This window comes from Chelmon rostratus, chromosome 19 (genome assembly GCF_017976325.1).
Source record: "Chelmon rostratus isolate fCheRos1 chromosome 19, fCheRos1.pri, whole genome shotgun sequence".
In the NCBI taxonomy this organism is placed as follows: Eukaryota; Metazoa; Chordata; class Actinopteri; order Chaetodontiformes; family Chaetodontidae; genus Chelmon; species Chelmon rostratus.
The window spans coordinates 15,978,649-16,050,737 of NC_055676.1; the positions used below are offsets into that span (position 1 = coordinate 15,978,649).

General features: G+C 41.9%; 1 protein-coding gene across 4 annotated transcripts; it reads left to right on the plus strand.

Moving 5' to 3' along the window:
• Positions 1-329: 329 nt before the first annotated feature.
• On the plus strand, positions 330-51,849 carry ctif (CBP80/20-dependent translation initiation factor). 4 transcript variants are annotated; one of them, XM_041960780.1, is made up of 15 exons: positions 330-472; positions 9,817-10,052; positions 10,351-10,422; positions 12,319-12,447; positions 13,669-13,742; positions 15,312-15,416; positions 15,594-15,672; positions 29,471-29,547; positions 33,421-33,501; positions 37,492-37,913; positions 37,998-38,092; positions 39,333-39,632; positions 43,265-43,420; positions 49,269-49,322; positions 49,984-51,849. In XM_041960780.1, the coding sequence occupies exons 2-15, from the start codon at positions 9,876-9,878 to the stop codon at positions 50,203-50,205; spliced, it is 2,043 nt and encodes a 680-aa protein (XP_041816714.1). In that variant the 5' UTR covers positions 330-472; positions 9,817-9,875; the 3' UTR covers positions 50,206-51,849. The 4 variants fall into 4 exon arrangements, with proteins under 4 accessions (XP_041816714.1, XP_041816711.1, XP_041816712.1 ...); XM_041960777.1 differs by having other exon boundaries at positions 37,492-38,092; XM_041960778.1 differs by having other exon boundaries at positions 12,319-12,441; positions 37,492-38,092.
• Positions 51,850-72,089: the final 20,240 nt, after the last annotated feature.

Sequence of the window (72,089 nt, forward strand, 5' to 3'; positions counted from 1 at the left end):
TTAAATCACTGTGATTATTGTTGCTACCATATTGGATTGCATTCAAAAAGATTCACCTGAGGATTAAGTAGCTGATAAGTGTGTTTTTCAAAATCAAAAAGGTGGATAAAAGGTGTGTTTTGACCATGTTTTATTTTATTTTATTTCACTTCAGTTTATCCACGTAAGGAGGCAACGACAAAGGATAACGTGACACGTTAAACCAGTTATTAATCAACTAGCTTACTTTAATACTGAACCACGTTTCCCACAATGCTTCACTCTGGGTGCACGTGTCAACGCTGCCAGCAAACCGGACTGAACGTCACATTCCTGCATTCCCTTTTTCCTCAGTCTGGGACGTCGGAGTTAGCTACCACTAGATATCTAATCCCCTTCCCCGCGTCTCTGTTTGGGAAACGGACCCATGACACGGCAGATTTGATCTCAGGAGGTGATCCCGGGTTCCCCAGGAGTCAGAATCTCACTTCGGGTAGGGATTTATCTAATTTTAAGCCGGCGAAGGTGTCTGTCGGTGCTATAACCGTGGTAACCAGATAACAGTTTTACTTGATGTGCTGGATTTGCTGCTAGTTGTCGTTGAGTGACCTGGTTATGCTTTGCAGACCTGTTGATATAGCTCAGCTGACGGAGGGTGCGTTGAATTCTTAACGTTTGGCCTATTGTTTACTGTTGTACTTAAGAGCTAGCTAGCGTTAGCCCGGCTGGTTAGCCGCAAATCTTGCGTCACCATTGTTACCGGTGCTACGCGGGCACCAGGGTGTGGAGGCGTCTCCAGATGTGGCTTTGTTACTTTGGCAGGGACATAATGGTGCAGTCATTTGGACAACGTTGCCATAAACGTCTTGTAAAGATACACCACTTGGCTAACGGATACACGCAGTGCTAGCGTATCAGACAGCATGGGCGTGGTTATAGGAGTGTAAAATAAGGGGGGGAAACTGTATGGTAATGATTGAATCATGCCGATCACCTTTGCAATCAGTGTGGTTTCGGTAACGTTGTACTTTTAGGGCAGGAACAACCGGAATGGCCGTTTGAGATGTTAGATGTCAGTCTACCCTGGAAAGGAGCTGAGCTTGCTGCAGTTCAGCAACCTGCCTCAGCTGTTGACCCTAACAACAAAGACTGGATAACAGCTGCTGGTCGTCTGTGGCAGACCAGAGGGGAGTGATATACCTTCACTTCATATGTAACGTAGGATCTGCCTTCTCTTATAAAACCTGAAGCAGATACAAACAGTTGTTTAGGTAGTTGGTTTGCCTAATTTTTTATGAACTAGAACCAGCTGGGGCAAACATAAACCAGGTCGAATGTGTGCTGAAACAAACTTCTCCTGCCACTAAAAATCAATACAGTTTTATAACATTGCTCATAAGTTGTAAGTTTAAAACCTTTCTATCCTGAGTGTTGCACTGTTTTTTTTGGGTTATGCTTAAGTCCAGCTTGCTCGTAACATTCCTGAGATTCCTGCTCTTCAGAGACTGATTGGATCTCTGTCTTTAGTGAGGTAAAGAAATGTGTGCATGCTACCGCAAGTCCCACAACTGAGGCCTTCCTGATTTGAGTGAGACAGGATTTGTCGCCCTTTGATGCATAAAAGCAAGATAAAATTTGCAGCATTTATCTTAGACAGAGAGCCCTTTCAACAGAGAATGGATTGATGAATTGGTAATCAAATGAATTCAATCCTGTTTAGAGGGAAATCTGTTCCTTTGATTAAAGGATACTTCACAGTGTATGATCCTTTCCCAAGTTGCCTGTCTGCCACAAGCGGAGGCACATGCTAATTCATCAGTCTGTTTAGTTGCAAGTCAGGTTTGGCCAGTGTCTCGTCCTGAACCCTGTAGTCATTGTGTTATCATTTAACTTGGGTAAGTGCCTGGCATCTAAAGTCTATCCAGAATGATGAAATCATTGGTTAGCTTTTTACCTTTTGTGAACATGGTACAGTCAAAAAACGTGTGGATTGATTAGCAATCTATTATGGATTAAATGTCAGTGGATGAAACTTAATCATAGTACTATTTTACATGTTCCTAGACGTACGTGGCCAACGTGTAAGTAAGTGCTCAAAAAGTGGGCCCATGCTTGCAGGATATGTTGCATAAAAGTGTATGTAATGTGTCCTTCTGGTGACACAGCTAAAAAGCCATCAGCTAACTAATTTTGGACCATGGATTCAGATTCACAGTTCTTAGATCGTCAGTTGAAATGTTGCATTTTATCCTGACTTTGTAATGACATGTACGGATTGTTGCACAATATATAGGACTTATCCATGTACAAATGAATCATAGGTTTCATCCAAACCTTGTAATTCAGTGTAGGTGTGTGTTGATGACTGAATTGCTTAAATCCTCATGACTGAGGTGGCACATGAAATTAAAGTAGCTTTTTGCTTTGGATCTTCTCGTATTGAGTTAATCTAATCAGTGAAATGCTTGACGATTGATCAATAGGTGCACCCTTATAATGTAACCTTTAATTTCTTAGGATCTTCCCTGACTATATTGCAGCAGCGGTCTAATTTTTTCTTTAAAGTTAACTATTCAGCATTGAAATAGAAATGCTATGATGGCCTTGTCACTGTAATAGAAAATTGAGTATTGCTGATGTTTAAACTTGGCCTGAAACACAGCTTTATTTAGACCAGTCAGTGCAGTGTCATCAGCCCAGTGATCTGCAGTCCCAGCACATGTGAGCGCTGCACTGATGTGATGAATTGATGAATGAATGAGGCTGTGAACTCTGCCCTCACAGGTCAAACGGTGACAGGAAATGAAAGATTTAAGGAACGGCATGTACTCATACCTCTATGTCTCAGAAATGGGGTTAGTGTTCTGGGATGGGGCACACACCCAGTTATACACCTGCAGTGTTTGAGAGAAAGGAGGAGGAGCGAGCACAGCTGCATGTTATGGAGAGAGTGGGAGTAGCCTGCAGAAAACTGGAACACCCTGAGTCAGCCTGCGTAGAAGAAATCTAGCCTCATTTCGCTGGGAACTGCTGCTCGTTTCGGTGCCTGAGGTGTATGGATGAGTGACTGTGAAAGGAGAGAAAATTAGGAGAAAGAGATCACATGGGTTATGGTTGATAAAAGTATCTTATAAGAGGAGTGATATCAGTTGATGGCTGAGGACACAAGGCCTTTAACCTAGTGCAGGAATGCAGAATAGTTAGCAACCAAATTGTTTGTATGCCTGTATGTTTTGGACACAGCCAATTGCAGGACAATTGCCACAGTTGTGGACTTTCTATAGCTGACCCTTTGCTCTCACAGTCACCTGTTTTGTCATAATCCCATGTGTTCAGCCCTAACCAATGATGGTCACAGTTCTGTTGCAGAATAACCTTTGTTGCCTCTCTTTTCACTGTTGTTGCTGTTCAGCTTTGAGGCCTCAGAACTTCTACCCACACTCCATACATGTTGTGAAGACCCTGAGCTGAACTACACACCCTCACTTGTTTGCCAGGATTCTGTATATGTGTGGATCTGGACAAAGTAGCATTGTTGAACCATTGTCCCATCAGCTCCACAGTACTGCACATTCCCAATCCTCTCCCATTGGGTCACTACAGGGGCATAGGGGGACAATGGGGCTATTGTTTTAAGTGTACACACACCACACACACACACATGCATGCACATACACTCGGATCCCCCCCTCTGTTGCATGTGCAGGCTATCTTCTACTGGTCAGTTCCTCTAGATTCAGGCCAACTCACACTGTATGAGTAAACACATTTACTCACAGCAGCTTGTTTCAGTGAATGGGAGGCGGGAAGTACAACAGACTTCTTTGAAGTTGGTTTGTAATTTTAGCACTGCAAACACACATTGTACCTGTTACAACTTTGTGTAAATGCAATTTTCTAGTTTACGGCTACTATTGCTCTCCCAGCAGAAGAGGTTGTGTGCGTTTTACATGCATTTTTCAGTGGCTTCTCACATTTGTACCACCTGAGTTTCTACATGCTCCTAAATAGGATCAAAGGAGCATTTTGATTTCCTGTCCACAACAATCCGGCCTCATCGTTTCCACTGTACAATAACACTGGATGTGAGCGAAGCAAGAGCCACTTTGAGTTGAGAACTTTGCCACTTTTCAACACAATTTACAGGCATGCCACCTTTCTAAAGTGTTGCTGAAAATTGCAAGTATTTTGTTCATGCTACAGAAGAAGAGCAACTACCCAAATCTTCTCTAAATCTAATTTAGTTCTTCACATGCTCATACAACACGTGCAGTGAAATACAGGGTAGTGTGCTTCAATTAACTTTGGATAGATTCTTTTTTCTGCACTGCCACTCAGTTTTTCAAATGCCTGGCTTTCATGCATGCACATGCACATGTAGTGTATATTATATAAATAAGGTCACAACAGTTTTTTTTCACAATGCAGCAAAATCTGTTTGCTGCTCCTTCTAATGTATTTGCTAACATGCATACTCACATCTCCGAGCATATATGTCAAATCAATGATTAGACTTAAAAACGCCTCTCAAGAATAGATTACTCCAAATTATATTAAACCCAAGTGTGAGTTTGTTAAGCCAGCCAGTCAGTAGTAGACCAGATTAGACGTATTAGCAGCTCTCGCTGCATGGGTTGAGAACATTTACTTGGACTCCAAGTGGGGAGACGGGGTCTCATGCTGTGCTCTGTTTGGGTTGTGTGGATTATGGTTCTTACTGTTTGGTTGTTATATAACTATATCAAATGCTGTAAATCACTGATGGCTCAGAGCTTGTTTTACTTGGTGTGTGATATATATTGTGTTGTGTCTTGCTGAAATTTGTATTATTTGACAAATAAGTGACACTTTTAGATTTGAGCTTTTTCAGTGACTCAGAATCCATGAAGTAACACTGGAGAATGGAGAGGGAAGCATAATCCTTAACATCCATAACAAGGGAAAAAAGTCAATAATGAGTAAATCTTAGAAAAGAACTGGGCATGTTTTATGATACACCTGGTGATAAGTATGCAAAAGCCCTCATTCGGTGGGCCTTCGAATGTGTGACTTCACCACATTACCATGCATTCTGAACTTTGTGTCATGCATATTGTTTTCAAAATAAAAGTGAAGATGACTACGTTATCTGAATTTTTTTCCCCCCTTTGCATGCATGCATCAAACTGTGTATTAGTAATCAATCTCCTCTCTGCTGTTGGGTGATGTATCTTATCATGATGTACGGATGGTGTAGATTGCCATTTGTCTTGTGCTCTCAAACAAAGAAACCGTGTGCTGTCTAGTGCCATGCTGTGTCTGTCTGGCCCCTTTTAGTATCTGCCTGGATGGTGCCAGGCTTTGGGCACAGTCTTCAGCTTGGTTATACTGTAGCACATGCTGCTTTGCATTTTGCAGTCTGGATCTATCTCTGCTGGCCTGTAGTGTCACTGGCTGTCACAGAGTTTTAGTGCGCCATTCAGTCAACTCAATATCCTACTCTGTATATTCTTAGCCTGGTTTCCAGACCTCTGAATCACTGCCCACATCTCTAGAATTGTTCAGCGGCTCAAATGCTTAGTTGTCAGTTTCTTAGGTACATGTACGGTATCTAAAACTAATATAGTCTTATGCAACAGTCCTCTATCTAAAGTCTGCCTTTATGAAGTTTATAATGTTCAGTCTTTTTTGAAAGTGTTTTGGAGAGGTGTTGATTCAATTTTATGGTCATTTCGGCTCCTAATGGTGTTGAATTATACTGCTTTCAAGTGATTCTAATTATATGTTCGTCACATTTAGAACACCACTTCATGATGTTGCCTGAACAAGCTGTTTAAGAGGTTGTAGAAGTAAACTTTGATGTCCAGAAGTGCTGGATACTGAGTTCTTCAGCTACTGCTCAAAAATGAAGCTAAAAGTATGGCCAGCACAGCGGCAGGCAGTTCTTTATTGGAACAGCTGGCAGGAGGGAGTGGACAGCGAAAGGGTGGAGAGGAGGGAGGAGCAGGGGAGGAGTTTGGGTAGGTGGGAAGGAGGACTGAAAGATGTACTTTTAGAATGAGAAGTGGGACAAACAGACAAAGGTCAATGCTACAATCCACATTAAAATGTTCACAGTGCGATGTCCACTGCGACAAGTTGCTTCATCAGCATGACTGTTGTCTGTCTGATCGACTTTGTTTCTCATTCGTGGTGATCTGCACTTCGCAGTTGGTTTTAGGCTTCGCTTCTCACTCACTCTAGACGTGCAATTAGCCAATCAAATGAATGTGGATGGACAGAGAATTAACTTGTTTCAGCTTCTCAGTTGTGAATATTGACTGGTTTTCTTTGTCTTTTATGATATTAAACTAAACATCTTTGGGTTTTGGACTGATGGTCGGACAAAACAAGCATGAGTCAGTTCTTTGTCACATTGGGCTTTGGGAAATTGTGAAATTGCATTTTCTTTCCCTCTTTCCTAACATTTAATAGGCTAACGTCACAGATTGAGCATGACACTTCTATAGCACAGTTAGACTCACTGTCAGGTCAGAGATTTGAGTGTGCCATGCTAGTCACAGCTAATGCAGCCATGAGCCACTACACTTTTTTTTTTAAACTTGTTGTCTTCAGCCTCTATCAGCAGGGACTCGAGGTATATCACAAAAAGGGTTTTAAAGCACCCTGTAAGACCTCTAAACAGGCTTAGATTGTGTGTAATACTGTGAAATTGGCACACTTCTCCTTTAATCGAGAAAATAATAAAGCAATTAATCAATAGTGAAATTAATTGTTACTTGCTGCCCCAACTCATTCTGCCTTTCTGTTTCAGTGTGTTGGGGAAAGGCTGAGAGACCATTAGTACTAAGTTAAAATGCAAACTGTGAGTTGCCTTGCAATGCTATTTGTGCTCCTTCATGTTGCAGAGTCAGTTCTCTGTTTAGTCAGAGGGGCCATCAGCCTGCTGTGCTAACTTGTGTTTGTTTTTCTCATGTATGCTTAATACAGTAGCCTTTTCTTTGTCTGGGTCCCAACCCCAACCTCCGTGTCTCTTGCAGCTTGCAGGGATGACGGTAGTTTGGGTTGGTGACTCTCACATGTCCGGAACATCAAACTGATGTAATGTTAGGAAGGCACACTTGTTTCTGCTCCACCAGAAGAACATTGATGTTATTGTTAATGAGAAGAAAGATAAAACCCCTGTGAACGCGAATTATTTGAAAGAGCACTGCAGGTCTGGAGCAAAACATTATGAAACACAGCAGGATTGAATGGACTTTGAATCAGGTCTATGAGTAAGACACAGAACCAGTGTTTACTTTGGATAGTGATGATGATGTTATTTGGGGTGACTATAATGCATGCCCAGGTCTGGTGATTTTTTTTTTTAAGACCCTGCACATGACCTACTATGAAAGTATCTCACAGAAGGTTAAAAATCACTGATGCTAAGGCTGAGAGACAGAGGGCTAGATGAGAGTTGCATTAATGGACAGATCAATAGCTATTGGCAGCAGTTTCCTTTCAGGCAGTAATTCTATACTACATGTCAAGGACAAGAGTAGGACATCTGACTCAGCTGCAACCACCACCAATATGCGTCAATGTGTTGCAAACATCCAGACTACTATTATTGACTGCTTCTCCATTCATTTAAATTGTGTCGTAATTAATGAAGCTCTGCTGCTTCACATTGTAGCAGTTAAAATTATGAATTGAGTTGAAAATTCCATGCAGCGTGTTATCAGTGCTCCTACAATGAACACCTCAATGATGCTATGGCAAAAAAGCTGAATACTATAATCTTTGTTAAGCAAAGATATAGTGCAGGGCTATTGCGTGGAAGTATGGTATTTCATGAACTGTGGCTTAGTAGATATAAATATGCATGTCTTCATTAAGTTTCCAAATGTTTATAGCTCAATTTAAAGGTTTGTTTTACGCTCTCAAGTTACCACGAACACTCAAATGCAAATAAAATTTGTCTTAATAACAATAGGAATAAGCAATGAATCAATTAAAGGAAGGAGACATATCAAAACTGTCATAAAGAGATGAAATTAGGGCAAATGAAATGTGTGCACACGTGTATGTGCATGTGTGCCTGCACTTGTACTGTATGATTATGCTTTTACATGTTCAAATACATACACTGTTGCTTGAGAGGGTTATGCATCACGTGGTGTTTGCCGAGGATAAAGTATGTCTGCAAGGCAGCTGATGCTTCTGTGGCCTGCTAGCTGCAAATCACCAGGCTAATCAAAGCCTGGGCATCAATGTATGGATGGATTATACTGTTGACACATATGGATTAGACTACTGACACTACAGTAGGTCAGATTAGGACATGTTGACCCTGCTAGATAGTATTCAGAGATAAAAGCATTAGTCACAATTGTACACAAAGAAAAGCAGCAGGGTAGTGATAAGCAGGGAGATTTTGATGTGCTAAATTGTCCTTGAGCAACAGAACTGGTTCAGGTTCCAGGTCTCTGCACAACAGGGGTGCTGTCCTGTAGCTGACCCTGAGGTCTGATCTTCCAGTGGAGCCCTTCCCTTTTGGTCTCAGTTGTTGTACATACGGTTTTTAGTGTTATTGGTACACAAAAATGAGTATGATTGTTGTAGATTGATGAACAGCTGGTGTGATCGCAATCTTTTCTTTACTTTGTTGTTGTTTGATAATATAGATAGAGTAATACACAGCGCAGCAGTTCAGTTCAAATCAGACTTCATGTAAAAAAAAAAGAAAAAAAAAAGTGTTGGTTGGATGCGGCACTCCTCATTACCACATCACTAGAGAGCCCCATGGCCAAAAACAAAACAAAGGCTTTTAACTTTGTGTGGCTGACTTGTTGGCTGCAAATGCACCGGGCTCCCCAGCGAGTCCCCAGGGCTCAGCAGATACCATTCTGCGTGCTCCAGGGCCATAAATCCTCTTTGCATGGCTGGTGATCAAGCCATGATGTAAAGGAGCTTAGTAGCAATAGACAGACAGGCAGGAAGCTGCTTCCCTGTTGGCCAGGGGTCAGGTGATCACACACACAACACTGACATGAGAGAGAGACAGCAGGGAAGAGGTGGAAAAACAAAGAGGGAAAAGGACGTGGAGAAGTGTATTAACGGTGTCACCATAGGGAGTTTGGATAGAGGAGTTGGCTGAGATGAGTCTGAGGTTTTTTTTCCAGCAGATGGATTTGATGTAATCTGAGTGAAAACACAACCTGGGCCTGCCGTCTTGCTGTTGGACACTTTGGAAGCAAGCAGTGCTGTTTGTTGACAGCAGTGAGGTCATGTGCCTTCATTGAGTGTTGGGAAGTTGAGGGGGACCAAGGTGAGAGAAATGCTGTTGTAAGTGCTGGTATTTAGGGCTGCAACTAACAATCATTGTCATTATTAATTAATCTGCACTATTTTCTTGATTTGAAATTCCTGTTACACTTTCCCTGGATTCAGATTCTTTGTTTATTCAGCCATGGCAGTCCGAAACCCAAAGATATTCCCTTTTCTACCATGTACGAGTAAGAAAAGCATAAAATCTTCATATTTGAGAAGCTGGAACAGGAGAATATTTGGCATTTTTTCATGTTAAATAATTAAAATGATTAACCAATTATCAAAACAATCACTGATACATTTCTTTTGTCAGGCAACTGTACTCAACAGGCAGATGCTGCCGTGACTATTTTGGCAAAATGAAGTGTAAACAACCTAATCTATCCACTCCTCCTGGAGCGTGGCTTACCTTGTGTCTGTTTGATAATCATATCAAGGTCTTCTCTTAAACACAGGCGATGGATGTCGCAACATGGAAGCTCCAAGTCATGTTGCATTTTTAGCTCACCCATCGCTCTGTTTCTCTTCCTTCTTGCACAGGTCACTTTCCTCCTTCCCTTCCCCTCCTCCCCCTTCCACCCATCAAAGCGCTGGTTGCCATGGAGAACTCATCTGTGGCGTCCGCTTCATCTGAGGCTGGGAGCACGCGCTCACAGGAGATCGAAGAGCTGGAGCGCTTCATCGACAGCTATGTGCTGGAGTACCAGGTGCAGGGGCTTCTGGGAGACAAGGCAGATGGAGACTTGGACTTGGACAATGGTGGCAAGGTACCACAGGTCAGAGCCTTGTTCGTCTTATTCGTCCCATATCTGTTAGCAGCAGTGGTAATGTTTGGTACAGCTTCTGGTTTGTAGCTTCCAAAACACACTGGCAGGGTACAGTCTGTTGGTACCCTGTTGTTGTGATGTATATATAAACCCAGACAAATATGGACGTACATCCACCAGCACTGCGACTGCATATACAACAGTTTTAACAGAAAAAATGGCAGAACAGTTTGCTGTGTTTGTTACTTTTACTTTTATATTTGTGGTTGAAATGAGAGCACCTTCTCCCCCCATTCCTCTCCTCCAGTGGACAGATGACTGTAACAACAAGAAAGATGGCAGCTGGACATCTTCACGGGGGAGAGGCTCATTCAAGCCAGTAAGTGTGTGTGTGTTTGTGTGTGTGTTTGTGTGTGTGTGTGTGTGTGTGTGTGTGTGTGTGTGAGCATTCTGCTTATTTCACAGCTTTGGGGTTTACCATAACTATTGCACTGAATAATCATTCACGGTCTACTTGTGTATGTGTAGCACAATTATGATTCTACTCGAGGGCTTAGTGGGGAAAAAAGGGTTGGGTAAAGCGTACCCTGCAGTCCATCATGAGGGCTGAGGTCTCTGTTTCAAAAGTGGTCTTGAATCACATACAGTGTTTATTATAGATCAATGTTTGGACAATAAGAAAAGTGACAGATGGGGAACTCATTTGTTTAAACATGAAGCTGTTTCACATTCTTAGGAGAACACGTGTTTGGCATTTATATATATAAAAAAAAAACTGTTTCTGAACTGATCATTACTGAAAGTATGCTGGTTTTACTGCTTTGTTCACAATCAGTGATGTAAGCATCCTTAACCAGCATCAATACAATGATGTATCTCTCTTTTGTAGTTTTACTGCCAAATTAGTTGGATATACTTTATGGCTTAAAAACTTACAAGGTTTTCTGGACCTGTTAAAACAACACAAATGACATTTAAGTGCCATCTTAGCTAGTTTATTGTTTGCTACAGCACATTTCAGATGATAGATGTCCATCTTGTGAAGTCTGATTCCTTCGTCTGACCCTGCTTCAGTCTGCCCACTAGCTTCAGCACAGGTGGTTTGTTGTTTGACACTCTTAGAGTAGGCCTAGTTTTAGCCCTCAAACAGGTGCTAGGAATACATAAACACTGTTTCGAAGAATTTGAGATGTGAGCAAACACAGTTCGCATGTTTTTAATCCTCCGCCACCACCTTGATTCTACAGCCTCCTCCATGTCTGTGCTCATCTGGCCACTGGAGCGTCACGTTCATTAAAGCGTAGTTTTGCTCTGCTCTGCTCTCAGCTCTGTACGTTTACATTAGCCTTTCCCTTTCTGTCAGCTGCTCAAGCGTATGATTAGAAGAGACCGTAACACCAGCCGTAAGCGACGCACCGCTCATCTATTTGCTTGTGGTTGCTGCAGACAAAGTATGTTCTTAATGACTGACATGGGATACTGTGAGGCTGTAGCCAGTAACTGAATAATCCTAAATGAATTACCATTCAGCTAGCCTGCTAAATATCTGTTTGTGTGTGTGTGTACACGCACATGTGTATGTGTGTGTTGCTCTGCTCTGACTGCACAGTCCACAGTAATTTAGAGTATTATTGCTCCTCAGAGATTCACTGGCATGATTCACCAGGAAGTGAGTGGTGAGGGAGAAATGGCATGGGTGAGAGGCTGAGAGAGAGCAGAGTGATCCAAAACACGAGGGAGGTAAAGAGAGAGACTAGAATTATTTATATCAACGCCTAAAATCCATTTTTAATGTAGCAAAATTAAGTAGTTTGTTTGTTCTAACATTCAGCTTCTGAAAGTATATACCCGAGACCTGGCACTGAATCAAGACTTCTGACGTCCCCTGTGGTTCGTCTTCCCTCGCAGAATTAAGTGAATCTCAGAACAACCAGCAACAATCAGAATCAATTTAGCAATAACAGAAACAAACATGGGAGCTATTATCTGAGCTCAACAACCACCGAGTCAACAGATTCTGAACAATGCAGACAAAAAGAGACAAAACGGAAGAGCAACCAGCTCTAATTAACATTTCTTTAAATATGTCAGTGTTAGCCGGCTGCATGATTTTCAACTTCAGTCCTTTGGCAAGATGTTCTGAAACAGTGATGGTTAAACGATATTACACACAGAAGACAACATGACGCCAAACGCTCCAACTGAATATTGATACTGAATATAGAATACAATACGGAACACTCAACTCTTTTCTGTCATGCTCTCAACCCCCCAGGACGAGTGGGAACACAGCAGTAACGGCAGTACAGGTTCCAGGCCCAGTTCAGGTTCTCGACCGGGATCTGGCTCACGCTCCGGCAGCAGAGGCAGAAACAACCAGTTCAAAGGCCCTGCCAAGGTACAGGTGTGTGCGTGTGTGTGTCTTGCCATGCTCAGCCTTTCCTTGAGTCTTTATTCTTCTTTGACCACACTGCAAAATGAAATGTAAAAAAAAAAAAAAAGGTTTTTGTCCTTAATTATCCAAAAAAGCTATTATAACTTTTTGCTGAGGTTTCATTACTGGTTCTGAGTAAATGCTTGAAAGTAGAATTTCCGGAATTATAAAGCTATTTGATTATCACTCACAAGTACAAGTACAAGTACAAATGAAGTACACTGCTTCATTTGTCAAAATTCTGTTGTATACTAATAGACAAATGTGCATGTTTTTAGTCTGACCGCACTACTGTGCGTTCTTTGCGACACAGATATTTTCACTTTTAAGAATCTTGGTAATTTAAATATTCCTGTTCTGTTAGCAGATCAGTTTGCTTATCTCTCAGGATATTTACCCTTTCTCTTGCTTACCTCTCTTGTTCTGGAGAGTCAAGTTTTTGCAAAAACATGACACCACAAATCAAATCTTCATCATTAAATGCTAAAGGGGCACTCCGTTGGTTTTGCACATGAAGAGCAGTTTGCATGTCACGAGGAGCACCGTGCAGCCTGTGAAAACAGTTCAGTATAATGTCTTCTGTGGTTTTGAAAGGGCTCCACAGTCTGAAAAGTGTGAAGAAAATAACCCATGTCCGAGTGATGTCGTCAGGGCCTTCTCAGGATTGGGTCTCTTAAGCCTCAAATTTCTGACAAAACCAATGTTAGAGACTGGGCGTGCAGACTGTGGCAGACCTGGGTATTTACCAGGCAAGTAGGGTCTAATTACAGATGCTATTGAGTTGCATTATGGGAAGTGTAGGATATGGTGTTTTTGGGGCTTCACCCATACTGGAGACTAAAAGCCAGCACAGCTGCTTATATTTTGACCATGTTAAATTTGTCTCAGGTTTCCGGTAGTGCAGTGCTTAGTTAGTGGAACACCTCTTTACTCTTTAATCTACAACGCAAATAAACTGAAGGACTCACATATTTTCAGAAAATTAAAAAATACTACATGCAGAGTAGTTCCAATAGTGTACCTGTTTATAAATGTTACATAAGATAAGATAGGATGAACTTTATTAAGAAGGTGCTACAGGCAGCATCAATAGATATAGCATACATACAAGATAAGTACGCTAGGTGCTTGTGTCTTATAGTCACACTGAAACTTACTAATGTCCTTTCCTTTTCCATGTGTGCTGTCTAGAACGGGAACAGAGATGGCTCCTTTGACATCCTGGGGACAGACATATGGGCTGCCAACACAATGGACTCACACGGGTACGTGCCTTCCTGTTTCAAAACCCAGTATGTTGTACAGTCTACTGGGTCTGAATTCCAGCCATAGTTGCCGGAGGATCATATGACTTATACAGCGCACAGTCAGTCCCTTTACCTCTTGGTCTCATACTTTGTAACAGTCCAGTTTCAAGACCCTGGTAATTATTGTGAGTATCGAAAAGGATTAGGTATTAACATGAAATACATTCCACACGCAATATCCCACACTAACTTGAAGTTAATCAAGCAGCTACACTGTTGAGCTGTGAAATGTTTCGTTTCAGTCTTTTCTGCCAACATCCACATTTATATTACATCTAACATCTCTTGACTGCTTCCATTTGAAACAGTTAGTGTTAATGCTTGAAATGTTGTTAGTCTTATATAAGCGAGGGCAGCTGGTAAATCCTCAGAAAAATCTTTTTCAACTCCTGTGTGATCAACCGATTTTCTTAAGAAGAGCTCGACCTGAAATTTAGCAGAAACAAAAAAAAGGAAAGAAAGGAAATGAGTGAGACATAAATCAGTTATACTGGAGGTAGGACGGTTGCCATGGCAACAGCTGCATGGCAGCTTCCGGCCACGTTGGCACATCTGAGCGCACAGCAAAGGAGCCAGCGCAGTAGGATGATGTAAGCAACTCGCCCTGCATGCACACAGAGGTGGAGTGTATTAAGGATTGAACATTGATTTAAGACAGATATGATGATGACTTTAATTAGGAGTCGTTTCTACTTTTGGAGACAACGCTGTGTGAAAGCAGTGGCACTTATCATTAAACGTTTGTTGTGAGTCTCAAAACAGTTCTTTACAGATTCGGCTTTAACTCAGTTCAGAGAGTTGTGGGTCTTCCATTGACTCCCAGCTCTTAAAGTCCATTTGCCAGTGTCCCAAACTGATCCCTGTTTGTATGTACAGCATGGTTTAAATAACTAACTATTAATACTATTACTATTAATGCTACTTATTACTACTAATAACTGCACTCTGAGGTAACAGAAGATGCCTGAAATGGTTAGCAGCTAACATACATTTTCTATTTTAGGCCGGAAATAATCAAGTGAAAGACCAGTGGGTGTTTTTTCCCAGTCTGCCTCTTCTGTACGCAGATAAAGCCAGGTTCATGCAAATGGAGAAAGTCAGTGTTTACACTCTGTCTGGTTTTAAAGGCCCTGAAAATCTATTCTGTCAATCAGCTGTCAATGGGCTGCATAGTACGAGTGTTGGGGTCCAACATGAATGACACACTGAGAGATTTCTGTATTTGTGTTTCTGTGTATGCTCTTCTTACTGGTTTGGAGTGAGTCCTGCCCAGTAACAACCAGTCACGTACATCCATGGATCAATCAAGATTTACTAATCCTTAAAACAATTTACTGCTACAGGAAAATAATTTGGATTAGATTTTTCAGGAGCTTTCAGACTTTTCACCTGAGGTTAACATATTTTTTCCTGTGTATAAAACGTGGATGCTGTCTTGTAGTCTTGTACAACTTGTCTCACTCTCCTGGTTCTTGGATGCTGGCTGCCTCTAACCTCTCATCTGTCTTTTTGGTCTCTTGGTTGTAGGGGTGCAGGGTGGGACGTGCAGCCAGAGAAACTGGACTTCAGCCATTTCCACAGGAAACACTTAAGAGGAACGCCAAAGCACCTGCCACACATTGACAGAGAGGGGTAAGATCTGGCCTTATGGGTCTCAGGCGTTTATCTACAGTATGTGGCTCTAACGCTGCGTTGCTCTGTCTTGATATTGTTGTCAGTATACCAAATTGTCTCAGCTATTGTCGCCTATCACTTGTCGACCCTCGATGGTTACAATTCATGAATTGTGGCTCTCGCTTCCTCTTTCAGGATGAACAAGAACAAATTTGAGGAAGATGACGGCATAGACATGAATGAAATAGAAAGGTTCCTACCCCATCTGCGCTCTGTAAGTGACAGATTTTTCTTTTCTCATGCAACAAAATGCTTCGATGTAGTTTTCTTGATATGTAACATGTCTTAATATCCATGTGCTTACTACACTATTAGCTTTAAGTATTTTGGTGTATCATTTAATATAGAAAAAACATTGATTGACCCAGTGAACTGTTAACGTCAGACTGAAAGCCTCTCACCAAAGCAGCACCCTAGTAATTCATTAGTTGTTGGAGAGTGACCCCTGTTGGCATAATAGATCAATAACAGGTGCAGTGAACTGGGTATAGGTGCTACAGTCAGGTCCATAGAAAATTCACCAGAATATAGAACATCACAGCAAAAAGAGACTAAAGACTAAAAACTCCAAAAAAATGTCCTGCCTTAGAATAATTTTTTTGTGTGTTTAACAATGAATTCATATAAAATTAGTCTGCAAAGATTACATTGATGTTGTAAGTGAGACTGGTTGATTATAAATTTGCATTTGGTGACACCTGCTGGTCAGATACTGAGAGTGCATTAAACAAGTTATACTGACCCCTGGTGGTTAAATGTATGTACAACAGTTACAGATCGAGTCTCTGAGGCCTATGGCAAAGTGATGCAGGTTCTTCAGTTCTGAGGTAGAAGCATTTTGTCAGTCAGTTTAAGCTTTGGGCCTAAAGTTCAAGGACAGATGCACATTTTATTTCAAAACTATAATCACATGGCCATGAGTGTCTGATCTCAATGTACACTGAAAGAGTTACTAGTTGATGTAACCAAGAGCAAATTTTGTACTTAAAAGACTTTAACTCAGGAAAATATCTACTTCATTTGGTCTAGTCAGACTTTAAGAGGCCGGCACTTGCAGAATGCTTCTCTAGTGTGGATTTATGACCTCTCTGTACATATATTTTACAGTGTAGAGGTAAAGGTATTTCGAAATATGATGTGGCGTCAACAAAGGAAAAGAAATCTGTAAATACATTTTGCAGCTGTGTATACCATTTGAAGCCACAATGTATTAAGCATTGTGTTTTCCAAGGTGATTTGTGATTCAGTGGGGTGGCAGAGTTCACTCTAGGCCACCAGTGTTACCCTCCTCTCTTCCTACCCTGCTTTCTGTGCCAAAATGTCTTCTATCTTTCATAGCATTTGAGCCACAGTGTCTTCCTCTTTCCTTCCCCTCTTGGCTTCTAAGCCGAGCTGCTTTTCGCCTCTCAGTGTGTTTCAGCCAAGATGGGCCCAGTTGCGCTACCAAGATGGCTTTCTCATTGTATATTTCCTGAGCCAAGATTTGCCGTTTCCGTTCATTCAGTCAGGGCCAACAGAAAGATGGGGTCACCCACGTTTGCCTGGTGTGCTTGGGATCGGATATGTGTTGGCACTGGGACACAGTGAGGTCAGAGACACAGAGCTGGGGAGTGACTGGCACATTTTCTGTCTTTGTCTGCGTCACATTCCTTCAGCCGTCCTCACTGAGGCTCTCTCGCACATTCTGTCTTTGCTGTATCAAGCCCTGGCATCATGCAGCGGCGATGCCGGACCGCTGATGCTCAGTCATTTCTCGTTTTAATGAGGCCATCCACTAACAATACCCTCCTTGCTTCGTGATAGCCCCCAAGACAACTGGGAGGGCACTTAAGTTTCCATTTTCCACTTCCAGGGCCAGTAGTTAGAGAGACCACACTGTAACATAAAACACTCAAACCACAATCACTGTAAACTTCAGTTGAACTTCAGTGGAGTGGTTTGCAATCAAGAGCATGGACCATCTCCACAAGTTATTTTTGTATCATGTCGAATGTCCAATTTTCCAAGCTAATCCTGAACCAGCAACTATAGTGAAGGGATAAAAAATGAATAGCATTTTAAATCACTAACTAATTTTTGAGTTTGTTGTCATTTTTAGGCATACACTTGCTGCTTTTTTATCATATGTGTGCAGTGTTACACGTTAGTATTCGATTGTGACTGTATGGGGAAATACTCCCCATGGTAAATGACTCAGATCAAGGCATAAAGTCACATGCAAATCACACTTCACACCAATACAGAATATGCCATGAAATTTGTGGTGTGTGTGTGTGTGTGAGAGAGAGAGTTTGTACTCTGGTGTGCTGCTTTGAGTCGATGCTGTGTATGTGTGGCTGTGAGGATCTCTCCTTTCTGCTGCCACTTTCAGTTTTGTTAGACAAACATGTCCATTTTTATGACTCTAACCAGAACAGTGTTATGTGGCAGGGGATTTTTATTTGTTGCTATTAAAACACATGACTGGCTGTCACGTCTCACTTGTTAGCTTGTGGTAGTGGTGGAATGTAAAAAAAAGTACCTTTACTCAAGTACTGTACTTCAGTACAGTTTTGAGGTACTTTACTTAATTTATTCATCTTTATTTCCATTTCACGCTTCATACTTCTATTCCACTACATTTCAGAGGGATATAATGCACGCCTTTACTCCACTACATTTATCTGACCGCATTAGTGACTTTCTAGATTAAGATTTTCACATTGTAAAACGTATAATAAGCTGATAGAATACAGCACATTGTGAAAGATTGAAACCATTTTGACTTGTGACTCCTTACAAGAAAGCAGTGTGTAGATGGGGCTCCTCATTATGTTTCAGACGTGTTGTTAGCAGTTTCACCAAAGAGACAGTTCCCCTCTCAATTTATGCGATGGTTTCATTTCAATGTAAACTGTTAAAATAAACTTGTCTAAAGTAAGCTTACAGAGTCCTGGAGCGGTCAAATTAGCCAATATTTCACAAAATACATTTACGTTAATAAGATATACAGATTCTAAACATGTATCAGGACTTTGTTTTTCTTCCATTCTACCTCATTAGTCATGTCAAGACCCCTCAGGTTTACCTTGTGACCCTTTGGCAGAGCTGGCAACTAGTTTGGGAAACAATGCACTAAACGACCCACCTTTACAGTAGTTAAAGTAGCACCTCCTCGACCAGCTACAACAATAAAATGTTGTAAAAACAATGTATGCACTGATGTGTAATAATGTCCTATATAATAATATTTGCTATTATATTCTGTACTTTTTGTGTGACTATGAATGCGGAAAGGATTTCACGCAGTACTTCTTCCACCATTGGCTCATGGTCAATGTTTACTGTTTGATGTTTATCTTAAAAAACTATCATCCCACATTTATACATTCATAATCCGTGTAACCAAGCAATAACAACAAAACGTCTCTATTCCCCAGTCATCACCTCCGTCTACTGTACAGCAGGGCTGCATTATCCAAAGTCCCTGTCTACGTTCCACACGTCCAGCCAACATTCACTTCCCCTTTCCAGGAGCCAGAATAGACTTACAAATAGCCATGGGATGTGGAAAACATCTCATTTGTGTGTGTGTGTGTGTGTGTGGGTGTGTGAGCCACTCGGTAAGAAAGGGCTTCTTCCTCCTGCCCTCAGACTCTGCTGCACCTCTGCTGGCCTCTCTGGAATGTAAACCTGCACACACAATAACGCTGCCTTCACATCCAGAGTCGGGTCGTACTCACAGAAGCATTCAGGGGTCAGAGATCAAGTTTTTGATCTGTGTGTTCATGCCAGGTGCCCACTTTGCGCCAATGTTACAAAGTATGTTTCAAAACATATATACAACATATATACAATCAAAAATAAAATGAGGCAGAAAAACAGTTAAGAGTTTACAGATAATGTTATTTAGCTGATTTAATGTGGCCATTTGTTGAATGAACGGGAAAAGTGTCAAAGGCTTCATCCTCCCAATTTGCAGGTAAAGGCTTCACTGTGCCAAGCTTTAGTAATGGCCACTTGTAGTCTGACAAACCCACACGCCATCAAGAACTGGAGTAGTTTTAATTATGAGAAAGAGCTCTTACTGTTACGCATATTAAACAATGACAACAGAAATTAATTACACTGTGTATAAAAATGTGAAGCCACATGATAAAATTCTTCTAAAGTGAGACTCAGTTGGTAATATAAGCTGTTGATAGGGTTGCAACTAATTATTAACTAATTTTCATTGATGATTAATGTGACATCATCTGCCTCTGTTTTGTCTTGCCAGCAGTCCTAAAATATTTTAATGAATATATAGATGCATAAAGAAATAGTTGCCTATTACTGTAGATTTCTGTTAATCAACTAATCATTTACAATTGTCAGTTGATCCATTGCTCTGTCCGTTAGCACCGTCGGAAGACGACAGATCTTGAGCAAAACTTTGACACTTTGAGAAGTGTCCATCCATTAAACAGATTTTAGTGGCTTTAGTTTTCCACTGGGGAGGCGATCTGCATCCCCCTCACCATTCCTGCTGTCATGAGACATACTGTGCTGTAAGCATGGACACTCGATCTCACTCACATGCTGTTCGGCTCATAAACATGATCGTGTCAGCATGATCCTCAGTGTTGTGACAGCCACGGCGTGCGTGTGCGTGTGTGCGCGTTCTCTGCGTTTACTGTATCTGAAGAAATGCCAGCAAACACTTGCTGCACCGCACATCAACAGCTTTTTGTATGTGTTAAAGACGTGACATAAATTTTGATTAACATATATCTAAGTCATGTTTGTGACATATGTTGTCAGTTAGTGATGCACACACATCTTTCTAGACCCATTTTGATGAAATTTTTGTATTTGGTGGTATTACTGTCACCTGTGGGAGCTTTTCATTTGATATAGAGTGGATGCTTCTGTTTCTGTATGACTGTTGTGCCCTGATGGTCTTTCCCTTGAGGTAATATATTTCCTGCCAAGGTCAGCGGTGGAGGCACTATTCACATCCATTACATGAGTAAAAGTGCTACTAACACATTGTAAAATATCTCCATTACAAGTAAAATGGCCTGTTTGCTTTCGGAATATGCAGTAAATTTCAACGAATACAACACAATACCTACTTTAGCTTCTCTCTGCGAGGCAATTTGACTTGTAGCAGGATACAAGTATATACTGTCCATTTATAACTGTGTGACCATATTAAGGGTTTTGCTTCCACGCCATCTGTGGCAAAACTCAAAATTTCTCCAAGACTGAAGGGCACCAGAGAAGGAACAGAAGCGGGTAGGGTCAGACCAAGCAGAGAGGGGAAAAGTGGCGAGTCATTTAGGAGACATCCGGTCTCTGGTCTGTGAACAAAGCCGTCCAGCAGGGGAACAAAGCAGGAGTCTGGAGCTGAGATATTACAGACTGGTTGTACGTGCCGCAGAGCAGGACTCCGGTTGAGAAGGGACACCGGGGGGCGGGGTGGGCTCTTTTGGCGGTCTGTGTATCTGTCAGCTGTCAGTTTGTCTGCTTTCATATTGATAGTATTTACTCACACACATTTACTGGTCCCGTAGGGTTCTGCTCACCTCACACACACGGTTGTCTTCTGCATGTCTTTTGTATCATCTTTTACCTCGTCTCCCTTTGCTTCTTCCTATTTGCTGTTTCCTTTTTCCTATTCTCCTCTGAGCACCATCATTATGCTCCGTCCTCCTCCCCTCGTGTCGTCCTTCACTCCTCCCCTCCATCCTTCAAATGTTGGTGGGCAGCAGAACAATATCCAGGGGGTCATGGTGACCGGCAGCCCCCTCCCTGTGGTCTCTTCCTGCTATTGTCCCTGGTCCTACTGCTGCTTGGCTCCTGCACTCTATTAACCGCACACATACTGCCTTAATCACCACTGCACACTGTTGTGCTCTGGCTTCAATCATGGGAGAAACACTGGAGACTTGAGTACATGCATGTAAGCAGGATACCTTGGGAAATTTCTGACGAATTTCACGGAGGTATTTAATAATAGTGCATGAGCGACTCATCACATATGAATGACAGCCAAAATATGTAAATATGAACAGACAAACAAGATTAACTACATTTATTCTATTACAAATAAATAATGAAATGTGCATTGTACAATAGTTCATAATTTGATTTTATACCCCTTTTTTCTCTTTAATTTTTGGACTGATTTCTATACAGCATGCATGTCAACCCCTCCTGTTTTCCCCACAATCCCCCGGAATTTTCCTGTCACTCCTGATGTCCTCCCATTTAAATATTTTCCCATAAATTTCCAGTATTTTTAACCTTTTCTTTTAAAAAAAAAAAAAAGGTTGGTTAACATAACCTTGAAGGGAGGCATAACCACCTATTTGATGTGCTTGCAACATTCCCCTCCGGTACAGCAGGTGGCAGTATGTAAAACATTATGCTCCAGGTAATTCATAATTAAACTAAGTGTTGAATTTATATGCCCTTTTGCGTATTCATTTATATACTGCAGGGATGTTCACAGCATTTCGTATCTGATTCTGAGCACCTAACTGTAGTCACTAAAAGTAGGAACTAGTTAACCTGATCCTTGTTCCTCTTTTAAAGAAGTGGTTGCCTAGTGGCACATATTAATTTCCCTCATTTTCACATCCCATTGTTGACAAGCATAATAAACAGTACTGCATATTACAGTGTGCTAACAAGAAACAAGGTAACCTCCAGCCTGTGTCATATTAAATCCATTTTCTATCCATAGTAGGTTCATAATTGGTTGACTGCTGCTCACAGTGTCAACATATGGTAATGATATAGTAGTAAAGTCAGCTCATTTCACCGTAAGAAGCAGCCAAAATGTCCCGACAAGAATAGAGGTCATTGAATAGTCTGTTTTCACAAAGATAATGCAAACCAGACCACACACTCACACACAAAGCATCAGGTCTGATCCCGCAGAGAAGATAAGGTGACTGTTAATGTAATGTAACACAGAGGTGCTCTCTGTGCACATATGATTGAAGTCTTTTTTTCATCATTCAGAGAGATGGCTAGAACAGAGCTGTAAGCACGTGAAACCTGCTGCTGCAGCAGTGGTTGTCGCATGATTACATTTCTGTAGGGTACTACAGGTTTTTCCCTCTTTTTCTCTGACACTTTGATCCCACAATGGCTCCATCTCCTCCTGTAGCTAGACCCCCCGAGTTCTTTGATGTACCTGTCTATCTGTCGGTGCTCTGCTGTGGCCTCGGCCTCAGATCACTTATTAAATGAGACATGGATGTCAGGACCTCACATCTTTGCCTCTTATCACGGATCACCCACCGTACCTGAGTGTGGCAGCTTTAAATCTCCCCTTTTGGTGATTGCTGCAGAGTAAGTTACATGAAAGGCCTGAAGTAGGGATCATTAAACACAGAGAAAATCCTTTCCTACGGGGATTTGACAGAAAAACAATTTCAGAAATCCTAAATGTTAGCTTGATTTCTGACTTGGGAGAGACAGACGCATCCAGGATCACAACAGCAGCATGTCGGAGCCAATATGGAATGGTGTAGCACTTCCTGTCGTGTAATCCTTGGGGAAAAACATATCTTTTAACAGCCCTCCATAGCGCTTAGAAATCTGAAAATGTCACTTTTAATGGCTTTAAATTCAACACAGCGAGCTCACAAGAAATCTCAAATTCTAGATCGCTCCAGGGCACAAAATCAGAGGGAGTGACTTTAAGGTAAATTCCACTTCCACAAGGTAATGCATAGTGGCAATTTTACTAAAGAGAAACAGTTAAAGTTATATCTCAAAACGAATTAAAGACATTTTACAGTTAAAAGAGAACATAACAGCTACAGCTAATTTTCATATGGACACAGTCAACAGGAATACTAATCTGAGGCTGCTTTATTCATTCGGGCTTGGTGAGTAAAATGTCCAGATTATTTCAGTCTGTGCATTCCTGCTTCCCTCTCTGTATTTCATGTGCTTGCTATCTTGTATTTACAGTCCCTCTTGTTGTCATACTTGCTCTCGGTCTCCTCCGCTCTCAACAACCTGTCCTGTAATGCCACCCCTGGGGCACTTTTAAATTTATTGCTTTTGGCTGAGGGCCCTCGCAACATAAATAAGCTGAGAGAAACAATGAACTGGCTGAGTGAGCATCATACCAGAATTGTTAAATACTAGAAGGGACAGGAAGAAGTGCACTTCACTCTCTGTGCTATTGCAGAGAAAGTTCTATAATCGTTTTTCTCCGTTTCTATTCTTCACATTTCCATCCCCGTTCGCTTTTCTCATTTCCTCACTTTCCTTCCCTTGTTACTCATACCCCTTTCACACTAAAGCGCCGTCATTGTTATGAATGGATCAACAATGGTATCTCACCCAGGTCAATGACCCTTCTGGCAAAACTCGTGGAAAAATGAGAACTTTTTTTAGATACTACCGGGAATAAGTCATAAAATTTGCAGTTTGGAGGCTGAGTCGAATCTCCAAGAGCTAAATCGTGCATCACGTTCAAAGAAGATATGTTGTTGCTGCTTGGGAGCTACGTGGCTATGTGGAGTGGTTGGAAAAAGGACACATCCTCTCTGTTAGCATCCCAGGTAGCCTCTCCCAGTGACCTGTGATTTTTCCTGGAATGCTGCAGGGTATGTCAACTTCCTCTCAAGGCCGACGTGCACACCCAAGCGCATAATACAATGCAGACACATAAAACAATGAACACACACCTCAATCAGGGTTGTAAAATTTGAACTTGACAGCAAATCAGTTTGTTTTTTTTGGTTGTTGGCTGAGCTGCGGGCTGCAACTGAGACTGGGTAGATGAGTTATTTAAACACAATTGTTGTTTTCAAAATGATCTCTTTCAACTAGAATTGCCATCTTTTAAGATTTACTTTAAAAAGAATGCATCACTTTTCAGCCCTGCCTCCAAATGAGCAAGAATCTGCTAACTAACTTTATTTATTTAACTTTATTTCCTTTAAACTAACACCACCTGCTCCATCACCCCCGGATGTCTCAAGGATATAAAAAGCTGTATGAAAACGTTTGCTGACATTCAGCTGTCATGAATCTGAAAACATCCTCATTGGTCCCAAATCCCTCAACGAGCATGCAAAGCGTCTCCCTCAGTGCTGACAGTTTCTGTCATTCTCCTCTTGTATTTTGATTCTGTTCTTCAAACCTCACATGAATCACATTGTCAAAACTGTCTTTTTTAGTCGACAGAACCATCCACATCCATCCCTTTTCTTTTCTGCTCCCACAGCTTTCATCTACTCATTAATCTCCTCTGTGGTCTCTGTTCCGGATCTGCTCCAGATTCCTGCTTGGCGATGGCCAATCAAATACGTGCAAACACACGTTGATGGTAGATTACTTTGTAGTGTTAATGGGGGAATTCTAGTGTTGAGCTTGTTATTGTTGAGATGGAAGGTAAAATGATTGTGGCTGTGATTGTTTTTCCCTAACGTTATAAAATCCTGTCAGTGTTAACTACTGCGCAGTGTTTTGCTGTCTTACGGATGCTCATGGATCTAATGCTCTAACTGGCCCCCCTAGACAGCATTTTATATTCTGATGTACTTTTATATTCTACTGTACAATGTACTTGTACATTGATGAGACATTCACATCAATGCATTTCGAATGAGGCATTTTTCTGCCGTCATCCCCATTAGCAACTCATCTGTACTCACCTCGTACACAAAAATGCATTTTTACTGGCGAATTGATAATGTTTTTAGTCTTTACTTGTATTAAATGAACTTTAACATACAAATACAAGCAAAACCCAAGACCAAAATCTCTCTTTATCTGCTCTCAGCCAGCCCCCCTCGCCATCCTTGTCACGTCCACAGGGCTCGAACTGCCTGCCGCGAGGTGAGAGGTCCTCTGGCTGGGGACCAGGACAGCACACGCCTCTCTTTGATCTACCCCGCACTGGCTGCTACCTGCAGATAGCATTATTCACACACACAGCGCTCTCCCTTTCAGCCACAAAGACATCGCTCGCTTCCACCCTCTCCGCTTCTGTCAGATGCATTATAAACCGTGCGCACAGTTGTAGGGCTAGAGCGTTTTTCGAACGTCGCTGTCCAGACTGTGCTTTGTTTTTTTTAGATGTAGATATGGACAATTCAAAAGAGCCCCGGTAGCTCACCTGGTAAACTGTGCACCATGTGGATCTCATCCCCCACCCACCTCTCTCTTTCTGTCTTTCTTACTCTGTCTCTCTCTAAATGCAAAAAAATGCAAAAAAAAAAAAAAAGAAAATCTTTTTTAAAAATCGAAAATGTTTTAATGCAATCTGAAAGAATGATGGAAAAATACTACAATTTACAGGGTTTGGTAAAAATGTGGTGTGCATCGTTCGACCGTGTGTGTGTGTGTGTCTGTGTGTGTGTGTGTGCTCACTGTCATCTGGTTACCATTTGAAGGCAGAATTACAGCTAATGATATCCTAGAGGAAAACTACAGTAGCTAAACATGCAACAGTTCGTCCTCTCCTTTCTTGTTATTTCTCCACCTACTTTTTCTCCCTGTCAGAGCGTTCCGGTGGCAAGCAGTCGAAGTCTGTAAAAAAAAAAGCAGAATTTCTTAGATATTAACACTATTCATTTTATCTGTGAAGCCTTTTTAAATCTGTAGCTTTGTACTAAGAGATGATTTAATTGTGTGTTTGTCTGCCTTTTTTGGATATTACTGTGCCACACAAATACAGTGCACCCCCCAACACACACACTTTCTGCCTCTCACATCTGGAGTCAATCAGAGCCCAACGATCCCCCAGCAGCCTCTCTCACAGCGAAGTAGGTTAGAGCAGCAGTGTCAAATATCAAGCGCTCTCCAGCTCATTTGAATATCTACAGTACTTGTTTGAATGTGCAGCATGTTTGTGCGAAACATAAAATCAGAGGAATCTATAGAGACTTGCAAACAGAGAATTTCTACTCTGGTGCATGTTTGTGGTCATGCAAACTGTCCCGATGCGGTGCAGGGATGGTATATGCTCTATATGTACACTTGAATGCTGTCCTTTTGGATTAGTAAAAGACTGCCATAAGCCATGACAGCACCACACAACAGTTTATAACCATTTTCTCCATCTTTCATTTTCTTCTTTCATTTCTATATTTAACTGTAAGCCTCAGTGGAAAAAAAACAGAGCTTTTCTTGACTGTACAAAATCCACCACAAGCTGTTGTTACTTCTCTACCAGTGGAAACCAAAAGTGCAAGCAAAAAAAAAAAAAAGCATTGTCTCATTGAAGAACAAACAAGGAAAGAGAGTTGTGGGAGTATAGAAAGATTGTAATAATAAGTGTATGCACTGTGACTGCAGGATGCATTGAGATCAAACTCTTTGGTTCCCTGTTTTTGTTGTACTTGTGTGAAGAAAACTAAAAAAGGAAGCAGTAAATGATGCTGTATGAAGAGCAAACAGTGCACAGAGCCCCGCCTCCCCCTCACAGACTGTGGTCACCTTCTTGCACAATGCATTCGAGAGTTTGGGGAAATTTGGGGCTTTTTGTTTTGCATCAGCCTGCAAGTATTCGCTGCACAGCATGCACACACACAAACACACACGCATCCCTGATCGCCAGTTGACATTGACGCTAACCAACTCTAGTTGTTGATGCATACTGTCTGCTTGTAACATATTGTCTGGGAATCCATATGCATGGCAGTAACACAGCAAACACATACACAGTCACACACATTTATCTACTAAAGCATACTTTATGTACACACAATGCTGCTGGTCCTCCTAGACCACCTATAACCATGGTAACAGCAGCACATATTGATGCTGAGGGAAGGGGGAGTGTGCTGTTTGATTGACAGGGCTAATGTTTAATGGATGACAGATGGTCTCATTTCCTTTTGACAGGAAGTGAAGGAATAATACCTGACAAGTTGTGCATTCCATGATAATATCATACCACAGCCGCATGCCAACAAAATGCCATGCAGTATGGAATCAAATTAAAAGTGTGTATTCTTTATTTACCAGGATAACTCATTTCCCTTTTCTAGTTTTAATTTAATTAAATATGGTTACAGTATCTAAGAACTTGTGCCGCTTGTGTTGCTAGGCAACATGTATTTTAACAGGAAGGAATACATTTCACAAGGTTACGCCAGGAGATTAAATTAACGTTTAAATCAGGAGAGAGAGAAATTTAACTGATTCCTTGAAGTTTGAACACACTCAGCCTGCATCCGGCCATGCAAGCAAAAAGGATTTAGAACCATTTTCTGGTTCCAGCTTTTCAGATGTGACAATTTTCTGCTTTTCTCTGTTTTATATAATTGTAAAGTAAAGAATATCTTTGGGTTTTCAACAGTTGGTTGAATAAAACAAGACATTTGAAGATGAGATCCAACACAAGCAGCGCTGACCGTATTTTCCTGATAATTTGCTGATTCCTTGAAATTTGCTTTGCCTGTCACTGTGGTGCATAGGGGTGGAGGGGAGGCACAAACAGGTTGGAGGGTCATTCAAATGAGGCACCACAATGTAAGTTGTTGTTATTTTGATAGAAACTGGGTCTTAGTCTTTGCACTGAGAATAGCCACCTCTGATCCTTTTTCTGGCGCATCATCACTTTACTGCCAGTTTGGTGATTTTATTTCTCTTATTTTTTAAATACCACCAAATGCACAACAGTGACAGAATAATGCTTAAGATGTAAATAGACAATTTTTAATACACTCCAACCTGTAGATGCGTTTAAATCAGTATCGAAAATTAACATTTAATCAGCAGCATTTATCCATAAATGAATATGAGTGATTATGTTATGTACAGCTGCTTTTTACTGTCTGAAAAGCTTCTCCTTCAATTTATTAAATCTGTGCAGCCATCTGAAGGCAGCAGGACAGATATGTTGACAGAGCACAGTGCCAGTACGCACCACCGTCCACTGTATTTACCTTGATTGAATTAGATGCAAATGACACCAGGCTGCGCCAGAATAACCCTTTACAGTTCTACACAAATCAAATGGGCCAGTTCTAAGTCTGTATTCTGTTGTTTAGTCAGTGTGGGACTGATGCAAACATATAAACTGCTTTATTGTCATTTTTATTCATTATTTCTATCATAATTGTGTAAATGAAATAAAAATCCCACACCATCTGACTTTGGCTGCAGATGAGTGGTGTGCTGTGTATTATTGTTGTCTTGATTCATTGTGATTGGCTGAGAATGTATTTATTAATCACCACACCCTCAGATTTATATTCCACTTTCCCCAGTGCTAATGCAGTTTAAGCTGCTACACTGACAGAGCAGATGCTCTTAGAGACACCTTCACAGGCCTTAAACCCAAGACCACCACCGTGCACTTATTGTTGTGCTCGCACAATTAAAATAAGGCCCTGATGATACAAATTTACACTCTACAAAGTTCCCTCAAAAGTTTCCACAATGTAATAAATGAAGTACTGTTTATGGAATGTACAGTACTTTCTGCGTACAATCCCACAATGCAGTGCTCTGCATTTTGTAGATGTGATTAGTTACACTTGGGTAACAGTTGCCCGGTTACTAAAAGTTAATCCACATTTACCAGCCAACCAGAATCAAGAAGAGGCCAGGATCACTGTGCAGTCATGGAAATGGGATGACTTTTGATAGACGTGAAGATGTATCCATGCAGTCTGTTATACTGGAACTTTACAGACATTTGTAGTAGTAGACTATAATGCAAACACACATACATATCAAGTTCTCATTACTGCAGCCTGCCAGTTCAGCATTCATACACATTAAACACACAGGTCTTGATATGTAGCTTGTGTATTTGCACAAATAGCACATGATGATGAAATAAGACACTATTTTTTATCAATTTCTGTCTGATGTCTGGGATTGATCATCCTCACCATATACAGCTTCCTAAAGAAAAAGGCTAAAATGTGTCTGTTTTTAATAGAAAAGCAAGTGCTCTGCTTGTATGGTGCTGAAGAATTCTATAGATGTTTTCCACAGAGTGATATATATTGCTGGTCTTGACAGCAGCTGTCTCTTACTCTATGATTTGTCTCCAACAGGTCTTCCCACCCCTTCCTAATGACGCCGAGATCGCACACACCAAAAAGCTCTTCCGACGCAGGAGGAATGACCGACGGTAATTATGCATCCGAGCTTGCACACACACACACACACACACACACACACACACATACCTCAGTGAGAGGGAATGTTTTTTTCTGTTGATGTCAGTGCACAGCCAGTCCTATAGCCTTAACATCTCTTCCCAGCCAAAGCAATGTCAAGACAGGAATGCAGGCTCCACACTTCACTGCAGACAGGAAAAAGAAAAACACTGAGGAGACATTCAAGGTTTTTTCTCGTTTAATAGGTCACTCAACAGAACTTAAGCCAGTTATTCAGTCACCCCTGTTTGCCGACGATACTGAGGCTTTGGTTCTTTTTTCTGATTATGGATTTACTTGTCAGGCTTTGCAACATTTAACCCATCGCTCTGTCCCAACTCCCAACTCTGCCACCCTGGCGCTAAATTTTGGACTGGCACATCTGCACCATTTGTACATACTCTGAAATCTAATTTCACCCAAGTCTGACTTCATTGAAACCAGGTCCTTAAGAAAAGAAAAAAACATCTCTCTCTCGTTCTCTCGCTCCCTGCCCTGATGTCACTGGAAAACTGCTCTTCAGTTGCTAAGAGACAGGGAAAGAGAAAATATTTGGGTTGTATTTGTAGTTGAAAAGAGGAAAATTTAGCTGTATCAAATGGACAAAAGCACTTTCATCCTTGTTTTTAAGTACAGAGAATAATTGGTTCTGTCCAGAGCTATTGTGTTTATGTACGATGGGCGCAGTGCAGGCAAAAAGAAAAGAACAAAAATATAAACTTTTACCAACAGCAGCAGTTTGCTTTGGTTTCAGTCTATTTGTCAAATATTAACAAGAGACCATCCTGTAGCTTCCCAACAAACTTTGCCAGTGCTTTTAACTTGTGGGCAAGTTTAACATTATGTGCATGTGTGTGGACCTTAATGTCTGGTATATGCATATGTGTATGTATGCAGAGCCGGAAGTTAAGAGCGTGGCCAGAAAGTCTGAGGCTGCTATCAAGTACCGTTTGTTTTTATCACATCTCACTGAAGTGAAACTTAAATTTAACACCCACGGTCAAACAGGGTGGTGGAAATATTTACGTGGATGGTTCACTTACGGCTTTTCCCTCCACAGACACACCAGCCCACCTGTTTTTGTATTGTTGGGAAGAATTAAAAAAGTTAAAATGTGAAACATATAGCATAACAAGACACTGCATAAGCACTGCAACAGGTTTTAGAACTAATGGTTCAACCTGGAAATGTGACTAAAATGTGTATTAGTTTCTGCTAAATCACTTTTTGGTTGTGGACTTCTGAATATTTGAAAATGTCTTCACCAATCTTTTCCTGCAAACCTCAAACTTACTTCAGTGGTGAGCGCATGCTGTTGAATCTTTTGATATGGACCAGGCTATAATGTGAACCCAACATTAGCATTGTATTAGCATTCATCTGTTATGTGCTTATGTTAACATGGAGCCTGGGAAAGCTTATTAACCTCATGTCTGCTTAAACCAAAGACAGGCACTGTGCAGGTTGGCCAAACCTATTTGCACTGCAGAGATGGAGAGAGCAGGATGAGGGTGAGGATGAAAATATCAAAGGAGAGATGAGTTAGAGGATAAGACGACTGGACAGACATGAAAAGGGGATCAGCACAGCTCTATGAGCAGACTTTTACAAAGACTAGAAAAAGAAATGAAGTTGTGCCTGTTCCCATGATACAGATGTCAACAACTGGCTGAATCATTCATCAGCGAGATCTCTGCTTAACAGGATCTCTGTGGGAATCTTGATCTTGGACTTTTTTTTGTTGTTTTTGTTTTTTCAGGCAGAAATGAGGAGAGTACAATAAAATACAACTTTACTGTCCACAGAGGTGAAAAATTGTCTTTGGTGCATGTGGCAGCTCATTAAAACATTGCAACATACATATAAACACATAAAACACTGACAGTATGAATACCGTGAGTAATAAAAAAAAAAAAAGATTAAAATTGAGTGTTTCAGATTTGAGCACACCCATTGCCTGTAGGATTAATGACTTTTTATTTTGTTTATTTGCAACCAGAGGCACACTGTAGCACAGAGCACCAGAGTTTAGGTTTAGAAACAAGGAAATTAGGAAGGCTCTTATGTAAATTCACAAGGACCCAGGTAAAAAATGAATGTGTTGTCCAACCTGGCCAAGCGACCCTGCTCCAGAGAATAAACAGTTTGGAATAAAAACGTGTGGCAGCGGGCTAATGCAGCAGCGAGTTGCCAGTTGGCACAGAACACGGCCTCCACAGCTGCCATTACTCCACACCGTCCTTTATGTAGCTTAGCATGTTTGCTCACCAAATACATCAACTGCATATGTTTGTCCATCAAACTTGCTAATCCTCTGTCGATATTGTCCTGAGTCCCCTGACAGAACACAACCGACAGCCTACGGAAATAAATACTCATTTTAATGAGAAGCCAAAACAATAATTTTATAGTTTGTGTTGTACGTGATGTATCAACACAGCCAGGCGAAGAACAGGAAAAGTTCAAAGTAAAGTTGTTGGAAGCCGATCATAAAATACGGAGATAAATATTTATCATTGACAATATGTGCAAAGCTTGAGCGTTGCACTGAATAAAGCACGAGAAAGAGAAACAGTGTGAGACCGAGTAAAGACAGAGTGTGGGCTGGCTGTGTCAGGAAGGAAAAGAAAGAGGAGGTAGTGCATGTGTTTCTACTTTAGTATGCACGTCAAGCAGGGCTGAAATTAGTTGTGATTTACTGGAATGTGCTGCTTACCGCTCTGCGCTCCAAAACAGCAAAGGGGCAAAAAAGGCGCTAATACGCTCCTTCGTTGTCCCTCTTTGCTCTTTTTTGGTGAATCTGTTCATTGTTGAGGAGCTCTTTCACAGCTAGACTTGATTTTATCTGTCTTGCAAGTGAAGAAAGATGATTTTAATACCAGACCGTAAGCCTGGCCGCCTGATTGAGTGTTCAGTTTCCACACATTGTTGTTAGAAACTGATGACAAATAAACACGTATTTTAATATCATTAAAGCTGTTGAGAGGGATCGTCCTGAAACAAGTTTGTGTGTCCCTGCAGGGAACACCATTTCTGATCTGTTCTATGATCAAGATGACGTCCACTGTGTGTGTGTGTGTGTATGTGTGCGTGTATGCATTTATGCACTCAAGGAAAAGTACACAACGGGCCTGCTTGTTTTTCTGCACCTACGATGAACCGCCTGCTTTTCTGCTTATATCCTCTGGCCACGATGACTCAAAGTTATTGACTCTAATCTCCAGTTTATGCATGCGCGTATGCACACACATTCAGTCTGTTCCTGAGTTTTGAATCTTAAAACTTGTAGGAAAAAAGAAAAAAAAAAAGCAGCATGAAGAGTAATGCAAATGTGCAGTCAGGCATTCAAAACTTGTCTCCCCACAGTCCATTAAAGCAGTGTGTTGTGGCCCGTGTGAAGCTCTCGCTGCGTTATTGACTGTCTAGCCTGCAGTCTTCTCCCCCCCCTCCCGGGCCAATTGATTTGCTAGTCTGGGTCAACCAATCGTCCAGTGGGTCCACGAGTTCTCCATGCACATACACACAGATCCACAGCCACAGCCACGATTGATCACCAGTATCCTACCCCCTCTCATGATCATATCTGCCAATTCATTTCACCTTTTTAGTTGCCACTTCCTGTAGTTCTGTGCATGTTGTTTGAATCACATAGTTACCTGTAGTTTTTTTTTTGTTTCCCTCTTTGCTTCCCTGCTTTTTTCCCCCCTCTTCTGTAATCTCCTGTCACCTCCTACAAAAATTACCCGCCATTTTCTACAAATTGTTCTGGCACTTTTCATCTATCCCTCGTCTCTCCGTCCTTCCAAACGCCTGCATTGTGGCATACCCTCCTCTCCTGCTTGTAGAGCGGTTGATCAGTTCACCCGAGACCAGTTAACCATTCTTCTGCCTACTGGCCCTGGGGGAAAGCGGCAAGTCTCAGCCAGGTTAGTGACAACAGAAGCCCCACCCCGAGCACAAAATGGGACCTGAATGCATTTCTGACATGCGACACAGTGATTTATTTTACTACCAAAGCAAAGGTCAGCTGATATTTGATGAGACAAGAAAAAAGTACTACTCAATACTCAAACAGGTGACAATAAGTAGTAGGTAAGATGACAATAGAGGGGTTTGAAAAACGGGGACTCAGCCAGGCAACATCAAACACTAATTTAAAATTGATTAATACCATAATGTTGCCAGACTCATCACCTCAACCAAAAAAAAGAGGCAGTTTAACATTTGATTGCACGATTGATCGCGCCAGACACGATGAAATTTCATCAGTGGCTCCATTATTTATCCGTAATGCAAACATCTCCCTGGATAGTCAGTCCGAGCAGCACTCAAGCTACTGCAGAGCTCGCAGTCATTAAATATGATTAACATTTTATTACTGTCTCACTTTCACCTCTCCGCATCACCAGTGGATCAGGAGACGGGCTTATTAGAGCTGAGCCTAAACTAACAGCTAGTGTAGAAATCAGATTAATCATCAGATGAGTGAAAGTGTGTGTTCGAGGGAGAGACACTCAGGGTGTCTCAGAGCAGTCTGCGGCTTTGCATAAGATTATGAAATCGCACCCTCTGCAGTCCTATTAAATGAGATCTCACAATTTCTGTCAGTCAACGTTGACATTGGTTAAAAATGTTGGTTTTAACGTAGGTTAAAAAATGTAGAACCTTGATAAGCAGCTCATATATGTTATATTTAATGTTTGGTGTAGAGAAAAAAAAAAGTGAAGGATGCTGATGGGAGTAGCCTGATAAGATGGTGTTCCCTCATCACTGTCTGCTGTAGAAGTAGCAGAGTTTAGCCATCTGATTAAAAACTTGTGCCGGGCGGATGAACAACTGAATACATTTGCATAGAGTTGGAGGCAGGCTAGAGCAGAGAGTCAGAAGATGAACTGTCTCTCAAACTCCCAGAGGGAGTGGAGCGGAGGGGCCAGGCGACATATAAACTAAATGAAGACACACACACACACACACACACACACACACACACACCCCCCATGATTACTTAAGACACATTCACTGTCTGCGTGCTTCTACCAGCACACACACATACATCTACAGATAGATTTAAGATGAAAAACAGCTACGGCTTCAACTAATGATTTTCATTACTGATTAATCTGCTGATTATTTTCACAATTGATCATTTAGTTCAAAACACTGTGGAAAAATGCTCATCCCAATTTCTTCTTCTTTTGCACAGCCAACAATCCTCAAGACACTATTTTCAGAGAAAAATTCACACATTGAACGGCCTTGAATCAGCCAATGGTTGGCGTTTTTGCTTAGACAATGGACCCTGTTGATTAATTAATCATCCAAATAGTTGCAGATTAATGTTTGACTGTTTCAACTCTAGAAGTATGTCAATTTAAGAATTACTTCTGTTTGTTGACGAGTACGTCAGCTGTACAGCTGCGTTGATCTCATGAGCGGTTGCCGCCATTTTTCTGTCGGTATTTTTCATGAGTGTAGACAGGTTGCTAGCTACATGGGAAGACGACGTCCCCATTCCTGATCCCATCTACTATGCTCTGATTGGTTGACTGTTTCTCCAGCCAGTGGAAACATCTGTCAGTGGGTATAACACCGGACGTTGTGTGAAGCAATCAGAGATTTGAGCGGTGATTCAGGGGTCTGGAACCAGCCTACTGTCATACATAGTGGGCCAAAATCTCCCACAGGTGGTCTTGTAGGTTGAGACCTGACACTGGGAACACGTCATCCCGGAACAGACCACTCACATCTTTGTATTGTTTTGCAGTGACCAAGCTGACCCCCAAACTATACCAGACTACTACACCCCTACTAGAATGGATGAATCTCCATTTTTAGCATTCATTTTGTTTTTTTACTATAATTTGTTACCGGACTGTATGTAGAAGCATTAGAAACAATAATATGTACAATATCAGTTGGAGCAGAGCTTTCAGTCGTTCTGCTCCCCAACTCTGGAATTCACTACCGCCCGACATCAGAAACATTGATTCTCTCCCCACTTTCAAATCCAAACTGAAAACTCATCCGGTTTTCAGTTCAACACTGTTCCGGACTGCTTTCTCTTTATAACTCCACTTCTCCTTGTTGCTTGTTTTTACTTGTTGGGTTTTATTTATTGTGCTTGTATTGTATTTGTGTTTTACCCGCTCTGTGAAGTGTCCTTGAGTGTTCTGAAAGGCGCTTCCAAATAAAATGTATTATTATTATTATTATCAAGCAATCCAATACAATAGGCCAAGCTATGGCTTCAAATAACAGTTATTTTTCATTTCTACAATAAAATCCATCATCTCTGCCATGTGTCAGTGCTGTAGTCTCACAAAATTTCTGCAAAAATGTGTTGCATGTAGCAATATATTGGATTGCTATTAAACTCAAAGAACATTTCCAAGGTTGTTCTTATATTATTGTATTTGTGGTGAATTGAACATTTTTACAAAGTAGGTTTGTAAACTTAACTATTGAGTGTGATAGTGCCACACAGTTCTCTTTCACTACGTAGAACGCATTATGTGCTTTTGTTACACAGCCTCAGAAATGTCTGGCTCGCTATTTCATTTTCCACATTTTAACTAAACTAACTAAAAAGTGCAAGGAAATGCTTTTGTGAGGAATGATGAAAACCCACATTGCAGTCTTGGCATTGATGAACTCATTGAATTGAATTTTTTTTTTCTTTTCTTTTTTTTTTCTCGTCAATCCATCCTCCACAAGGTTTACACGGCCCTCTGGGTGTCACAGATTTTCTTTAGTGTATGTTTTTTTTCTTATTTTTTCATCCCTCATATTCAAAAAGGGACAAAAGCTGCAGGGAACCTGCAGCATTCTGTACTGTTTGAACATAGAGACTTGAGTGCATATGTAAACTTTTCTTGTTTTACCCTATGCTTTTAGATGTTTTACTAAATCATCAAAATTTGCTCATTTTCTAGTAGTCCTTTTCTCCGGACAGAAAAGTGCACAATACATGTAAATTAAAAATGTTTTTTGTGGGAGTTAATGCACTAATGTAATGTTTTTAGTCAAGTATGCCATATCCAGTGTAAGTGTTCTGGCCTGATTTTCTCTTTGGCCAGACAGACATGACTTTATATGTACTGTGATTAATTCAGACACAAGTGCTGCTATCGGCTAATCGATTTCAAACATAAGAGCTGCAGTGGAGATACCTGGCACCTGAAACATGCTGATTCATAGACCTTGATTGATTGATCTATCACTGAAATCCCAGTGCCCAAAAGGTGCAAATCCCCTTTACTTGCTTAGATATTTATTTATTGTTGAAGCAGGCCTCAGCTTCCTGCATTTGCATTAACACGCATCCTGCACAATTTAGAGAAAAAAGCTCTTCCAGAGTTGAGTGCATCTGAAATAAGGTGTGCTATCTGCTGCTAGTTGGGTTTTTTTTTTTTTTTTTTTTGCGAGTTCACAGGCTCAGGCAGATAATAGGCTGCCTCCTAGGTGCCAGGGTGACTAATCCCCTGGACCATATGTCAGCGGCTCGTCAAGCCCAGAGCCAGTGCAGCGACAGGACAGAGCTATGCAGGACAGGAAAACACAGACACACTGTGCATCCACATGTAAGCAGTCATTGGGCTTTTGAATTTGAAGGAACTTACAGATTGCATCAGTAGATGATAGGTTACTGTTTGTGTTTGGTTGTGAAGTGTCAGGGTAATATTTCCAGAAGAGCACTGGTTAGTCACTGTGACCACATAAGATGGTTGAAGATAAAATAGAAATGGTTGAATTTTGCGATGAGTTAAAGTGAGCTTTGAAGCAGGAGGCTGTAGACCGTCATGGTTATTCGTAGTGTGACACAGAGAGGCGGGTCAGAGTGCACCAGAGCGGTTGCAGGTACCAGCCAGCTGCTGCTACATCACAATGATGCTAACTGAAACCTGCTCTCATTCCAGGAGACAGCAGCGGCCTCAGGGAGGAGGAGGTGGAGGAGGAGGAGGCAGCGGAGGGAAGAACCAACCTCAGCTGATACAACAACAGTCACCACAGCACCAGCGGGATCAAACCCAACAACATTCTCCAAACCAACAGCAGCAGAATTTCACAGAACTGGGAGACAACAGAAACAGCAGTGCTGGTCGGCCGCCTCGCCAGTATCAAGGAGGACATGGGCAGCGCCAAGGAGGACCGCCACACCACGGGTATAGCCAGAACCGGCGTTGGCACCACAATCAGAAAGGTCAGGGGCACGGACAGACAAACACTGCAGGTGATAAAGGAGTACCCCCAAGAACAACCAAAGACAAAGAGACTGAGAATGTAAAACCGGGTGACGAGCAGCTCAGACCACCTCAAGACTTCGGCGGCAAGAGTCCCAGTGAGTCACCCCAGTCTGAGTCGACACCCACTACAAACGCTTTCCCAGATGTGACAGTTAATAAGGAATCTCCCAACCCACCAGGAAGTGGAAAAGCAAGCGAGGGCCAGTCGGAGCAGCCCAAAATCAGCTTGCTACAGTCATCAAAGGAGAGGCTGAGGAGGAGACTAAAGGACAAGGTACTGAAAAGCTGCTTAGTGCCTGTCAGTCCGTATTATGGCAATCAGGACTAATGTGTATGTGTACACACACGCCACCATTTAGTCTTAGAATTGCTTGCGTTATGTTCATGCACACACATATACACTGTCATTAATATGCAGGCATTTAGACACGCACTTTTCTTACACTGTCTTGCTTTAGTCATTCATCTACTTAGTTATTTAGCATTCAGGTTGACACACCCAGACTGGCACAGAGGAGGCTGCATGTTCTCACGACGGAGGTGAAGAAACTAAAGCGGCATTAGCGTAACAGTTTTTGATGTTTTCCACTGTGTGCACTAAATTGGCGAGTCAGCCAACTGTGTTGCTGCTCTCAGCTTCCTCTTTCTACAGCTACCTCATTACCACCAGCGGTGGTTTGATTTGACAGCACGGGACTCCCCAGCAGGCCGCGAGGCAGGAATTAATAAACATATTTCCAGTGACACCAGTGAATCAATGGATCCACTCTAAGAGCCAGCTTTTGCTTGATTAGAGTGTACGGAACTACTGCAAATGATGTATTTAATATGGAAACTTAATATGCTGGATCTCAAAAAAAGATCCAGCACATTGGTTATGTGTCACAAACCAGTGATTGGGTTTCACGTCATTTGTCATGCCGGTGCAACTGGCGGTACTTCTGCAGTTGCCAGGCGGTACATGGAGAAACCGTAGAGTAGCTTGATTAAATTGAAAAACGGAAATTCCAATTTGATTAGAAATGAAATGCCCGCACATAGTGAGTCAGCTCTCACCCCACACCACACCCCCCAACATCGACAGTTCAATTATATGAAAAAAAAACACGTTTATATAATTAACAGTGACAGTAATTAACAACATCCAGTTTAAAATCAGTTCAGTTAAGACATTCTGAACATGACAGGTGTTGTCAATGCATATTAAGAGGAAATAAATTGCAGTACAATCACATTTCATTGACACATTAGACTGGTAAGAGCCTTTTATCTGCCTACCCACTGTATGTGTGTATCCATGGTTTTCTAACTAGAGCAGCTACTCCATAAGGAATACTCTTTACACACTTTAAACTTGATTAGGCCTAATTGACTTGCTTCATCATAATACATGTGAGAAATTAGCTCATTCATTTTTCCTTAATCACTGAGAAAAGCACTTAAGTTGTGGTCAAACCTATGTTGAAACTGAATCCTGTGCTACCACTCATATCCTTTCCCATCGGCCGCCTCAGGAGGAGGCACGTGTGGAGGCGTCGGGCTCCGGATCACAGAGCATGGACCGGCTGGTGGACCTTCTCAACAGCATGAGGAGCAACAGCAGTGGGGTGGAGCAGCAGCTGGCCTCCTTCATGGAGGAGGCTCAGTGTTCGGCACGTTCCGAGGAGACCCTGGCTCAGGTGGTCAGCACCATCTACTCCAAGGCCGTGTCAGACAGGAGCTTCGCGGCCACGGCCGCCAAGCTCTGCGACAAGATGGCGCTGTTCATGGTGGACGGGACCAAGTTCAGATCGCTGCTCCTCAACATGCTGCAGGTGAGGAAGGGGAGGGAACTGGTTAGTCAGGTGCAGCAGAGGAGAGATGTCTATGCTGCTTCAAACTTTCCTCATCTTTACTTTAGCATTTTTTTCTCCCAACATTCAGGTAACTCTCACATCTGTATAACAATCTCATTATGTATCTGCTTTGCAATGTTTTTAAATCAACATGAGGATTTGATGAATGAATACTGTAGGTGCCACGATAGGGGATTTGTCTTTTACAAAGATACAGTTTAGATGCAGCACAGTAAATATTAGAGCCACACCTGACATGTCTTTTACACAATGTAGGATGTCATTTAGATACAGGATCTCATTCCATGTTTGTCCACTAGTGAGCACTCACAAGTTTATCTTTCAACTGCAAAACGTCCCAGTCGGTGCTCACCTTGGTCACACTTCTTAAATAACCACATTGATTGGATATTTAAAATTAAAAATATTTATTTTTGTTTATTTTCAAAAAAGGAATATCACTTTCTGCATCAGCCTTACATCCACGATCGGTTAGGGTCTCATTAGTATTTCTCTCTCTTGCAGTGGAGTTTACTCATTTACTTGAATATTGTGCTTAAGTACAATTGTGAGGCCCTTTACTTGAGTATTTCCAGTTTATGCTACTTTATCCTTCTACTCTACTCAGAGGGAACTATTGTACTTTTACTCCACTACATTGGTCTGACAGCTTTAGTTACTAGTTACTATACTGTGAAGCATTGTAATAGATTAAAGGCCCTGCAAAGCCATACAGGTGTTTTCAGTTATGTGGCTGATCAGACCTGCTCAGATTATGCAAAGCCCTGCGAGGATTTACACAAAGTCACCAATGATGTAGTTGTTACTTATTTTGCAACAAACTAATAGGAACTTTGTACTTTTACTACAAGTGATGAATGTGAGTACTTGTTCCACCGCTGCTTTGTTGCTGTAGGAGGCCACTGGCTGCTGTCTTGATAATGAGCCGACAGAGCAGCTACAGCAGGGTTAAAAAATGAACACAGTGACATGACTGTCTGTACTCCTGTCTGTGCAGCGCCATCATTATTAATCTCAGTGGATCTTGTTAACTCTGGTTTTTAAAAGAAAAACAGTGTTGTCTTCTGTAAATAGTTCTACGCACTGAAATATTTTAATATGTCACACTCTGATGCTTGCTTTCCTTCAATGTGTTGGCTCCATTGCAACTCGAAGTGCGATCCCTCACAGGTCTCGTACTTGTCTGCAAGTAAACTCTCAGCAACAATTGATTTGCAGTTAAGTCACAATCAGTCCTGAAATGGCAAGTCAATCGACAGAAAATTACTTGCCAACTTGTATTGAATCATTTTGAATAATTCGTCGAACAAAAAGGTCAAACTCTTGTTCCAGCTACTCAAATGCAAGCTGCTTTTATCTGTTTTTATGAAAATTAAGGATCTGTTAGTCGGACAAAAAAAATATCCAAAAATGTCACTCTTGGGCTCTGTGACTGTGAAATTAACCAAAATAATTATTGAAAAAATTGATTGTTGGATAAAACTACATTTCATTCCATCACTTGCTTTTTAATCCCTCCCTGTGTAGCTTCCACCCAAAATATCCCAAGAAATACATCAGTTACTATAAACAAGATGCTCTCTGAATGCCCTTCTAAAGCTCATTTGAAGCTAGCAGCACTTGTTTGTGTGTTTGTTTTCTGGCAGATCATCATTTTTTATACTGCATGTTTTAACAAAGTCCTCTCTGTAATCTCAGGAGTTTCATTCAGCCTTAGTTTTATGAGAAAGCACTTTCAGGTGGAAGCCAGCTATGTGTGTGATGTTGTACAGTAAATGTCAGTGGGCAGAGAAGCTAATCTAAACACCCAGGGGAGAGAGACGTGCCCCCCCTTCACCTTCACCCTCCATCCCTTCACTTAACTGCACAGTTCCAGTCTTGCAGCCATGATGAAAACATCGTCTAAGCCGTTGTATATTTCACCGCCTCTCTCCCCCCTCCTCGTCCCTCATGAGCTCTCTATTACTGTGCTCCCCCCGTCTTATCGCCTCCCCTCACCCAGAACGACACGGGCCAGTGCATCGCTACTTCTCCCTGCACGCTCCCCCTCTCTCGCTCTTCCAACCACGCGCCTCCCTTTCACCCCCTGCTCCATCCTGGGAGTCTAGAAGAAGCCAAACAAGACATACGTGGAGTCATGAGATGGTATTCGAAGTCTAAATGCTAACCCACCTGCTGCCTGCCATGTCTCCTCCGTCTCCCTCCCTTCACTCCTACTCCTTTTTCCTTCCCTTGCAGATGCTCTTTTCGACTACACTCCTACACCTTTCTTTTTTTCTCCTCCCTTCTGTTTTCTTGCTTTTCCATTGAATCATGTCTTTCCTTACGCGCTGATATTTTTACCTCACACCCAGCAGTAGTGAATCCCGCCTTAATCCTTTTACCCCCTTTCTCCGCTTTATGTTTACCTCCCCCCTGGTTTTCACAACTGTGTGGTCCCTCCTCTTCTTTTATTTCTCACTTTAATTCCCACTTCCCAGCCGGCATGGGCCCCCTCCTCGCCTTTGACATTTTGGCTTTTTTGCTTTAAAACATTTTAAATGTCATAAGTGGGCTCATGAAGGCTGTCATTAGCGACTGTTGCTTCCAGACCCCTGGATCTCAATGTGGGGGCAATTAGCCTGAGACCGCTCAGCTTATTAAAAGAGAGGCATCGAGGTTTGTTGTTTCTCTGATTAAATGTAGCTAGACCGCTACTGATGAAAGATGCTGTTTATTTAGCTGAGCTGAGCTTCGCTAATGCTGTCGACACCTTCCTCGTCGCCTTCCTTCATCAAATCAGCTCATCCTTTCTGTTGCTTCAGTCGTCTTTTTTGTCTGCTTTGCTGCTGTACATGTTGCCATTTTGCTGGCTTGTTGTTTAAGTGTCAGATACCGTGGCGATGTCCTTGGAGGTGTATGAGAGGCGTGTGTAGTTGTTTTTGAGTGTGCGTGGTATGTTTGTTTTTGCCTGTGTGTTTTTTTTTTTGTTTTTTTTTTTTGGATCCATTCAAGGCTGTAATTCTGCATGTCTGCACACAAGCAGCGTAGTTGTACGAGTGTGTGAAAATGTAAGGCGCTCGTGTTTCCAGTGCACTTCACTCCGCAGTAACAGGCAGAAAAAAAAGTGTGAAGCGGAGTGAGTCGATGTTAATAAAGTTTCAGTTTAACCTGCCGTATAACATCTTTACAAGTGCGCATTAAGCATTAACCCATATTAACCCCAACACTTTTACAGCACTGACACAGTTCACTACCCTTCACTTTCAAACCAAATTAACATATTCTCCTCCACTTCTGGCAGATAAAAGAAATTCAGGATTTGTTTAATGTGTTTTTCAACTGATTTTTGGCTTCAAGTACTTTAAGCTGCAAGGTTAACACGTGTGCCACCTACAAAAACTCCCATCAGAGAGATAGCAAAGATGTTAATGGTGATTACTACCACTGCTGATGAATTTATGAAACACTTAAATATCCTCTCATTCACTGCCTACTTCAGACTTGTACTGCACCTTTACAAAAGCCAGATAGACTGTAGTGTTTCAGTGTTAATTTCTTTCCTTAACCTGTATGTCTTTCCCCCCTCCCTTTCTCCACCCCCCTCACAGAGGGACTTCTCCGGCCGAGAGGAGCTCCAGCAGTCAGATGTGGAGAGGTGGTTAGGTTTCATCACCTTCTTGTGTGAGGTATTTGGTACCATGAGGAGCAGCTCCGGGGAGCCGTTCAGGGTGCTGGTGTGTCCCATCTACACCTGCCTACGAGAGGTCTGTATCCAGATCTACAAACCTGATTCCAATAGAGTTGGGAAGTTATGTAAAACCGAAACGAAAACAGAATGCAGTCATTTGCAAACAAACTGTTCACCAACAATGGTTTTCTGAAGTGATCCAGAGCCCATGCAGTAACATCCTTCATACAATCACGAGTTCACAAAGTGGTGAACCTCGCTCCATCCTCGCTTGTGAACGACTGAGCCTTTCCAGGATGCTCCTTTCATACCAATTATGACACTATCACCTGTTACCAATCAACCTGTTAACCTGTGAAATGTTCCACACAGATGTTTTTGTTGCTCCTGTCCCAACTTGTTTGAAACATGTTGCTGCATCAAATTCACAATAAGCAAATATTTATAAAAATCAATGAAGAATTAAAATACTAAATATATTGTCTTTGCACAGTTTTCAGTTAAGTATATGTCAGAAACGATTAAGTTATCACATACTGTTTTGTTTTACACAGCGTCCCAATTTTTTTTGGATTCAGGGTTGTACACCTTTTTTTTTAATCAATAAGTATGTCAATAACCAATTCAATCATCTCCATGTGTTCTGGTGAGATGAAAGCATCCAGCTGCGTCTGTATGTCTTGTCCGTTCAGATCGATACATGCACCAAGTCAGAGTTTCCTGTTTTTGGTCAGACCTAGTCTAGACTCCAGACGCCACAGTGTGGTTTGGTTAGTGGTGCAACCAGTCAGGACACCATCAGTTCCAGGAAAATGCATGACCCCAGGTTCAGTTCTCATCAGCTGGTCATGCTGTCCTACATACACACTCCCATGATCACCATGGAAACCATATAGGGTAGCCACAGCAGACGCAAAATGATACAGAAGTGGTTAATGACAGACGGGATATTGAAAGGGGAACTGAGTGCCGGGGGGGTGGGTGAGAAAGAGAGAAGAGAAGAGGTGAGAGGAAGTAGAGGAGACTGTGGTCAGGTTGACAGTTACTGCAGAGGAAGTTTATACATGGCACGACAGGTAGAAAAGAAAAGAGAAGGGAGAGGGAGATGACAGAATCTGGGAGTGGAAATTGTTTTTAATGTGTAGCTTGAGAGGGAGAGAAGAAATAATGGCAGGGTTGAGGCACGTGCCAGGTAGTTTTACCGCCCACGTCCACACCTCTGCCGGTCTGGCACTCAACACACACCCAGCGTCTCGCAACACGAACACAACAAACAATTAACGCCATCCACGCCCTGTCTGAGCGTATTCCCAAGGCACTAAGGCATCTCAGCAGAAGGCCCGGCAGCATGACCAAGGGCGTGGACGCACAGCGCAACCAGTCAGAAATAAACACACCTCCATATTCCAGCATCGGCAGTGTCACATTTAGCTTGAGTTCAGAACACACCTGCGAATAATGTCAAAATATTTCTATAATTATATGTGTGAAATTGTGTGCATTTGTGCTTATATGACAATCTCTATTTCCTACAGCCATCGCTCCTGATTTTGATCCATCTGCTGTTTTTGTCTATCCTGTTGTAACATGCAATAGTGTGCGCTCGCCTATATGTGTGTGTGTGTGTGTGTGTGTGTGCAGCGGCTGTCTTCTGTAGTTGTAGCCTGCAGAACAGGATTAAGTAACAACTGGGGTGTGTTAGGAAGTGTGTTTGGGTATACATGGCAGCTGTAATAAGGCGGTGATCTCATCCATTCATGACTCACACAACCCAATAATGTTTTAAATGATACAATCCACATAGATGCACTGTTAGATAATCCTCAGCGAAGGTAACATCCTTCATAGCATTCATTTGGTGGAGTCGCATTTCTAGCCACTTGATCCAATAAGTCCAAAATTCATACTTTTAGCTCTCTGTTGCTCACCAGTTTTTATCCAACGGCTGCCTGCTGCGTCTCCAATCAACGCCATGAACGTGAAACAGAGCAGTAAAGTGGCAGACAGTTAAACAATGAGCTGAAACTATCAATTATACTTCCTTATTATTAAAATATTGATTATAGCCATATCCACATAGATGAAGTAACCATGTGGGCATTGAAGCACACTTTATAGTGAAACTTCTTTGAGTTCAGGCCCACCATATGAAGTTAGGGAAGCAGAAGTTTTGCCTTCTTTTGCTCATTTAACTAGCTTGCTACTATCTCAGCATTTTCTCGTGGTTACATATTTTAGGTTGTTATGAAATGTTATGGTGAGTGTGTATTTTTAGAACAGTGATTGAGCTAAGCAGCATGAGTGTGCAACAGTTTACCTCAACCCTTTTTTGCAAATCAGAAATTAATATTTAATATGTAAAGCTAACTAAGTTGCACAGGCTGGATGAAAAAGTGTATTATATACCCTACATCAAAAAAGAGGAACTAAAAAACATTCCTTCTTCCTCAAGGAGGAACAGTCCTCCACTAATAGCTGTGGAAAACGAGAAGGCAGGTCGCAGGGCGCTTGAATTGACAGGTAAAACCATCTTTTATTGAAGCAAATGACCTGCATGTGGCCCAGGGAGGCTGGATATTGGTTTGCAGTTGCACACTGCAGAAAGCATGTGCACACACTGTGTCTGCTGGTGACCTCAGGAGCTATTTATATTGTGCCTTGGTATCCCTCTTTAAAAGTCAGCACGGGCCCTCGGAGTCCAAGACAATTGACTCAGAAAATACAGTATATTCAGACAATGATTTAAAAAACTGCTTGATTGTTCTGAGCATTGTGTGTAATGTTTTACATTGTGGTTTGTTTATAAGCCTTTTTGTTAAGCATAGAAAAGTACAGCACTGATGTGACAGAAATAGAGTAATATTATGTAATGTAACTAAGAGAAATGATGGTCTTGACGCTAGATCTACTGTTGCTATGCAACTATTGGAAGCCCAGTTAAAGTTGAAGTAGTAATAATTTTAACTTTGAGCACTCTGTGTGTCATTAGTTTCCTGGTGAAACATGTTTTTCTCTCAGCACTCGTACATCCTTTCTTTTTTTTCCCTTTTTTTTTAGCCAGCAGGTTTCAACATGTACTAATCTGCACACTCCAGCCACTTCATTTGGTTCACTTGTTCAATCTAATGTGCTCCAATCCAACAGCTCTGCCATAAATTCTGCCTTTACAAAGATAATAATAATAAGAGGTATGAATTTGACTACATGTTTATAACTGAGGTTTGCAGTGGTGTTGAACTGGACTGCGTGTTTCTAATATTTTGTCCGTCCCATTTGCATGCATGACAGGGCTGAATATTAGAAACACCTTTCAGTATATTCACTCCAGTAGAACGCCACCACCCACTATGACCTCAATAATAAACATCAAGTAGAATTATTACCTTTCTGACAGTGCCCACAAAAATGAAGAATTACAAGCTTTGTGAACATAGAATTAATGGCACAGCTGTTGTATTGGATCACATTAGACTGTACAAGTGTACCTAATGAAGTTGCCGGTGAGTGTATATGTGTTGAACTGAAAGACAGACGAAGCCTCAGTGGAAAATTTGCATGAAAAAGGATGTTTTTCTAGTCAACTTCATCGACTCACTTGAGGTTTTGTTGTCATGTTGGATGCGTTTCTTCCATTCAGTGGTGCACGAGGATCACAGCTGTCCTAGTTTTTGATGCTTTTTATCTTCCTCATCAAATGTGTTGTGAATGAAAATACTATAAATGGGGATCAGAAAGAATCCCAAGGTTTCCCAGTGCAGCAAGCTTTGTTTGTTGATGATGTAACTAATCAGAGATCTGGCTGTGAGGGACTCTGTAAGGTATTAGTCTCACAGAAAGTTTTTTTTTTTCCTGCACATTATGGTGCAAGAGTGACAGGAGAGCGACAGCATCGCGCTGGAGAACAGACGGAGAGAGAAAAGCTGTTGCAGTGGCTAGAAGAACTGATTATAGATGAGTAAAGATTAGACCATTTTAAACGCACTGAGCAAAAACTTCTCCCTGGGCTCCCCGGAGAACTCATTATGAGCTAATCCTGCTTGTCACATAGCTCTCCTGCTCTGGGAACGACGAGACTTTAGTTCCCACATCAAACAGCCACACTGTCACCACACCCGTCTAAGCATACTGAGAAGCTGACGTCTGCGCAACTGCTGGGCCTGAATGATAGGTGGAATAAAAAAAAAAACAGTGTGGAAATAACAGGCCAGCTGGTGTTGGATGTGTAGCATCAGATGGTGGTGATCTTTGCTTTTTATCAGTTACAAAGATTCAGGTGTTTCTCTTTCTTAACGCAAGTGTTGAAGCATACTTTAGTTTGAGTTCAACAAGTGTTAAATTGAAATACAGTCAGACTTTGGTTTGGAGTTATTTGGCTTTGATGCATTCAGCAGGTGGCCTCCATAAGTCGGCCTCGGCACCTCTATACCATGCCAGCAGAAAAACTTGCTATTATTCAGTTTGATCCCGTTGATTTAAACCTGCAGTAAATGGTTTTTTTTTTTTACTGCTTGGGTGCAGCAGAAACAAGTTGTGAACATAAAATTGACATCAACACATTGATACGGCCAACTTGTCAGCAAACAGTTGCTTATTTATATATTCAGGAGTTACAGAGCAACGTTCATTTCCCCACTCAGGATCAATAAATGTTTCAGTCATTCAGTCAGAGTCGTGTTACTGACCACCTGGCGAGTGTACATCCAATATTCACTCATTTTTAGCTCATTTTTTGGTCTCTACAAACTCCCAAAGGAAAGATGTTGCTCTTCATCTGCTAAATGCTCCACTATGTTCACCAGCTAATTTCAAGTAGTGTACAAATGGTTTTTAGAGCTTCTTCAGTGAAAACGGCTGCCTGTTGAGGCTGAAAACGACACTATGAGAACAGCCAGAGTGAACCAAAACAGTAAAGTCGCCAGACAGCTAAACAATGAGCTGAAACTTGATATGACGCCCTGTAAAGCCGGGGGAAGCTGCAGATTCTGGTGATAATTCTCTGCAGGTTCATCACTACCAGTGACCCCTTTCACACTGTCATTTGATACATTGCTATAAAAACTGCAGCTTTGAGTCACATTACCGTCCCGGATCCTGCTTCTAAATACACTGAATTCTTGTGTTTTCACTCCATGATCTCACTCACTTTTTTCCATAATTGTGTGCCTGTACCCTGCAGTTACACTGTACCTTTTTTTTGCTCATTGTGCAGCAGCTCTGTGCTTCCAAAGTTTAATTAGACATCAGTCCAGCAGCAAACCCTCCCTGTTACTTCCTTTACTTTGGAAACAGCCTCAGAGCTGGAAAATGAGTATTTAACCAAATTCCTTCCTCCTGTAATCTGACACTAGATGCTCACAGTCTAGCATGGGAAGCGTTCTGTTGTTGTACCTCCCTGCATTGTTTGAAAGTACCAGTTGTGTGCCCATCTGTGCATGAGGCCAGTGTTGAGGGGGGGAAGCCAGCTAGCATGTTTACCAGCTCCACGGTTTGTTTTTGGCTACACTGTGTGTGTGTGTGTGTGTACAGTATGTGTGTGTGTGTGTTGGGGTGTACAGCGAGCCTTGATGTGTGGTGGTTAGCTAGCTTGCCAGGATGAAAGCCTGGTGTGTTGACTTCCAAGATTAAATGTTAATGTTGAAAATATTTACAATCGGGATTAGCTCCTTTTCTTTTTTTTTTTCCTTCTCTTGTGAACTGATTAGCACATACAAACACTTGCATTTGTTTAATCTCCCCCACCCATGTGGCTTATGTCCAAATATACAGTATATTTATACATCTGCAAGCCTGGTTAGGTTTTGCTCACTCATTACGCTGGACTTGTTGCTACTTTTGGACTTGTCTTGCTTTATTTCGCTTTGTGCAGCTCTTTGCTTTGCAGTGTCTCAGTATATTCACACAGTGTCTGTTCTTGTCCCTTTTAGCTGTTGGAGTCCACAGATGTTAAGGAAGATGCAGTCCTCTGCTGTTCCATGGAGGTACGGACCACACACACACACACACACACAAACAGTTAATGCTTGTATTTTTGAAATTTGTGTAAGAGCAGGCCAACTAAATTGAATGTAGAACAAAAGTGTGTAAGAAACAAATTCTAACAACAGACCTATCGATACCCACAAAGCCAGTACTTAGAAACACAGTATATTGTGCGGTGACTGCTAACAATCTCAAACACACACTCTTTGATATTCTAAAGCAGTCTCCTGAGGGTTGTGAATAATAAAGCAGTGCAGGTGAATTTAAGTAGGGTCATGGATTAAATCAGACAGACTTTGGTCATTGTACAGGAGGAGGAAGCTCTCACCCAAATAAGACAGAGAGGTAAAACAACAGAAAGAGCAAAGACAGGTGAGCCCTGGTTGGCAAACAGTTCCCAGATGCTCACAAACACAACCACATCCTTTGCAGTCTTGATTGCTTACCAGCAGTCTCTCTCTCTCTCTCTCTCACACACACACACACACACACACACACAGTTTGCTGGCCAGAGGGTGTGTGAACCTCTGCTGTCTGATTGTATCCACAGTAACAAGGTGCCAGACGTTGTCTTTTGCTCTTGGTAAGGGACACACACACACACCTTTGCTGACTGCCTGCCTCCTAACATCCTCCCTCCTCCCCTCTTCTCTCCTCCAGTTGCAGAGCATGGGGCGCCTCCTGGAGGAGCAGCTCCCAGAGATGATGACAGAGCTCCTAGCGGCCGTCAGGGACAAGATGCTTTGTCCGGCCGAATCCCAGCTGACCCGCTCTCTCCTCATGGAGGTCATCGAGCTGCATGCACACCGCTGGAGCCCCCTGGAGGCTCTCACCACCCAATACTACAACCGTACCATCCAAAAGCTCACCACCACTGCCTAGGTGCCAGCTGCCCCTGGAGGAGAGGAGACAAGCCCCCCCCCGACGCCCAGAGGAAACATTTTCCAGTCGAGCATCAATCTGCTCTTCTAGTTAAACCAAAACACAGGAATTTAACAATCACGTCACTCTCCTCCCTAAATAAGCCCGTGCTTTACGTGGTTGTTTATCTGTACATTTTGATAATTTCTCCATGATCGGTGACCACTGCCACAAACAAACCAGACACTACCCACTAAACAGGCAGCCACTGAGGCAACACTACATGTGGCGTTCAAATAACGAGAAGCATTTGACACGTATTTGAAAAAACGGTAACGTATATATGGCCAGTAGGGGCGTGCTTGGCCACACAGTGCGGGGGCTCGCCTGGCTGTGGCTGCTGAGGGATAAAGGAGGGGTCACGCAGGGGAGAGGAGGCGAGGGCAGCAGCCTGCCCGTAGGGAATAGAGAGATCCGTACCCAAAGCTGAATGGAGGACGGGGGGTCAGGGTAGTTCGTGTCAGTCTCTTCATTGTGTTCATTTGCCCACCACCCTCCCCTGCTGTCTGTCTCTTTCTCCTCCCCCTCTTCTGTCTCTCCGTCAGCCCCTGGGGTCTGTGTGGCTGATAAAAGAGAGAGGAGGAGGAGGAGGAGGCGGCAGGGAGTAGACACGATGCTGTCTGTCTGGGCCGTCTGCCCCGCCGGGCCAGGGACCAGGTCAAAGGGCCTCGCTGTGGCGCTCCCCAGCTCCCACAGCTCCTCCCTGCCTTTGTCTCCGCGGCTCCCCACCACCACCACACACCCCAGCAGGATGCCTTTTTGTGGGGATGAGACAGCGGGCCTGCTGGGCCGGGCTGGACTAAGGATAAGGATCAGGCTGGCTAGAGTAGGGTGGCAGATGGCTGCTTGAGCCCATGTGAGGCGACACACTCCTAACACACCCCTCTGGCACCCCAGCTCCCTGCTCCCCGAGCACGGGCCAGTGTCAGCAGCAGACACAGAAGGAATATGGGGGGGGGGGGCGCAGCATTAGAAAAACATTAAAACAGAAACTGCTGTCTGATAATTCTTTTGTTTTTGTCCTGCAGGGGAATGTCTCTTCTCCTCTGTTAAGCCGTGCATGTCCACGCTTTGTTAACCACATCAGTGATAATATTATATTATTTTTTTAATCAGTTAGTGTTTTTATTGTTGTTATTTTGAAGTCTTGTTTTTATGGTAAAATGTATGTATGAGGTATTAGAGGTAGGCCTTATTGCACAGGTTTGAATTGTTTTGCACTGTTTTGAGGAGATTTTGCTTTAAAGTTTTAAAAAAGGAAGCAAAGTTTGAATTTGAATCAGTGCTTGAGGATTAATATTAAAACTCTCAGTAGTGAGAGAAATGGGTTGAGCATAGTGAGGGATTTTAGGATGTTTTAATGGACTGGTGGCCTTGTCAATTATCCTTTTTATAGGCGCTCTCGTTTCGAGGCCTGTGGCAGCAGAGGGCTAACTGAGGACTGAACACTTGGACTTCACATCATTCTGTTGCTGAAGAAAAAAAAAACACATTTGAAGAGGGGAAAACAGAAAGCGATGTGACGACAAAAAAAAAAAAAAGAGAAAAGCATGGCACACAGAGAAACAGAAGTGAAATGCTTCATTAAAAATTTCTCCTACTCAAGCCATTCTTTGCAGTGGACATTTTGCAAGTGTTTAATATCGACTGTTGTTGATCTTGCTTTGTTTTTGAGAAAAAATGACACCTATTAACCTGTGTATTTGAAGACGACAATGATGAAAAGAAATCTTATTGTATGACCTCATTAGCTAGTCATATGTGACTCTTATTCCAGCTAACGTGTGAACTATGATATTGACGTACCAAGCCAATCTTGTACCATTTGTGAATGGGCTCTATATATAATCTGCATACAGTATATTTACAAGTATTTAAAAACATTGACATAGGAGGGGGGATAGTGCAACAGAGATGCTACACAAGGAAAATTGTGCTTGTGTGGCTAGAAGCTGGCCTGCCCATGCATTTCTATCAGGAACTAGCTCATTGTTTGGGAGTAGTCACACACACACACACACACACACACACATACATGCACATGCATACACATACTTAGTTTTCCCACTGAATCTCTGTGGGCAGTTTTAAGTGTTTTTATATTATTTCTGTCTTGCATCAAGAATTAAGATCCTGTGTGGTAGAAACACAACCCAGAAGATTAGTTAGATGAGAAGGATGATTTAAAGTTCACAAATGTTTGTGGAGACTCAGTCTAATCTTCTGTAACTGTGTATCTGCTTAAGAAGTGATTTCTTTTATTGTTTTTTTTTTTGTCTTTTGTTGTCTTAATTATATGTCTAGGTTTCTATTTAAATTATATTTAGCTCATTTATATATATATATATATATTATTTTTTTCCCGTCTGGTGGGTTTTCAAGACATCTGAAACAGTTGTGATACCTAGCTTGCTGGCAAGTGTGTAAGTGTGGTATTACCGTGTTTTAGTTTCTGACAAATAACAACAAAAAAACACATCAATGAGTTTCCATTATGCAAAGAGCGACTCGCTCTCACAGCAGATGGGGGCAGGTGGGGATCACCCCCCTCGTCTGTGGCACTGGAGCCCCCCCCCCCCCCACCCTGCGTGCCCTTAGACCCCTCTGCTCGGGTCACATGACTCACTCGACGATTGAATGAGACGCACCTTCATTTGCATACTCGCATAAATTTTTGGAAAAAAAAACGAGGCTCCGCTTGGCGCACAGACAAGCTGTAGATTGGCAATAGTAGGTCATCTGTGAGCTCTTGTTCGTTTTGTTTTTCTAAGCAACTGAAAAATAAACTAACAGGAAAAAAAAAAAGATGTGACGGAACAAACTGTGGTGTGTTTTTCTGCCTGTTCACTTAACAGCACAGTCACATGGAAGTCAGTGTGTCGTCATGACCAGATTCAGACATCACAAAGGGAAACACAATGGTGCACACACTGTTTCCTCTGCCATCACCAGACAGACTGCGTAACTAATCTCAGCACCACAGTAGGTCATTATATTAACAATTCATCCATGTGCACACTGGAACTCCTCATCGCCTTTACATCGTCACACATTAAACAGACCACGCTTCAGGATTTCAACAACTTTGTGTGTTGCAGTGTGTCCTTGGCCAGTGATTTGCCTTTGGTTAGCCCTGACACATGCCTGGGGCTCCCCGACTGTGGGTGTCCCAACGGGAGCGCTCAGTGTCGGGGGGTTGCCTCCCCACTGAGGACCCCGTGCCTAGAACCAACAGGACGTCCTTCAGCACTCGTCCACATCAATCATATAATCCCACGTGTCATATTATTTAAATGCATTTGACAGTGTACAGCACACTTTGAAATATGCCATCAACTTCATGACGAGCTTCATTTACTTATTCTCTCGAGTCAGAGATGGATTTCATTCAGAATCACAACACGTGTAAGCTCCTCATTTTAACACAATACAGACAGAGACAGTAGAGGAGGCAGCATACAGCAACAGACCAACTCATGCAGCAAAAGCAGCGTAAAAGAAAGATTCATTCAGCCGCTGTAGTGGAAGAAGAGAGGGAGCAAAGGAAGTGGGAAGAAATGGTGACAGTAAAATAAATGTAGGAGGAGATGAAGTGAGGAAACATATAGATATATATATATAGTGATGACTGAACCATGGGACAGTATGGGGAGCCTATTGAGGAATAAATGCAAATGGTGGAAGAAAGACAGAGCCGGCCCTGGCTGACAATTAGCATCATGGTTAATTTGGCTCTGTGCAGTGAAAACAGACAGTTGAACAGGCTAGTTAGCCCTGAGGGATAATGTCTTACTGGCGGTCTACGCTGCAGGAGCCGAAGATGGGAAGATACAGTAGCTGTGACTTTAGAATCAGACCACATTACAACAAGATGGTGTTATTTGTCTGCAAGCAAAGTGACACAATGAGGGAAAGAATAAGAGCCTGGGAGAAGAGACTTACAGACCAATGGGCGAGAGAGAGAGGAGGCCGCATGGATTGATGTCGGCTGTTTTTATGGGTGAAATTTCATCAGTCAATCAAAAGAAAATTAATCGGAGACTGTTTTGATAATCAGCGAATCATTTTGAACAAAAACAGCAAATATTTACTGATTTCAGCATCTCAAATGTGAGAATATGTTGCTTTTTTTGTTAAAGATGAGTGTAAATTAATATCTTAGAGTTCTGGAAAGTAAAGTTGCAAAGTACGGTAACCGTTTCTTGCACCCTCATTCCGTAGTCCCATATCAAATTCTTCCTCATGTCACTTAGGATAAAAACACAAGACAACATGTATATAGGTTTCTGTCATGTCTACCAGTTTTAATTTTCTCAAGTTTGCTTCTAAAAAATTGCTCCATTATTTTCTCATTGCGTACGGGTCTAAAAACTACAATACCCATGAGCCTCAGCTGAAGAAGCCAGTCACAGGCATGAAGCAGAGAGGTGGTGAATTCAAAATGTCTTTGTCTAGATAGAACACCATCGTTGCACAATCGTTGGCACATGTAACCGCATATTTCCCTCAGTGATTGGATGCTTCTTGCCAAATGCATCTTGGGAATTGTAGTTAACTGCTAACTCAAATTTTTTATGTATTCAGCGCAGAGTCTGAAATACATGGCATCCCTACAATTTAAGCCCCTGGTGCCTGGGGTTTCCACTCTCATTCGAAATTCTACTTTTAAAGAAGTTACAACTAGCACTGTAGTCATTGTTCTTTGTGAAAGGAAGCCACGCTTTGGACCGTTTCTTCCTCTCCGCTGTGACACCTTCTTGTTGCAAGTTTCCAGCAGCGAGTTTTTTTTTTCTATGCACAACCGCGAGAAAAACATGCCGGCATCGATAAACGGAACGGACATGCTTGGAGGCGTATGATTCCAAGGGATGAGAGAATTTGGAGCAGATCCACGTATTTTCAAACCTAGTTGTTTGTCTTCTTTTGTGATGGACATTTTTCACAATATAATTATAAATAATCAGCAGATTAGTCAATAATGGAAATAATAGTTAGCTATAGCTCTGTTACTGACTACAGAGTAAATGTAATGGCGTATGCTTCGTATCATGACTTGAGCTGTGCCTGCTCTCTCTGCTGGCATTGATGGATGAATGGATTTGTGTGTGTGTGTGAGGTGACTCACGCCTGCACCGTCCATTGTTTGAGCCAGACAAAAGCAGGCTGCATCTCAGCTGGCCTTGATGACGAACCAAAGACGAGGAGGGAGGACACTCGCGTTAAGATAGCTGCTTACACACTCAAACGCGCTCTCCCACAAACTTAACCAACACAAGCGCCAGCAGATCCCGCGTTCAAGTATCTGCTTGTGGATGTGTCTCGTATCGGCAGTTGTCTGATGGCTCACACGCTGTGTTTTTGAGACCTTTTTTTTGTGCGCGCCCTCTCGTCTGCACAGCGTTTGATCAGCACACAAGCAAACTAGAGGAGAGTACTGCAGAATCTCTTCTGTTTGGTCCGAGGGGTACAGAGGCCAGATATTGTGTAGAACAAAGTGGAGTTAAAACACACAGAAGCATCCCCAGATGTTTTGCTACAGTACGCTTTGCTGTGGGAGAAATCAATATCTGTGGGCTACGAAGTGGTTTTAGCTCGCTCTCTTGACCTTTCCATCTCAGCAGCAGCTACTGCGCTGTAGTTTATTCCACTGCCCAAAAAACAGACTCTCAACTATATTTGGATTCAGACATTTTAGTTGGCCATCATGCACTGATTCTGGAGTCTAATGTGGATCCCTGGACTACATTTATTTATCAGGAGTGCTTTTAGCTCTTTATTGCTGCTTCCAAATTAAATCTGTGTGTCATTTCCACTTACATACCTTCATATTTTGCTATATACTCAATATGGAATACTATTCATTTTTTATTGTTTATAAAATACATACAGTGTCAAACTCAGCCTGACATAATCTGTTGACGAGTAAATGAAAATTATTGCCTCTTTGTAGATTGTGTCTATGTAACATTGCTGCTGCTTGTTGCTGCTGTTCTTCTTTATGTGTTGTTTACTGCCCCCACCTTCAAACAATAAAGCTAAAAGTTAAAAAACTACATTTCTCACTATTACAGACCAACAGGAAGCGGGATGCAAAACACAGTACCTACAGACAAGACAAGCAGCAAACTTAATGACTAGCACAAACCACAAAATATTAGTCCTTGGATGCTGCAGCCCACACACACGCACACACACACACACACACACACTTTTTACATCAAAACTAAGTTTTTCGAGGAAAAGTAAAACATGCCCTCTTCCAGAGCGGAAACTGGAAAGCTGTATTCCTGCTTCCTGGACTGGCCGTGCAGGAAGTGATGTCATGACCTGCTCACTTCCTGAATGAACTGTTTCAGTGGCCCTTCTGGTGAAGGACGTGCTGAGTCAGTAAATCAACCAAATTATTGTTTTTTGGAGCTGTGAATGGGTTGCCCTATCAGGAACTGGGTGGATCTATTTTGCCTGAAAAGGATTAATAAGCAAATTCAGACACATATCAGCTTGCACCTCCATTCAACAGCATCATAAGCAAATATGTAAGGGATAACGCCCGATGAGGTGTTCATTACTATCTATTATTATAGCATCAGGAATTAATGGACTCCCTGAAGATAATCAGAGTCGAGTATTCACTTCCATGTATGCCAGTGACAGGTTTTTGCCTTTAGGTGAGGAATCATAACGTCTTTGCTGCTCAGGAGCATGTGTGCCCTTGCATTGGCCTGGCTGAGAAGTGTGCTACAGAAGGCTATTCTCACTTTGTTGCTGCCAGCAGCAACAAACACACTGCCAATGTCAACAGACGCATCTTCATACAGGGAGGAGAGAATGAAGGTGAAGGAGAAGAGAAACAAAGAAAATTCAGAAATTCAAAAGTGGAGAAAAAAAACTGAGAGACGTATGGTGTGTGTGTGTGTGTGTGTGTGTGTGTTTCATTTCCGAGCCTGACCAGACCAGCCACCCAGAAGTGTGTCTTCCTTTGTGGCTGACAAGCCGGCGTGAGCAAAGCTTCCGCTGTGAGCTGCACTCAGTGACTGATCACCCAAGCAGAAATCAACATACAAATACACACACACACTCACACACACATGCACACGCACACACACAATAATTAGAGATGGGAGAGGGACATGGCTAACATCAACAGGGCCTCTGCTACTCACTGGAGCAGAAGTGAACACACATACTGCACGCACACACATACACACACACAGACACACACACTTTCACACACACACTGCAGCCACTGTAGGTCGACGGAAGTGTCCGCAGACAAGCAGTGGGAAGTCACACCTGATGTCTTTGTTGCCAGGCTCCCGCCTAGCGACTGTCATTGTGGCAACCTGCTGCGACAAGCACGACCCTGTTGCTAGGCAACCTGAACTTCTGTGACAGCTAGTCGGAAAGTTCTGCGGTGAGAGCGAAACTGAAAGAGAAATACGGAGGACTGGATTCAGACTTTTATGAAAAGCAAAAAAAAAAAAAAAAAAAAAAAGAAAAGGAATAAAAACAGTGACAAGTACATGAAGGTCTGTGGACGGCTTATCAAAGAAAGCAGTGAAGCACAAAAACAGCAAGGACTGACATTTCAACCTGTGTCTTCACCAAAAACTGCTTCCTCCGTCTGCCCTCTCCTGCTTTTACAGACCCTAACCCTGTGTGCCAGCAGTCCTTTGATTTGTGAGGTGGCGTGCTGTGCAAGGCGTGTTCCTGGTATACTCTGTGTGTAAACACACACATAAAAGAGCTCAGCGCAAGGCCAGTGGATTACATGGGCTCTTGTACAAGACATGGCTTTGTCTGCGGACATGCAGACTCTGGTTACACACACACGCACGCACTAAACACGCTCCCGATGCACAAACACATAAACTGGATACAGCTCCTCTACACAACCTGCTTCTTCAGACCTCTCCATGTGAGTGCTGTGTCAAGTGTGTGTGTGCCTTCCTGTTGCAAAACGTTTTACAGCAGCATAACTGTATGTCCAAAAAAAAAGTCTCAATAAATGAATTAAATAAAAGTCAAGAAAGATGAGAAACGTGAGTCATGTATTACCAAAGTGATGTCTAATGTTTTTTCCTTTGGTCCGACCAGCAGTTAAAAGACATTTAAACAAGAAAAAAATGAGGGCAAAAAGAGCAAACGCTCTCACTTAATATGCTGTACACACCAAATGCTTTGTCATGGTATATAATTGGTATGATTAGGGCTGTAATTTTTGATTGATGTGCCATTTTCTCAAGGAATTGATTAATTATTTGATGTATACAGTGCTAGAAATGGGGGAAAAGGCGGATCCTAGAGCCCATGTTGACTTCCTCAAATGACTAAAAAAATATTCAATTTGCTGTAATGTGAGACCAAAAAATTACTTAAATGATTAACTGATTATCAAAAAATGCTTAAAAGTCATTCTCTTGATTTATCAGCTAATCTCGATCTAAATATGATTAAACTGCGATGATCAATATATCTACTAATGTGTGTTGAAATTTAAGCCCAGATTTTCATTTTTACTTCCTATTAGTGATAAATAACATGCAGCTGATCTGTATATTAAATGGACTTCAGATTTTAGGATCATTACAGGTGAAAACTGTGGTAGATATGCTTCTCCAGACCTAAGTCATCACTGCATCCTGATCAGAATCGGATCCAAACGTTTAACAAGCTTCACTGAGAATGCAAACATGGCGCATATCATCAACCTGATAGCGCTCCATACTTCTGCAGCACTCCCACAGCTTACCTCACGAGTACAAGTACCTTCTCCAAACCCACAACATACATGTAGCCAGGTTTAGCCATTAGACCATTAGCCATTTTCTAGAAACAGTTGAGTAATTTGATCCCTCAGTAGGTGGATCACACCTCCAGTCCATCAATTCAAACAGGCTGGTCACAAAATCCACCCAACAGACTTATCGACGATATCCGCTGCCTTCAGGATCAAGCAACATCTTGCCACTCACACATGACTCAAAACCTGATGGAGCTCATTGCAGTCCATCCAGTCTTTATTTAAGATAGATATAGTCACTGGCATTTCAGGAGCTAAAACAAGTTGGTAAAAAAAAAGTTGCTGACCTGAAAAGCCTAATAAAGGCTGAGGATGATTCGGATGGGTAGACGATGGCCACGCTACACGACTAAATATAACTGTAAGTATCCAATCTGTATTAGTTTTGGCAGCATTGTGTGAATACTTGTGATGTGTGAGTCAGGGTGATTTTGACTGAGTGTCACACGCCCACGAGTTCCGGGCATGATCACTGTAGTCTCTCCGTTGAAATGATGCTGCGTTACAGGGTACTGTACCACACAATCCACCATCAGCGAGGATTTGTATTCGTGAGTGTTCATTTTAACTTTATCATCATCATCAGTGGCATCAAGGATTATCGTCCTTGATGCCACTGTCAGCCTCAATCTTCATCAATCAATTCTCCGATCAATTCTTAGAAGAGATTATCTTCAACTTGTTTGGACCAAAAGCAGGAAACAACACCCAGTGAGGTGCATTATTTCATGTTTTACCCTTGTTATAATTAGCGATGTGCACCATTGGTTAACTAGTTGATCAAACATTGCTACACACACAACAGAAATACTTGTTGATTAAACCTATTATCTTATTAAAGTACACATTTAAATGACAGGTTAATGTGTTCGTAATGCACAGCACTGATTCTGTTATCCAATAATTACTATTAACCCTTTACAGAGTAAATTTGTGAAGTCCGCCATATTTAAATCTTTCATTTCAATCATGATGACTGGTGAAAATAATCTCCGAGTAGGATGTGACACATGAGTGGAACAGTGAAAAGACAAACCAAGAAGGTTTTGGACAGTTGGTTGTTTATTTTTGTTGAGTCTATTTTATGACGATAAAATTACTGCTTTTTTAAATGGAGTCTGGTGGCTTTGGTAAGAACGGTATAGCAGCAGCTTCTGGCTTCTTTAACAAAAAGGAATTTTTTCCTTAATGTTGTCAGACACTTATAACACTGAGCCTCCCAGTGGCAAACACAAGCAACACAGCTAACAAGCTACGATAGCTGTTTGTTCCCTCAAAGGTTAGCACTCTCATGATGTTTCCTAGTGTTTAATGATGCAAATTTGGGTTTGAATTTTCATCAAAGTTGAACATAACATGAAACATACATGCCAATGTAGCTCGCCACCATGACACAATCCATCGATAGTTCTAATTACTTCAAAATGAACTGATCTCACAGCCAAAAGTAACTGTTTTAAATGAAAGAACATGTTGATGAGAAAAATGCATTTTGCTACTGTGCTGCATCCAAAGAAACAGAGATTAAAATGAAGCTCTATCCATTAAATATGGTGGAAAAATTTGTTTATCTGCTTATTCCAGTTCCAGCTTGGAGGACGGTGTAGCCTATCACAGCATGGAGGGCAACAACCTGGTAGGTAGCCAGTCCATCACAGTGCTCATACAGGTAAACATGCAGCCATTCACCACTTTCACCTCCATCAGTAATCCAGAGTCCCAAATCCACTTGATTTGGGTGTTGAGACTGCAAGAAGAAACTTGAGATGCTGCCCAGCGTTCACACGAAGAGCACTGCCTGAGCTTTCCTGTTTTCTCTTTCAAGAGTTGATGGTTTTACTGAACATCAGCGACTCTGCAGACTTCATCACCAGAGACTTTGTAAAACATGATGGTATTATCCAACAATGCAGAGACTTGAATGATGATTAATGAATGCGCTGTGGCTCAAGGCCAATAGAAAGAGAATAGGCAGCATAATTACACTGTGCTGAGAGCTCAGTTAATTCATCTAATTAAGAGTACTGTTGCAAGCGTATCAGTTCATCACATTTTGGTCTAAATTGTACTAGCTGAGCTTTGAAGTCTGGTAACAAAAGAACAGTGAAAAGTGAATTAATAAACACAAAACAATTGGCCAGTGTGTGAATTATTCAGAATGTCTTCATTATTTCTGTTTCCACTCCAGCAGGTTAACTGCTCTGAAGTCTTTTATCTTACAGTAGATCCAACACTGAAAGAGCTCTTCTTGTTTTTTTCCCTTCATCTTCTCCCCACCCCCTCTTTCTCTTCCCATTCCTGTTTCTCTTTTACTTGTACATAACAATAACATGCCCACTTGGCATCTACAAGCACAAGCACACACCGCACATACAAACACAAAGGGCACACACAAATATTAGGTACAGTAGGCGTCTTTACATGTGTACGCTTCTGGTCTCCTAGTAACTAAAGTTGGTGGAGCAGTGAAGCAGCTGTCTGCTGCTTGACTAGCTGCCGTCCGTCTGATTGCTTGAGACCATCACCACATTAGTGTGAAAACATTTGGAAATGCATCTTTCAAAGCAGAGCTGGTGCATGACTGTCATGTGGCAAACCTTTCACAAACATGGCTGACATACAGACCCCAAATAAATGAGAGGAGAACCGCAACACATGCAGATGCATACGTGCACAAGGTGTCACAGGATGGAATCTTGTGTTAAAGCCTTCGCAGATCTAAACTCAGTTGAATACTTATGGGAAATTTTGGACCGAACCTGTTCGAACGTGCCCTCAAACGTCATCAGCAAAACACAGAACGGTTATAAATTCAGGAATTATATTCTATATAGCATAGAAAAGCGCTCTGTGTAAATGCAGTCCATTTACCATTTACACTCTGCCTTTTATCACAAAGCAGCCACAGGAAACTCAACTGGCTCCCCAGTTGACGCTGATCACAATCGATCATCAGATTATTGGGCCCCATGACTTCCTTGATGCAGAAAACATCACATCATGAAAAAGGAATCACGGAATTACATAGAAATTGCCAAAATGTGGATGCATTTTATAATAATTTTTCCACCACATGACTTGACACTCTTTACGATGACAAAATGTGCTTCAATCATAAAACACAGAATTCAGAAAAGTTTTAATGGAAAACACAGAATTTGGGACAAAACAAGGCAGGGATTTTCTGCCTTTTTTCATCAGCTAATAATTTTTTAACAAACCTCTGCTGTTGTGCAGCACGAACGCAGCATTTTTTTTATTACCTTCATTAAGACAACGCAAGTTTGTTTGGCTACACTCTAAACAGACCCTCCAGTTGCTTCCAGTTTACTTCTGTTGTGCTTCTATCAAAGACGTTGGTCAATCAAGGAGTGTTTGCTGTGGTAGTTCACCACACTTGCTGTTCCCACTGCAACCACGGGTGTCACAAAATCAGCCAGGACTGAAATCTTAAGGATTACAACTTTAATATTTCTGTTTTTAGCAACTGAAAGACGGCACCAGCTTGACAGAATGATGCAAATCCATGGACGAGTCATGGCTGGGGGTATTTCAGATGTGTGTGTAATAACAGCAGGACAGAAAGGCTTAACCATGTAGACATTTTTAGACAGCAAAGATTACAGCTTAAATGACGGAAGAAGAGTGTGTTGGTGGACGTCATGGATACTGAAGACACCCAGTTTCTATTACCTAAATACACACACACTGCCTGCTGGTAAATATTTAATGAGCATTTTATTTTTGTTGTATTAATCTTTGATAACCTCACAAAAGATTTCAACTCCTCAGAGCAATGCTGTCATAGATGCTCATTTACCCTTTCTCTAGCAACACATTTCAATTTCTCACAGAGACGGGTAGCAGCTAGACAGGAAGTGGTGTCACAACTCATCCCCCCACTATAGCTTCAGAGTTAACGGAGCTATGAGAAGGAGCACTGAAGCTGTTTTGGTGGCTCCATGTGGATTTTATTATTATTATTTTGCGGTCAAACTTCTGATCAAATCATATTTTTTACCAAGAAAAGAAACCAAGCAGTATGTTAATGTGATCTCCAGAACTATGCGATTGGCCAAACTGATACATAACTGCTTTGACATTCAGTGTGGACAAAAAACTTTAAGGCATCTATCAATAAGAACATAAAGCCATACAGGTGCTCTTATTCCCTCTCACTAGTATGCCATCATCTGTGTTTCCCAGAGGCTTCCTGCTGGCGTGCTGATCCTGCCCCACCGCGGCTTCACGTGACAAAAACAGCCCTGATGTCTTTTGGGAAACCCAGACAACTCTGGTCGTCCAAAATCTGTCTCCATCTGGCTGACTCTGTTTCACGTCCTCCCACACGCGCATTACACAGCGTCCCTGGAGCCCGGCGGGCTGCAGCTCACCTGTCACGGCAGCCACTCAGACACACGCTTCGGCTGGCTTTGTCTGATGTCAGCCGGTGGTCAGTGGGTCACCCTGTTAGTCATGCGGAGCCCAAACCGCAGCTATTCCAAATAGGCTGCACACTTGGCGATAGCTATCTTGCTGCGCTGCTTTCTGACCGTGAACACACCATTGTTTCAAAAAAACAACAAAAAAACTTGAGAGCTGAGATATCCACAACACACACAGTTGCCTCTCTTCTAATTTTTTCCTCTGTCTGACAGATGAAAACAAAAATGTAGTTCTTTTCTGACTCTCCCTGTATTAAGGTGGAGCGGACAGTTAACCGTCCTGTATCTCTCTTTTTATCATGATCGCGATGAAGGAGGACCCCCCCCCACTTTCCCCACTTCACTTTCACGGCGTTAAGCCGCAGAAAATAACAGCAAATTCTAGACAAGCAAGAATCATATTTCATTCTCAACCAGATAGAGGCCCTCCACTAAAACCGATGTTAAATATGAGATTTGTAGCGAAGCGTTGAATTTCCATTACAGCACCTTTATTACTTCATGAGGTAACGATGTATATTACTGCTCTTTTATGACAACAATAACTACTTAATGAGATCTGTTATTATTCACACTCTATACGGACTGATACTCTTCTTCCAAGATCCATGCTTTTCATTAAATATGTAACTTTTTTTGACATTGAGCCATGAGTGATATGCTAATACAATATATATGATAATTACAATGTGTGGGCTGGAGCATCTCTCACCTCTTTGGAGTCATTCATTATCCATCTCCCCAGGTCTCGTATCTGTGCATCTATGCATGTGTGTGAGCGAAGAGATGCCGGTCAATGTTTCGCTTAATGTAATCTGTATGAAACACAGATGTAATGTTTCAGTCTGGCCTCTACTCTATCAAAAGTGTCCATTAGTAGGGATGGGTATCGAGAACCGGTACTAAATTGGTACCAGTTACACTTTGCGCTCTGTAGTGTGGGCTCACTAAACTAAACTAAATTCGCTAAAAATTGAGCGAAATACAATGTATGTAAAAAGGTAAAAAGAAAAAAAGAGAGAGAAAAAAAGAGGTTGCAGATCTGAAGGAATGCAGCCTGTTTGGCCGCTTTAGCAAAGCTAACATTACATCCTCGGTGCAGCCTCCCAGCTCTGATGCTGATGGGATTTGCCAAATTACAAATGGGATTGCCTTTACCTTGTCAAGTAAAGGCAACACTCGTTATTGTTACAAAACTGAGCCTGTAGTTGCTTACTCATGATACAGTCAGCATCGGCTTTAAGCACTTCTAATTTATGTTCCTAAATAATCCCACAGACATCAGTCTAGCAGCAGCCACAGCTTCGCCAGTGGGAAGCAGAAGTCAGACACCCAAGTCCAACCCATTCTCCCTCGCTGGACGAGGCAGTTATCACTGTCGCAAAGTTTGCCAAAGATTTACAGCCCTTCTTTACAGTTGAGTTCAGTTGCTTTAGGTATGCTCCGTAGCAATAGTTAGCATAGCATAAATCGCTAAGTGCTGGGTAGGCTAAGTTTGCAAAAAAGTAATTAGAAAATAACTGCTAAAACTTTTCACATCTTTTAATGTCATGTCTATTTTTTGTGCCAAATATTGAGAGTAGTATCAATCAACTGAGAAGTACCAATATCAATAAAGTAGCATCAGTATCGATAACAATAAAATCCTAACAATACCCATCCCACTCCAGTAGATGAGCGGATGCTACACAAGTGTGTGTGTGTCAGAGGCTCCATGGCTGCACTTCAGACACGAGGCCAGCAGACAAAGGACCATTCATCGCCCCATTCAGGCGATCGCAAAGCCTTTCTTGGAGACACTGGGGCTGACGCCGTGAGTGGTGGCACCGGAGCGCAACAATGGTGACATTATTTGATGTCAGCACAACTACACCACGCTTCTCGGAAGAATGACTTGTGGCTCCGGCTCCAAATGCTGAAAACACACACACAAAGATGTGCACGAGTGTAGGGTGTGTGTGTGTGTGAGAGTGTGTGTGTGTGTATGTGTGTGCGTGTGGCATAAACTCGTAGAAACAAAATAAGACATTGGCATTCGGACAGTGTTCAACAGTCGTGATGGTGGTGGAGCAGTAGGTGTTTAGAGGCATGTTGTCTTGGTAACGGCATATTTCCCATCTCACTCAAGGTGATCCGCTTGGTTCTCACCTCTTCACACAGTCTCACAAACACTAATTGTTTCTTTATTTATGGTGAGCAGGTGAAGAGCACATGGTTCGACTCCCCAGTCATTCACACCCTGTGTGTTTCCTGTCAATATGCTTGTTGTTGGTTTTCCCCTCACAAAATGATGACATCAAACACCAATTCTAAAAGAGCTGTGGTAGAAAAGGTAACACCACACAATAAGCTAAGAGAAAGGTCAGAAAGGCATGAAAAGAGTTGCTTGGGGCTAATCTTGATTTTTTTTTTGTTTTGTTTTGTTTTGCTAACAAGCTGCATATCCAAATAACAGACAGCTAACGTGATCATGCTGAAGTGCTGCAGGCAGCACAAACTAATTAGTCTGTAATTCCTTTGCAAAACTATCATTGACTCATGCCTTTTTATTGATCAATCTGAACTGTAAAAACTCACTTTAATCACAACCATGACAAATATATCAACTAAAATCAGCTTTATTGACCAACCCTTTAGACAATCAGATAGACATGATGGATTTGTGCATTATTGATACACTCATGCTATGCTAGTTAAGGTGAGACATTATTGGACTTGACTGCCCATCATCAATTTGTGCCTCTCCCAGACCGATTGATCAAGTTATTGATAGACCACTGTAGAACACGACCATTGTGGCTAACATCATCTCTGGCATGTGTTTTGTCTTCTTATAATGGCTGATGCTATTGATCTAAATTATTTATATAGCACATGCCTTACACATGTGCAATTCAAGCTTAGATCTAGGCATGTGGTGGGATGGGGGGATGGTAAGGAGGCAGAGAGATGAGGAATGAGGGGATATCGCAGGGTGAGGATGCTGACAACAAAGAATATCAGTCAGAGAAAGAGAAAATTAAATCTGTTTACTTTCATCCCTGTGATACCTGAATCCACTTTTTCGTCCTGCGTGTATTTACACTGCAGTCGAACATGTGTGGGGAGTGTCTGCCTGGCCAGTAATTAAACTCTAGTTTGTCTTAACACCCACCTCAGAGCCAAGGGAAACACCAAAGTGTCAAAAATAACATACAGGTGTAGAAACTTGTTCGGCCCTCTGAGCCATAGGCTTGGCTGATAAATCCATGTCAACACACGTCTCTTGAACTGCAGGCTGGCTAATAGAGGCTGAGGTGTACCTGAGTGTGTGTTACCTTTAAAAGTAAAGCTGACTGACAAGTGACCTGAAATCAAATGCTGAGTACTTGAATACCAGATGCATAAGCAGGTAAATCGAGTGCCACTATTTTCATTTCTCTGTAAAAATACTGGCAGTTTCTGCTCATGAACAGTAAAACGTGTTTTTTTTACATCGCTGCCAACCATTTTCTAAAGCATCTCAGGTTTTTAGACTGATTTTCTGCATCTCAGGCAGCCACTGGCTTGATTTCTTTTTTTTTTACTTGCTTGAGATGAGGAACCCATCCTACAGTTTTTGTAAAAGCTATTTGCCATTTTAAAAACCCTCCCTGTTGTGTTCAAGGACACTGCAAACAGCAGCTTTTCCAATCCAGCATCCATGTGTTGCTGTTTTGCTCATTGTTCGTTTACGGTCCTGGGTTTGAGCTGAGAAGTCAATGTTTTTGGCCATGTGACAATCAGACGGCAACTGATTGTTCAGAGCTGAAGTGATGGTCGGATGGACAGAAAATTAATCAGCAACTCCTTTCATTATCAAAGTAGTTTTTCAAGCATAAATGCCAGGAGTTCTCTGATTGCTCTCTAATGTGAGGATTTGCTGCTTTTCCAGCTTTCATACCAGTGTAAACTCGATGTTTTAGGATTTTGGACTGTTGGTCAAACAAAACAAGACATGTGCACCATGCACTCAAGGAAATTGGATTGGACGTCTTTCGCTGTTTTCTGATGTTTGATAGACAAACTAATTAATCAGGATTCAAATGCCTGCAAGCTACTTTTTATTGTGTAGGCTTAGGGTTAGTGCCTGCTTTGAAAGCTGGAAATTAGTCTAAAACTTATAGTTAGGGAAAAAGGATAGCAGACATGCAAAATTAATGGGATCAAACTTACAATATCAATGAAAGACAAAAGCCTCAACCTTCCTCTTAGATTAATTAAGACTTTTAAACTTTTGGCGCAAGCTTGTATCAAATACACCCAAATGTAATCACGCAGCGCAAAAATGGAGCTCAAGCATTACCCATCAGATGAGAATTTGGGCGAAAGAATGTCAGGCTAATGGGGGGGGATCTGTTTACGACATTTGCGATAAGCTTAGAGAGGCTGCTTTTTGGCGGTTAGGTTTCAGGTAGTTATGAGGTTAAGAGGAGACCAGATGACGGAGGAAGGGGTAGGAGGAGAGAAGATTGAATTTATGAGAAGTAAAGCGAGCAACGTTAGATTTAGATGAGAGAGAACTTTTTCCCTTTAGGACAGAGACGGACATGATGGAGAAAGAGGAGACAACTAGAGACACCACAAGTCAGTCAGTTGACGTACACCTCAGCCTCTTCACACCTTTTCTTCACAAACACAGTCTGTCGCCCTCACAAAACACACACACAGACAAAACCAAAACACTAGCCTCACGTATGCAATATGACGTTTCGAGCATATGTGCGTGTGATTCTGTCTGTCTCTTTGCATTATCACCCCTCTACTGCCCTGCAGGCTTCCTGTTGACGAGCAAAGCAAAAAAACCAAAAAAACCTGTGAAGCAGAAAGTGAGAGACACGCTGGATGAGCTGTTAACTTCCTCAACCCGGGCCCATCCGTCACACACACTCCTGCTCTTTGTCCCAGCTCTCTCCCCCATCTCATTCTCCATTTCAACCCTTTCTCCTCCCCCCCCTCTCTCTCTCTCTGCCTCCCCTCTATTCAGCCTCTTTCCTCTCAGCCACTGCCTTTGACCTCGGCACCAGTATAAAAGCTAACCTCACACGTCAGAGGAAGGTCACTTGCACACAGGGAGGTCAAGGAGAGGTTGCGTTCGTGCCCCGAGGCGCTGCTGCTGTCCCAGAGGACCGTAGGCAATGTGACAAGGACGGGGGGGGGGTTCCCCGCTTGACCTGAGGGGGGGTTGTTCAGCTAACAGATATACAGCTGTATGCTCTGAATGGCTGAGTGTAACCGCTTCATATTGTCACTATCCTGAATATGGACGTACCATTTAGAGAAAATTCAGGTTTCTTAAAACATTTTTTGTTCAGTTTATGGCGAGCAAATAAAGCTTCAGATTCACACTGAGTGGACGTGTTCACAGTCTGTTGTGATTTACAGAATCTATACCCAAATAAAAATGCTCACTGTCTTTTCTGCCCACAGGGAGCAGATATTTCTTTCTACATCTACATATCTTATCATGAATGTTTTATACTGAGCATAGAAAAATCACTTACTTTCCTCCATCCTACATTTTCCCCCATTCTCTTTTTCTTTCCTCCTGTCTCTGGGGTTGAATGTGTGTCTGTGTGTGTGTGTGTGTGTGTGTGTGTGTGTGTGTCCAGTGATTGTCTGCCTCCTACAAACTTATCTGTCTTCCTCAGAGCAGGGTGGCAGTTCCCTCTGTGTCTCACAATAGACAGACAACCCCCTCACACACGCATGCACGCACACACACACACACACACACACACACATACACACAGTCACACTTACCATACAGCCAGATGGGCCTGTGTCCCCCATCGCCAGACAAATTAAGTTTGGGCCCCCAGATTAATATTCAGGCAAAGCACTGGCTCTATATAATTGAATCATGGTGCCATGAGTGTACAACAGGGGCTACTTTAGATGCAGCCACCATGTGCACGCGCATACACACACACACACACACACACACACAACACAGTCGCACATACGCACCAACATCAACACTTGGCTGCCAGCTGCGCTCAGTATCCTGTCTGCTGGTTGGGGGCAGGTCATGAATACAGAATTGCAGTTCTCTGAGCACCACACTGAGTTTTCTGGTGGATTTTACCGCTAAGTCTCTGTTCCACTGATATGTTACACCTTGTCATTCTAAAGATGGGCACATAAATATACACATCATTTCTCAATGCTTTCTTTTGTCATCACAAGGCATGCCAGCCAAAAAAAGAAAAATCAAAACAGCAGCTCATGAGAGTTTGACTAATACAATTGAACAGGCAGACAAAGTACTGGCCAATACTGGCTTAATGCAGGTATATCTGTATCTTTGTATACGTCAGCTAAAAGGTAAATATATATAAGTATGGATATATTTTAGGTATAGAAAAAGCATTAATCTTGTCCACTGTGAAGCCTTGAGTCTGTATTTCGACCATAAAATATTCCCCTCAGTACATATCAGAGGCCAAAATTCTTTAAATAAACACATTAAACAGATCATTTTCAAAAACGACCTGTTTATCAGTGTAAGTCCTGAAAAGCACTAAATTCAGTCTCCTAAAAAATGCTGTTAGCTATGAAGTTCTAAGCGGGATTGTTGCAACAGTCGACTGTGACCATCAGACCTGCAGCAAACACTGTCCCAACTGCTAGCTACAGTGGCAAATGAGCCTAAAAGGGTTAATCATTTTTAATTGGTCAATCCATCTATCCATCCATCCATTTTATGCCACTTACCCATTTCCAGGTTGCATTTACTTAATTAACTATATAATGAGGAATGATTGTTATATATTGCTGGGAGATATAATAAAGAATTCCAGGCCATATCGTCGCTCCTGCTTCTCCATCATATTTTCATACTTTGGCTGGTATGATCATGAAACAGGTATTAAATTGCATTTTATGTGACACTAAAAAGGTCTTTAAAAATCTCAAATTTAACTCTGTGAACCCTGCAGCAACCTCAGTTTATGTTATGTTCACACTGAAAAAAGATGATTACCAGCTGAAATCAGATTTTTTTGAAAGTCTCAAATAACAGTATTCACATAAGCAGCAGACACCATCATTAGCTTATATTTAATAAACTTGGCAGTGTTATATGTGAAGAGGCTCCACTTCCACGTCCTCCCAGACAGCCTGGAGGGAGGTCTGAGAGCAGAGTCAAGCATCAAAAACACACAGAAGATGCCATCTTCTGTGGTGTGTGTGGTTGAAACTTATTCTTCTGTGGCTTAAAATGTTCAGTTAACTGGGCCCTGAACACTGCTGTTCATCTTTATTAGACAAGGAAGCAGGTGGCTAGGGGAACTCCAATTATAGGACTCGCAGCTTCAGTTAATATCACAGCATCAATAATGCAATCATGTCACCTTACGTCAAAATAAAAAAAGAAAATCCAACAGAAAAATTCAAGTGAACCTGTGATGTGTTCACATATGCTGGGCACATATGCGGCATGTAGTGAGTGTATGCTATAGCTAAAAGGAATCAAATATTTAAGCTTCTTTTGATAAGGATTTCTTTTTGATAGAGTATGCTTTTTGAATGAAAGTTTCATATTGTTTTTTGTCCAACATCTTTTAACAAAAATGATTCTGAGTAAGATTCTTAGTGTTGTAAACAACTTTTGAAGCTCAATTAAATTCAACATTACCTTCAGGAATTTACTTGAAAGAATGCTTTTTTTTTTTAATTTGTAGAGACAACAGTGTGGAGACTCAACAATGGTTCAGTGGCTCACTTCCTTCAAAGGCACATGTTTGGTTTTAATATTTAACTGGGAAGGTTAGTTTGGCTCATCAGTGAAAAGCAGTTTGGTCCCACAGGGAACAAGAAGAGGGGTGCGCTGCGATGCGAGGTTAATGGGTTAGCGAGGTATGATGAGCCTAATGCCACAGTTTTTAATGTCACGCAGGTGGCTGTCTTATGCTGCACACCTAACCTGCCCTGGAGGTAATGGTTATTTCACTAATTCTTCTCCTGATGATACTGTCTATGAGGGATATAGATTGTCAACTGATGGAATACGTTATGTGAGTCGTATGTTAGCAATGTCACTCAACGAAGCCGTGTAATTACACCAGTACAAACTAAATACCTTGCGTTGTGCTTTTTTGCCACAGGAAACTCCAAGCATACAGTTGGTGATCAGACAATCAATTTTTCACTATTCGTCAAGCCAAGTAATATAAACACTTTTTTTATTTTCCCCATGTCCTGATTTGCTGCCAAGTCCATTTTCTGCTGCTGGTATTGCAGCTAATAGAACACCGATTAGAAAACTGATTAGTCTACTGCCATGTATCACAGATAACACTAATCAATAAAATTCATTTCACTTTGATTTGACCAAAAACTGAGGTAATATCCACATTTTCTTTATTAGGAGACCGTGTCAGACATAACTGCAATTCCTTAGTATAATACTTAAATATGCTGTATCAGGTTTAATTAAGAGCTCTACAATGTGCAGTTGTAATTAGAAATAAAATGCAGGCACTGAGAGTGCACTCAGTGGTAAAATAAATATATTAACCTACAAATGAACACGATCCGAAGTTTGGTGTCAGCATTCCTCTCTTACTTTTTGCTGT

Coding starts and splice junctions, on each gene's coding strand:
- ctif (XM_041960777.1), top strand. CDS start 9,876: ATGGAGAACTCATCTGTGGCGTCCGCTTCATCTGAGGCTGGGAGCACG. Junction 29,548..33,420: donor CGCAGGAGGAATGACCGACG/GTAATTATGCAT, acceptor TCCTGCTTGTAG/AGCGGTTGATCAGTTCACCC. Junction 49,323..49,983: donor TCCTCTGCTGTTCCATGGAG/GTACGGACCACA, acceptor TCTCTCCTCCAG/TTGCAGAGCATGGGGCGCCT.